General features: G+C 45.4%; 1 protein-coding gene and 1 long non-coding RNA gene across 4 annotated transcripts; one reads left to right on the top strand and one right to left on the bottom strand.

The window, feature by feature from the left end:
• Nucleotides 1–22,025: 22,025 nt before the first annotated feature.
• Nucleotides 22,026–71,546, bottom strand: PANX1 (pannexin 1). 3 transcript variants are annotated; one of them, XM_072795023.1, is made up of 6 exons: nucleotides 71,171–71,310; nucleotides 56,985–57,137; nucleotides 42,436–42,572; nucleotides 28,891–29,114; nucleotides 27,194–27,852; nucleotides 22,026–26,685 (listed from the first exon to the last, which is right to left on the bottom strand). In XM_072795023.1, the coding sequence occupies exons 2-6, from the start codon at nucleotides 57,043–57,045 to the stop codon at nucleotides 26,606–26,608; spliced, it is 1,161 nt and encodes a 386-aa protein (XP_072651124.1). In that variant the 5' UTR covers nucleotides 57,046–57,137; nucleotides 71,171–71,310; the 3' UTR covers nucleotides 22,026–26,605. The 3 variants fall into 3 exon arrangements, with proteins under 3 accessions (XP_072651124.1, XP_072651123.1, XP_072651125.1); XM_072795022.1 differs by lacking the exon at nucleotides 56,985–57,137 and having other exon boundaries at nucleotides 71,171–71,546; XM_072795024.1 differs by lacking the exons at nucleotides 56,985–57,137; nucleotides 71,171–71,310 and adding an exon at nucleotides 47,330–47,427.
• LOC140615168 (uncharacterized) lies at nucleotides 28,863–31,586 on the top strand. The gene is made up of 2 exons (XR_012015913.1): nucleotides 28,863–29,917; nucleotides 31,118–31,586. It is a non-coding gene; the product is annotated as an uncharacterized lncRNA (long non-coding RNA).
• Nucleotides 71,547–71,862: the final 316 nt, after the last annotated feature.

The raw sequence follows: 71,862 nt of genomic DNA, 5'->3' as shown, positions 1-71,862 counted from the left end.
AGAAAAGACCCCGAATAGCCAGGGGAATTTTAAAAAAGAAAACCATGTCTGGGGCATCACAATGCCAGATTTCAGGTTGTACTACAAAGCTGTGGTCATCAAGACAGTGTGGTACTGGCACAAAAACAGACACAGAGATCAATGGAACAGAATAGAGAACCCAGAAGTGGACCCTGAACTTTATGGTCAACTAATATTCGATAAAGGAGGAAAGACTATCCATTGGAAGAAAGACAGTCTCTTCAATAAATGGTGCTGGGAAAATTGGACATCCACATGCAGAAGAATGAAACTAGACCACTCTCTTTCACCATACACAAAGATAAACTCAAAATGGATGAAAGGTCTAAATGTGAGACAAGACTCCATCAAAATCCTAGAGGAGAACACAGGCAACACCCTTTTTGAACTTGGCCACAGCAACTTCTTGCAAGATACATCCACGAAGGCAAAAGAAACAAAAGCAAAAATGAACTATTGGGACTTCATCAAGATAAGAAGCTTTTGCACAGCAAAGGATACAGTCAACAAAACTAAAAGGCAACCTACAGAATGGGAGAAGATATTTGCAAATGACATATCAGATAAAGGGCTAGTTTACAAGATCTATAAAGAACTTCTTAAACTCAACAGCAAAGAAACAAACAATCCAATCATGAAATGGGCAAAAGACATGAACAGAAATCTCACAGAGGAAGACATAGACATGGCCAACATGCATATGAGAAAATGCTCTGCCTCACTTGCCATCAGGGAAATACAAATCAAAACCACAATGAGATACCACCTCACACCAGTGAGAATGGGGAAAATTAACAAGGCAGGAAACAATAAATGTTGGAGAGGATGCGGAGAAAAGGGAACCCTCTTGGACTGTTGGTGGGAATGTGAACTGGTACAGCCACTCTGGAAAACTGTGTGGTTCCTCAAAGAGTTAAAAATAGATCTGCCCTACGACCCAGCAATTGCACTGTTGGGGATTTACCCCAAAGATACAGATGCAATGAAACGCCGGGACACCTGCACCCCAATGTTTATAGCAGCAATGTCCACAATAGCCAAACTGTGGAAGGAGCCTCGGTGTCCAACGAAAGATGAATGGATAAAGAAGATGTGGTTTATGTATACAATGGAATATTACTCAGCTATTAGAAATGACAAATACCCACCATTTGCTTCAACGTGGATGGAACTGGAGGGTATTATGCTGAGTGAAGTAAGTCAGTCGGAGAAGGACAAACATTATATGTTCTCATTCATGTGGGGAATATAAATAATAGTGAAAGGGAATATAAGGGAAGGGAGAAGAAATGTGTGGGAAATATCAGAAAGGGAGACAGAACGTAAAGACTGCTAACTCTGGGAAACGAACTAGGGGTGGTGGAAGGGGAGGAGGGCGGGGGGTGGGAGTGATTGGGTGACGGGCACTGGGGGTTATTCTGTATGTTGGTAAATTGAACACCAATAAAAAAAAAAAGTAAAAAAAAAAAAAAACACTGGAGGGCACACAGAGGGCACCGATGGTAATGTCCCCAAGGACACTGGAAAGAAGGAGGGTTGAGAATATGGACAGGAAGGCTGGTATTTTTTCCCTGTAAGGAGTGCCTTTCGGAGAGCCCTGAAAAGTGAGAAAAAGGCAGCAGTAATCTGCTGGGAGTGCTCTCAGGGAATGCTTAGCCTGGGCCAAACAGGTACTTTACAGAGGTGCTTAATTTATTACCAAAAGTTGGGGCCTTCCATTCTATGCAATGGTTTGAACCAGTTGTTCTCAAGCTTCAGGATCACCTGGATGGTTGTTAGAATAGTTGGAGAAGAAAAAAAAAAGAATAGTTGGTGAAGGTAGCTGGCCCTACCCTCAGAGTTTCTGATTGAGCTGGCCTGGGTTGGGGACCAAGGGTTTGCATTTCTACCAGCTGCCTGGTGCTGCTGCTATTGCTGATCCAGGGGTTACACTGTGAGAACCACTGGTTAAATTCTTCCCATTTTCCTATTCTCTTTTTTCACTCAAGGCTGACAAGAGATATACAGAGAATCCAAAGAGTTCACTGGGCAGAAGGGGAGAAAGGCTGAGGTAAGGGAGTTGGTGAGGGAGCAGTGTGTGGTTAATAATGGCTTAAAGTATATAATGAGGATCTGGTGTGTGAGCTCTTAATTGTATGCAGCATGCCATCACCAAACCTTCAAATTCAGGACTCCAGTTTTGGTTCTCTATAATACTCATTTTTCACAAGGCATAAAAGGAAATAAAGATGCAACAACACACATAGCCCACCAAGCAGATCATGGATATTGTGTAAATTGTACCACAGTGCTTGCTTTAAATTTTTAAGGCAGAAAATTAAGGAGTTTCTAGAAGAATGGGTGAGGAGGGGGTCACCATGTGGTAATGGTAGACAGAGTTGTGACATTTCAAGAAGGAAGGCATTTAGTAGTAATACATATTTGTTGAAGAGTAAATGTATGCATAGGTATGTTATTTAAGTGGCCAATTCAAGACTATTGAAAAAACTAAAAATGGGGCAAACCTTTGAAGGCTACAAGCCCATTGGTTTTCAGATCATGCGAATTAATAGTCTCACTGGATCTCTGTTCTTTCGTACTACAAAGGAAGACGGTGCTCAGCTCATGCCAGGACATACTGAGATGCAGTCATGTTTCTTGCATTGAGAGGAAGACGGTAGCTCTAGAAAATTCCTAGGTGAGGAGCTGCCATGTTATGCTTGCTTTTGGATGCTTGCTTCTGACCACCATTAGAGAGCTCCTGATTATCTCCAACATGCCTTGTCCTGAGCCTCAGCCTCAGAATTATGAGCACACTTGGCCTCAGGCTGGCCCAGGTACATACGGGGTTTCCTCCTTCACCATCAGACTCTACATGCTCTACTCCTGCTACAATAGAGCCTGGGACCTGGCCTGCAGCAGCACAGTGATTCTGACAATGAAAGAGATTTAAGATATTTTCTCTTGCAAAACAACTTCCCTTTTTTCCCCTGGAGAAAATTCCCAACTTCTCGCAAGATTGTTTCTGGATGTTATGTTCATTTTATGGCTACATATGTCTTATAAAGCTGAGACATAGTGTGTGGTACCCAGTCTCCCCTGGTTCTGGTCCAGGACTGCCTGAATTTTATCTTCATCACATCCTTTCAATGGGTCACATTTGGGTCACAAAAAGTGATTTCTATGGGCAGTTTGGACTTCAGAGCCCTATAAAACTCTGGGTGAAGCTCAGCAGAACTTTGCATTAAATTTCAGTAGTTCACTGTTTTAACAGGCTCAGTTAACTGTGCACATGGGGTGCCTGCTGCAATCCATGTCTGTTTCTGAAGCCAAGCAGTTCATCCAAATGAAATCGGCTGGAATCAACAATGAGCTTTGAGACAAGCACTCAACTTCAATTCCATACGAGGAAAAATGCACATGAAGCTATTCACAGGAAAAATAATTCTGTTCTTGGGTATGGGATTTGGGCACACTCAAATCCAAAGTTGGTTTCTTAAGGATGTCATGCTCCATACATAATACCGATAATGAAAATAATGGCTAATTTATATTGAGCATCCTCTGGCCCAAGTTCTTCATATACGTTTTCTGATTTCATCGTGACATTGGGAACAATAACATCTGCTACAGGATGTGGCCTTGCTTGGGCCTCTGTGCTTTACATATATTCTTCAATGGGTCTTCTCCACAATTCTGTTCTCATCACCATTTTATAAATGAGGAAACTGAGGGTCTGAGAGGATAAGGCCAGACTCCTTTGAGTGTGGATTCTAGAATCCTCAGAAGCCTAAATTCACTGTGCTCCTTTCGGAGTCAGGAAAGAGGAGAGATTCCCATTGTGAGGTGGTCACCAAGAGCCTGAAAAGGCAGAAAAGATGACTGTCTGAGAGTAACATTGTACAGCAAACACGAGGGGTTGGAATCGAGGAAGGAGAGCTAACGTCACTGGTGCCATCTTCACTTATCTTCCCTCAGTTAAGCCTCATAAGGGGGTTCTGAGGTAGGTGACACTCTCCCCATTTTTCAGTTGAATATGGAGTTGTTGAAGAACCCCGAATTCATGCAGTAAAACCACACTGGGAGCCAGCCTAACAGCACCCCCTCTTAACCCTCTTTAAATCCACCTGCAAAAGAATGCCTCTCAAGCCAGTACTGCTTGACTGAAATGTCACAGGTTGCTAGAAAAATATATATGTTAGAAAATTATGATGTTCTTCCTCTTCCTGAATGATTCAGTCCTAAAAGAACTAAGTGGGCAGAGCAAGGCCCTGGAGGGGGAAAACCCAAAAGGAAGAAAGGCGGGGAGCAAGAGCAGGGGCCCTCATTCCTCACAATCTCAAGGCTAGGAAGGGGGTTGCACGGCCCACCGGTGGGAACGGGGTGCTGGCTGGCGCAGGACCTGCACTCGCCTCCCACAGCACAAGGGCGTGGAGGCTGGGGGGACCCAGGAAGCTTCTCCAGCCTCCGCTGCAAATGTTCACAGGTTCACGCCCACAGGGCCCATCTGGCTCCTCTTCGGGTTCTCGCTGAGTCAGGGACACTCCTGAATTGTTCTGGAAAGCCCCAAGTTACCCTTATGATCCTCCCTCTCTGCTGCCACTCCTGTGGGGACCAGCCACAAAGCCCGGGGATTAAGGGCAGGGTGTCCAGCTGCTCTTGGAAAAGGTAAAAGTTCTCCTGTTTTAGCAATGACCTTTCCAGATATTTTCCCAGCCAAACGTCAGGCCATTGGGTTGTATGAAGACCTGGAAGCGGCTTCCCTTGCCCTCAGCTGTTGTGAGTGGGTTTCTATTTGAGGTAAGATTAGTAGCTACTATATGTTGAACTCCTATTCAGAGCCAGGTGTCTCATTTCATTGAATTTTCACAACAGCCCTGACAGGGGGACTTTGGCCCAAGGAAAAACATGTAAATAACTTTCCCACAGTGACCTCTTGTAAGTGTTAAAGCTAAGGAACTGAGCCAGATTTTCTGATCAGAACTCAAATTGAGCTTTTTTCCGAAGCCAAGCTGCCTTTCATTATGTACCAAGAGTTTGGGCATTTCTAATTTTCAAACATGGTTTACTTTGTGAACAAAGAAAATGCTGTTAGACATTCAACCAACGTTTAGTGCCTTTATTTAGATGATCTACTTCGATCGTCACCAAAACCCTGTGATGGCATAGATATTATAAAGGAGGAGACCAAGGACCAGAGGAGTCCGGGACCAAGGTCATACAGAGGTCAGACGGAACCCTGGCAGTTTGAGGCATCCATTCCCTTAACCCCTTAATTAGGTCCCTCATCCCAAAACTAAGGGAACAGGCTCACCCTCACCAGAGTGTGAAGATTTAGGAACTAATGTGTATTTTTAAATGTCTGGCATGCAGGTGCCCAACAAATACTAATTCCTTTCTTCTTCTGTCTGGGTTTCCAGGATCTAGTGTGTGACAGTATGATCCCAGAAACACAGACGTTAGGCTTCAGAGGCTGGTTAGTCTAGCCCACTCTGAGCAGACGCCTAGGGGCAGTGAACTGATGGATGGAAACAAAGCCTTTCTCAGCCTTCCCCGCTCTAGCCACCAACATCCCCAGGAAGCTCCATGAAGCCCGGGACCTACTGGCTTGTTCAAATTTATATCCACCATTGGTCATAGTAGGAGTTTGAAAAGGCTTTCTTGAATGAATGAATGCCAGCCTCATCTGGCAGTGAGCAGAGTTTGAAGTCATGAAGTCTCCCCCCTGGAGCTTTGTATCTAGAGAAAAACCGACCATTTTTGGCTCCCTGCCCCAACTCAATCAGTGTTCAGAGGTGACTCACTGGCTTGGTGAGGAGCTAGTGTCCCAGCTGACGTGCTGCACACAGACTGCCCCTGGCCAAGTGAGGGATTAACCAGCTGGCGGAGACTGTAAGCTTGGAAGCAGGCACGGTACAGTGGAAAGACGCTGGGAAGGGTACGTGACCTGGAGGCTCATATTTGGCCTCCTCTCTCTCGGGACTTCCTTACTACCCTTCACTCTACAAGGAGTGAACCAGATGAGCTCTGGCCACAGGGCTTTACACGACAGAAGGACAAACAGCGGGAGGGTGAATTCATGGGTAGTGGGAACCGCTGCCCTAGGCTGCTGTTCATCTTCAGCAAGAGCTCAGAATCAATGGCCAGGAACGTTTACCAGGAAAGTAATGTGTACTGACCACTGTGCTAGTGACTTGCCTCTGCACTTTGCTGTAGGACCCTCAAAATAAGCTTGTATGCAATACTCTTCATCAGTAAAAAGGAACAATCTATTGATACATGCAGCAACTTGAATGGATCTCCAGGGCGTTATTCTGAGTGAAAAAAAGGCCATTTCAGAGGGTTATATGCTGTATGATTCTACTTATACAGCATTCTAGAAATACAAAATTATAGAGATGGAGACTAGATTAGTGGTTGCTAGGGATTGGGGAGGTGTGGGTGAGGCCTGACAAAAAGGGGTAGCATGGAGTTCTTTTGTAGATATGAAACAGTTCTGTATCTTTTTAAAAATTTTATTTAAATTCAGTTAACAAGCAGCATATTATTAGTTTCAGAGGTAGAATTCAGTGATTCATCAGTTGCATATAACACTCAGTGCTCATTACATCATGTGTCCTCCTTAATGCCCAACACCCCACCCACCACCCCTCCAGAAACCCTCAGGGTTTTTTTTTCCTGTAGCTAAGAGTCTCATGACTTGTGTCTCTCTCTCTGATTTTGTCTTACTTTATTTTTCCATCCCTTCCACTAGGATCCTCTGTTTTGTTTCTTAAATTCCACATATGAGTGAAATCATATGATAATTGGCTTTCTCTGATTGCCTTATTTTACTTAGCATAACACCATCTAGTTCCATCCACATTGTTGCAAATGGTAAGATTTCATTTTTTTTGATGGCTGAGTAATATTCTTTATATACCACATCTTTTTCCCCCATTCATCTGCTGATGGACATCTGGGCTCTTTCCATAGTTTGGCTGTTGTGGATATTGCTATTATAAACACTGGGGTGCAGATCCCCCTTCCAATCACTACATCTGTATCTTTGAGGTAAATACCCAGTAGTTCAATTGCTGGGTCATAGGGTACCTCTATTTTTAACTTCTTGAGGAACCTCCATATCATTTTCCGGAGTGGCTGTACCAGCTTGCATTCCCATCAGCAGTGTAAGAGGGTTCCCCTTTCTCTGCATCCTTGCCAAAATTTGTTGCTACTTGGCTTGTTCATTTTAGCCATTCTGACTGGTGTGAGGTGGTATCTCTAATGCTGAGTGATGTTGAACATCTTTTCATGTACCTGTTGGCCATTTGTATATCATCTTTGGATAAATGTCTGTTCATGTCTTCTGCCCATTTCTTGAGTAGATTATTTGTTTTTTAGTGTTGAGTTTGGTAAGTTCTTTATGGATCTTGGATACTAGCCCTTTATCTGATATGTCATTTTCAAATACCTTCTCCCATTCCATAGGTCGCTGTTTAGCTTTGTTAACTGTTTCCACTGCTGTGCAAAAGCTTTTTATCTTAATGAAATCCCAATAGCTCATTTTTGCCTTTGTTTCCCTTGCCTTTGGAGATGTGTCTAGCAAGAAGTTGCTGTGGCTGAGGTCACAGAGGTTGCTGCCTGTGCTCTCCTCTAGGATTTTGATGGATTCCTGTCTCACATTTAGGTCTTTCATCCATTTTGAGTTTATCTTTATTGTGTAAGAAAATGGTTCATTTTCATTCTTCAACATGTGGCTAATTTTCCCAACACCATTTGCTGAAGAGACTTTCTTTTTTATCCATTGGACATTCTTTCCTGCTTTGTTGAAGATGAGTTGACCATCTTGGATGAACCCTCTAGAGTTGAGGGTCCATCTCTGGGTCCTCTGTTCCATTGGACTATGTGTCTGTTTTTGTGCCAGTACCATACTATTTTGATGACTATGACTTTGAAATATAGCTTGAAGTCTAAAATTGTGATGCCACCAGCTTTGGTTTTCTTCAACAGTCTTCTGGCTATTCGGGATCTTTTCTGGTTCTGGATTGCTCTGGGTAGCGTAGATGCTTTAACAATATTTGTTCTTCCAATCTATGAGCATGGAATGTTTTTCCATTTCTTTGTGTCTTCCTCAATTTCTTTCATAAATATTCTGTAGCTTTTGGAGTACAGATACCTTGCCTCTTTGGTTAAGTTTATTCTTAGGTATCTTATGGCTTTTGTTGCAATTGTACATGGGATTGAATCCTTAATTTCTCTTTCTCCGGTCTCATTGTCAGTATATAGAAATGCAACTGATTTCTGTGCATTGATTTTATATCCTACCACTTTGCTGAATTCCTGTATGGGATCTAGCAATTCTGGGGTGGAGTCTTTTGAGTTTTCTACATAGAGTATCATGTCATCTGTGAAGAGTGGAAGTTTGACTTCTTCTTTCTGATTTGGATGCTTTTTTTTAATCTTTTTGTTATCTGATTGCTGAGGCTAGTACTATGTTGAACAGCAGTGGTGAGAGTGGACATCCCTGTCATGTTCCTGACCTTAGAGGGAAAGCTCTCGATTTTTCCCTGTTGAGAATGATATTCACTATGGGCTTTGTGTGTGTGGCTTTTATGATTTTGTGGTATGTTCCCTCTATCCCGACACTGCAGAGAGTTTTCACCAAGAAAATCTGCTGTATTTCATCAAATGCCTTTTCTGCATCAGTTGAAAGGATCATAGGGTTCTTGTCCTTTCATTAATGTGGTGTATCACGGTGACTGATTTGCTGATGCTGAACCACCCTTTTGCCCTGGAATAAATCCCACTTGGTCATGGTGAAAAATCCTTTTAATGTACTGATGGATTTTATTCCATTTTATCATGCTGATAATTTTGGCATCCATGTTCACCAGGGATATTGGTCTGTAGTTCTTCTTTTTGGTGGGGTCTTTGTCTGGTTTTGGGATCAAGGTAATGCTGACCTCACAGAAAGAGTTTGAGGTTTTCTTCCTTCCACTTCTATTTTTTGAAACAGCTTCAGAAGAATAGGTATTAATTCTTTAAATGTTTGGTAGAATTCCGCTGGGAAGCCATCTGTCCCTGCTTTTGTTTCTTGGGAGGTTTTTGATGACTGTTTCAATTTTCTTGCTGGTTATTGGCCTGTTCAGGTTTTCTATTCTTGTTTAAGTTTTGGTAGTTTATATGTTTCTAGAAATGCATCTGTCTCTTCCAGATTGCCTAATTTGTTGGCATATAGTTGCTTTTAATAAATCTTATAATTGTTTGTATTTCTTCAGTATTGTGATCTCTCCTCCTTGATTTATGATTTTATTTATTTAGGTCCTTTCTCTTTTCTTTTTGGTAACTGGCTAGGGGTTTATTGATCTTATTAATTCTTTCAGAGAACCAGCTCCTGGTTTCATTGATTGTTCTACTGTTTATTTGGTTTCTGTTTCATTGATTTCTGCTCTAATATTTATTTTTATCTTCTCCTGCTGGGTTTAGGCTTTATTTGCTGTTCTTTCTCCAGCTCCTTTAGGTGTAAGGTTAGGTTACGTATTTGAGACTTTTCTTATTTTTTTCTTGTTTCTCGAGAATAGCTTGTATTGCTATATACTTTCCTTTGCTGCATCCCAAAGGTTCTGAACTGTTGTGTTTTTATTTTCATTAGCTTCTATGAAGTTTAAAAATTTTTTAATTTCCTGGCTGACCCATTCATTCTTTTTTTTTTTAAGATTTTATTTATTTATTCATGAGAGACACACAGAGAGAGAGGCAGAGACACGGGCAGAGGGAGAAGCAGGCTCCATGTAGGGAGCCCGACGTGGGACTCGATCCCGGGACCCCAGGATCACGCCATAGACCAAAGGCAGGCACCAAACCACTGAGCCACCCAGGGATCCCCTGACCCATTCATTCTTAAATAGGATGCTCTTTAACTTCCACATATTTGTGTTCCTTCCAAATTTTCTCTTGTGATTGAGTTTGAGTTTTAAAGCTTTGTGGTCTGAGAATATGTGAGAAATAATCCCAATCTTTTGGTACTGATTGAGACCTTATTTATAACCCAGTATGTGATCTATTCCGGAGAATGTTCCATGTGTATTTGAGAAGAATGTGTATTCTGTTGCTTTAGGATGAAATGCCGTGAATATATTTGCAAAGTCCATGTAGTCCAGTGTGTCATTCAAAGCCCTTGTTTCCTTGTTGACCTTCTGCTTAGATGATCTGCTCATTGTTGTGAGTGGGGTGTTAAAGTCCCCTACTATTGTTGCATTATTATCAATAGTTATTTAATTTTGTCATTAATCAGTTTATATAATTGGATGCTCCCAAGTTAGGGGCATATATATTTATAATTGTTAGATCTTCTTGTTGAATAGACCTTTTAATTTGATATAATGTATTTCCTCATCTCTTATTATAGTCTTTGGTTTAAAATCTAATTTTTCTGATAGAGGATGGCTACCCTAGCTTTCTTTTGATGTCCATTAGTATGATAAATGGTTCTTCACCTCCTCATTTTCAATTTTGAGGTGTCTTTGGGCCTAAAATGAGTCTTTCAGACAGCATATTAATGGGTCTTGGTTTTTTTATCTAATCTGATGCCCCGTGTCTTTTGATTGGAGCATTTAGCCCTTTTACATTCAGAATAAGTATTGAAAGATATGAATTTAGTGCTGATGTATTATCTGACAAGTTACTGTTTCTGTATATTGTCTCTGTTCCTTTCTGGTCTTTGTCACATTTGGGCTCTCTCTTCATTTACAGGATCTACTTTTATATTTCTTGTGGGGCTGATTTAGTGATCATAAATTCTTTTAGTTTCTGTTTGTCCTGGAAGCTTTTAATCCCTCTTTCTATTCTGAATGACAGCCTTGCTGGATAAAATATTCTTGGTTGCATATTTTTTCATTTAGCACCTTAAATACATCATGCTAGTCTTTTCTGGCTAGCCAGGTCTCTGTGGATAGGTCTCCTGCTGGTCTGTTTCTACCCTTGTAGGTTAAGAACTTCTTGTCCCAAGCTGCTTTTAGGATTTTCTCTTTATCTCTGAAATTTGCAAGCTTCACTATTATACGTTGAGTTGTTGACCTGCGTTTATTGATTTTTGAGGGGGGTTCTCTGTGTCTCCTGGAGTTCTCTGTGTTTCCTTCCCCAGATTGGGGGAAGTTCTCAGCTATAATTTGTTCAAATAAACCTTCTGTACCCCCACCACCTCTCTTTCTTCTTCTTCTGGGACCCCAATTATTCTAATATTGTTTTATTAGAATTTTATCGTATCACTGATATCTTGAATCTTTTTGTCATGATCCAGTAGTTGTTTATCTCTCTTTTTCTCAGCTTCTTTATTTTCCGTCATTTTATTTTCTATGTCACTGACTCTCTTGTCTGCCTCATTTATCCCAGCAGTTAGAACCTCCATTTTTTATTGCATCTCAGAAATAGCCTTTCTTATTTTGGTCTGATTATATTTTAGTTCTTTTATGCCTTCCAGTAAGGGATTCCCTAGTGTCTTCTATGCTTTTTTTCAAACCCAGCTAGTGTCTTTATAATCGTTGTTTTGAATTCTAGTTCTGACATATTACTTATATTACTTATATCCATATTTATTAAATCCTTGGCAGTGAGTACTGCCTCTTGTTCTCTTTTTTGGGGGTGAATTCTTCCATCTTGTCATTATGTTCAGAAAAGAATAGATGAAAGAGTGGGAAAATATAATAATAGCAACAATGACATCAGAAAAACATACACTACACAAATCAGAAGAGAAACAAAAAAAGAAAAAAGAAAAGAATGAGAATAGAAATCAAACAAAAAGTTGAACAGAACAGTAAACTAGATTCTGGGTGTATTTGGGTTTGTTAGAAGAAACTTGATAACAAAATAGGAAAGAAAGAAAAACATATATATATATATATAAAGTTTTATATATATATATATATATATATATATATATATATATATATACAAAAATAAAATTGAATACAATGAAAGGAAGCCAAAAGTGAAAGGCATATATACATATATATATATATATATAGGAATTTTATATAAAAAAATATATATAATGTAAGTGGATGGAACTGGAGGGTATTATGCTGAGTGAAGGAAGTCAATCAGTGAAAGACAATCATATGGTTTCACTCATATGGGGAATATAAAAAATAGTGAAAGTGATTATAGGGGAAAGGAGAGAAAATGAGTGGGGAAAAAGTAGAGAGGGTGACAAAACATGAGAGACTCCTAACTCTGGGTAACAAACAAGGGGTAGTGGAAGGGGAGTGGGTGGGGGGATGGGGTGACTGGGTGATGGGCATTGAGGTGGGGACTTGACAGGATGAGCACTGGGTGTTATGTTATATGTTGGCAAATCGAACTCCAATAAAAAATATTTTAAAAAATGAAAATTAAAAAGACTTTAAAAATAATTGATAAAATAAGAAAATAGCTAAAAATGAAAATAAAATATAAAACTGAAGAACTAAAGAATAATAAGAAAACACCTTGAATGCTATCTTCTTTTCTCAGAAGTTGGAGTTTTGCAGTTCTATATAATGGGTAAATTTGGTATTTGCCAGAAGTTCCTACTGGTCTTTTGGGGGAGGGGACTGTTGTGCTGATTCTCAGGTGTCTTAGTCCAGGAGGAGTTGCAGCCCCTGGCCTGGGGGCCGGGTTCAGTGTATGTGGCTCCAGAGCTGGTGAGGAGGGGATGAAAATGGTGGTGCCCCGATCTCCAGCCCTGGAGCTGAAAGATCTCAGCCCCAATCTTCAGTGGGCCCTCACGGAAAAGCAGTTGATCACTCTTGTCTCCCTGGTTTCCATATGTACTCTGTGTTCACCCAGACTATAACCAAGCATTCTTATGTTTTTATCTCTGGCACATAACCCCATTTAGAGTCTCCAAACTTTACAGATTCTTGCAGTGTGCATCTGTGCCACTCTTCCCGGGGAAGGGAGGGGAGGTCTCCTCGTGGTTTTGCCTTTTGCTTCCCCCCCACCCCACCCCACCCCCGATGGGAGAGTAGTCACCTGACTGTGCAGTGGTTGGCAGTTTATGGCAACATCTAGTAGAAAGGCAGTGCCTGGGCTCCCTATTTGCAACTGATTTCTTTGCTCTCATGCTGGGGGCTCTGCTGTACTCAGGTACCCCCATTCTTTTTGTGACCCCAGGGATTCGGAGACCCCGCTCTCCTACCTGGGGTTCTGCCCTGCTTTACCTCCTGAGTGCCTTTTAGGCAAACTTCTAAAAGTTCTGATGTTGCGCTCTGCTGCTTATGACACTTTCCCATAGTGTTAGAAGGCTCCCTTTTCCTGCAGTTTATCTTCCACTATCACCTCAGATTCCTGTCTCTGTACCTCCTGCCTTGCAAAAAGTGGTCACTTTTCTCTTTGTAGAATTATAGAAATTCTTTTTTTCAGATCTTTGGTTGATTTTGCAGATGTTCAGAATGATTTGACAACTATCCAGCTGAATGCCAGGGACCAGACAAAATTAGAGTCTCTTATTCCTCCTCTATCTTAACTCAGGACTCCAAAACAGTTCTGTATCTTGATTGTGGTGGCGGCCACACAAATCTATGCATGTGATGAAATTGTATCAACTCTGCACACACACACACACACACACACAAATGACTGTGTATAAAACTGATGAAATCTGAATAAAGCATGTAGATTGTACTAACGTCCCCTTCCTGGTTTTGATATTGTACTACAATTATGTAAGATGTTACCATTGGGGAAGTCTGGATGAAGAGTAAAGGGGATCTTTCTGTGTTATTTTTACAACTTCCTGAGGGTTTATAATTATTTCCAAATTAAAAGTGAAGAAAGCTTAAAAGATATTATTATCCCATTCTACAGATGGAAGACCTGAGGCTTATTGAGGTCGTAATGCTCTGGGCAGAAAAAGTAAGAATTTGATTCACTTCTCCTCTTGAAACTGCTTAAAAGCATAAAGTTGAACAAAAATCAAAATGGCTGGGCAGCCCCGGGGGCACAGCGGTTTAGCGCTGCCTGCAGCCCAGGGTGTGATCCTGGAGACCCGGATCGAGTCCCATGTCAGGCTCCCTGCATGGAGCCTGCTTCTCCCTCTGCCTGTGTCTCTGCCTCTCTCTCTCTGTGTCTCTCATGAATAAATAAATAAAATCTTAAAAAACAAACAAACAAACAAACACCAAAATGGCTATATTCATGCTTCAGCAAAGCTCAGTTTTGTACTAAGTAAACTTTTCCTCTCTCCCCCAAACCTCCTGTCCTCCCTTCTTAGCCTTTGTTTCAGGAACCTGGTACCACCTAGAAAATGTAACAAAAGAGGATGACAGGAAGTACACAATTCCTGCTGAAACCAGCTAGATCCTGTATTTCCCTGTAAAGCCTCCAGCTCCTTCCTCTGGCCAGCTTACAGTTTCTGAAGGCCTTAGCCTACTATGGCCTCCTTTGTCTGGCAAAGCAGTAAGCTTATTATATTGTTCCTCTTTATCCCAAACTCTGTCTTTGAGTTATATTTTGGTTCCAAAGCACGCATGTCAGTTTTCAACAATGTTCTGACCCCAGAGCTGTGAGCTTCTCCCTCCACCACAGGGCCTTGGGCACAGAAAGGGAGCTGCCAGAAGGCAGCTCAGGCCGTCCCAAGTTCTCCTCCACTCCTAGCTTCGAAGGTTTCTCTTTAGAGTTTCAGTGCCTCATCCTGCCAAGGGAATTCATGATTCATGTTTTTCTACCTGCGAGATGAGAGTCTATGACTTAGGCAGCTCACTAATAGGCAAGCCTTTTTGGAGGGTATCTACTATGCGTCTTACTACATACACCTCTTTGCTCAGCTTCATCAAGGCTTTGGTTAAAGGAGAATGAATGACCCTGAGCACCTGCAGTTTGATTGCTCTCCTCCCCACACGCTTAACGTTCTCCGGCAAATTCCATCTCACTTCGTCTTGCTGTGCTTGGCACTTGAGGGACAGATGTTGGGGTGGAGAGGTCTGCTGTGAAGACACCTGAATTTAACAGAGTCTATAGCCCATTTGAGGGGAACAAGGACAAGTAGCAATAAACAAACAAAACAACAATGAAGGCAAGAGAGCATGTGGTTGGGGAAGCAGCTATGAACTCTTATTCCAGATTATAGCTGCTTCAAAGGCAGGTATGTAATGTACATTTCATTGTGAGCAAGTGGTAGGTGATGTGGGAAAAAAAGGCAGAAAAAAATTATTAAATTTCCTTACTACCTACAGCCCATTGACAAGTCCTTGAAACAGGCAGAATGACATTCCTCTAGGGACTCAACTGCCTCCATGTTAATACTTTGCTAAGGGCAAAGGCAATCTTAGCCCAACCCCCAAGATCCTGTGAGTCTACTTTAACATATAAAATTCCTTTAGAAAAAAAAATTCCTTTAGAATTTTCCTTTCTAAACCCCTCAAAATACATGTTGGCCACCATCCCCCACTGATGTACGTGAAGGGTCTCATGACTAGGGTTTTGTTAGATGGTAATACATGACCTTTTCCCGACAATAACTAGCCCCTCAAGGTCCTGGAAACTTTGTTTCCAAAATTCCTTGGAGACTTATGCCATCCCTAACCTCCTCCCTACCTGAAAGTATATAATCAGCTGGCCCCCCCCATAACCCCAGTGCAGCTCTTTCTGCCCACGGGTTCTATCCCCGTGCTTTAATAAAATCACCTTTTTGCACCAAAGATGTCTCAAGAATTCTTTCTTGGCCATCAGCTTCGAATCCTAATGTCTTTTCCTGCATCAGTAGATACTCACAGACTTGAGTTTCAAGGTAGCAGAGAATATGCATCCTTTTGATAAGAAGGACACGTATTCCTTCAGAAAGGAGGTAGGCATCAGGAAAAGAGAACCCCAGACCAGAAGAAAGACACTGGCAAAGATATAAGCAGATTAAAGTACATGCCTTTAGGGTGGAGCAGATATGGGCAAAGCATTCTGTTGTGACATACCCTGTCCAATATGGTAGCCACTGGCCACATGTGACCGCTGAACACTTTAAATGAGGCTAATCTGACCTGAGATGTGCTGTAAGTGTAAAAGACATGCTGGTATTTCAAAGACTTAGTGCCCTAAAAAATGGACCTCTCAATATTTTTTATATATCAAAATTCTATTTTTGATATATTGGGTTAAAATAATTACATTATTCCACCTGAACATTAATTTCACCTGTCTCCTTTTACTTTTTTATGTGGCTACTAGAAAATCCTAAATTACTTATGTGGCTCTTTATGTGATGTAGGATCTGGGAGCAAATGGTCAAGAAAGAGTTCTTGAGATGTTTCTTGTGCAAAAAAGTTGCTTTTATTATAGCACGGGAATGGGACCTGTGGGCAGAAAGAGCTGCACTGGGATTGTAAGGAGTGACTGATTATAACTTTTTAGTTTGTGGGGGCTTAGAGATAGCATAAGTGTCTAAAGAATTTTGAAGCATGGCTTTTAGGACCTTGAGGACCATGGCTATCCATGGTAGGATAGGACAAGGTAGCTGCTGGTAGGACAAGGTAATTTACTACTAGCCATTAGCCATGAGACCCTTCCGATGTCTATCAGTGGGCCTTACGTTTGAAGGATGATTGTTAAAATGTATCTTGGGGGGAGTAGAGATAAAAGAAGTTTCCAAAGGGATTTTCTTTTTCTTTTTTTTTTTAAATTTAAATTCAATTTGCCAACACATAGTATTAACACCCAGTGCTCATCCTATCAAGTGCCCTCCTCAGTGCCCGTCACCCAGTCACCCCATCCACCCCCCCCTCCTGTCCACCTTCCCTTCTGCAACCCTTTGTTTATTTCCCCAGAATCAGGAGTCTCTCATGGTTTGTCTCTCTCTCTGATTTTGCCCACTCAGTTCCCCTCCTTTCCCTTATAACCCTTTTCACAACTTCTTTTATATTCCCCATATGAGTGAAACCATATGATGATTGTCCTTCTCCGATTGACTTACTTCACTCAGCATAATACCCTCCAGTTCCACCCAGGTCCATGTAGATGGTAGATATTTTCATTCGTTAAGTCCTGGAGGGCTGAATAATGTTAAGCTAAGGCTGCTTTTTGTCCCTGGCAAAGCATTACCATTAAGGCAGCTGTGAGTTCCTTCCTCAGGAATGCAGTTCCATTCCTGCAGGAATGTCATATTGGGGCTGCCTCAAGTGTTTGTCAATGGACTGCAAGTTGTAAGGAAATTTAATTTTACCTACATTTCTCTTGCCTTTGTTCTCTCATCAGCTCTCATCTTATTCTATTGAACAGCCTGTCCAGGCCACACTTCTTTTAATGCTTACTCTCTTTTCTGCTCCCTTTTGCAGCAGCCATAGTTTGGGATAATTACTTTTTTCTTAAATGAACTTCCCTGATCTCAAGGGTGATATTACTTATAAAGTACTTTAAGAGATGGTAAAGAGCCTCAAGGGCCTCGGTGCTTAACAGTGCTTCCTTTGAAGCAGTTTTGGTATCCAAAAGAGCAAAGGCGATGAATGTTAAAATTTTTTCTTCTGAAAGGGGATCCCTGGGTGGTGCAGCGGTTTGGCACCTGCCTTTGGCCCAGGGCGTGATCCTGGAGACCCGGGACGAATCCCACGTCGGGCTCCCGGTGCATGGAGCCTGCTTCTCCCTCTGCCGATGTCTCTGCCCCCCTCTCTCTCTCTGTGTGACTATCATAAATAAAAAAATTAAAAAAAAAATCTTTTCTTCTGAAATTACCATCAGAACGTTCCCTCTTACATTCCTGAATTTTCCAGGGAAGCTCAGGTTCTGCTGGACTCGGCTTCCTGAGGGTCATGTGAATCACAGTTTGGATTTGGAAGTGATTTTTTATAGCATTTCAGTTTCTTTGGTTTCTCTTTTCCTTGCATCTGAAAAGCCACACTGAAACAATCAGGGCTCTTGGAACTTGTATTTTGGTTTTCTTTCATTCATTGGATTTGACTTGCTTTCTCCTTTCTTTGAGGGGTCTGCAGTCTCTGGTGTACCACCAAGGAGCATTTATGTGCTCCTGCTTTCAGCTCACTTTCAAGAAGAACTCAGAACACTGATGTTATTCGAAGGGGGAAGAGGTAGGATTTGAGTGAACACATTCTCCATTCTGTTTAGTTATTGTAATTCAGTTTTGTCAGGAAGGGTACAGCCTCCAGCCCAGCCTCTCCCCCCCTTCCCCCACTGTCCTCACCTCTGGGTGGTGGTGCCGGGGAGTGTGGTGGGGGTGGTGGGTGGGAGAGTTGGCAGTATAGTGGGAGCAGGGGAAGCACCAAGCCTCTCCAAGACTGTGACTATAGAAAAGATGTCACGGTTCTCCTCTTACTACATCACCATCAGCATTTCAAATCAGAATGCCGAGGTGCATAAGGTGGTGTATATTAGAGCCCCTGGAAAATGAAATGAGCCTCTCAGGTGTAAATCAGCATGGGCACCAATGGAAAAACCATCCACCGGGAAAGCTCTTTAGAAGTGTTTCAGAAAGGCCCCAGTTAAGCCCTCAGTCACTGAAGTGGGAGAAGGAAACAGGGGATGCTTGTCTTCAGCCACAGGAACTGGGCAAACTGGAGGGAGTGGTGGCGAGCCCAATGATGGGCCAGGGGAGTGTCCCTTCTCACCTGATGCTCCCATCCACACTGGGCATTCTCAGGAGATGAAGGGAGAAAGAATGGCGTGGCTGTGGGCCAGGTGCCCGGATTCAGGGACAAGGACGGGAAGGCGCTGCCTCTGTGGAGGGAGAAGGTGGGTGCTGCCTGGGGCTGAGACAGAGGCTGTTTGTCATCTCATCTGAGCAGGGCGTGGGGGGGGGGCGTGGGGGGAGGTGGGTGTAAGAGCAGAGGGCAGAGGGAGGTCTCAGAGAGCTGCCTACGGCCTATCCAGAGCATTTTCTTATTGTGGTAAAGTGCATGTGACATAGCAGTCACTGCATTCACCGTTCTTAAGTGTGCAGTTCAGTAGTGATAAGTGTATTCCCACTGTTGTGTGACCAATCTCCGGAACCCCTTTCATTTTGCAAGACTGAACTCTGTCCTCTTTAAACCACACTACTCTATTCTCCCCTCCCCAGCCCCCGGCCGGCCCCATTCTACTTTATCTCTGTGAATCACTCTCTCCAGGTTCCTCACCCATAGTTGTCTTTTTGTGATTGACTTAACCTCACTGCATGATGTCTTCAAGGTTCATCCTTGTTGAAGCCTGTGTCAGAACTCCCTTCCTTTTGAAAGGAAGGTCTGGGTATGTACCTTTCTTCTAATTGTTCATTCGCCGATGGACATTTTGGTTGCTCCCACCTTTTGGCTATTGCAAATAATGGTGCTATAAACATGGATGTACAAATACCTCTTCAAGATCCACTTTCCTTAAAAAAAAAAAAAAAAAAGCTTCAATTCTGAGGCAAGTACCCTTTGGACTTGTGGACTGAAAAAAAAATCAAACTCAAAGTACGTTAGTAAAGGTTTCATTTCTTGTCTTGTAAGGACTACAGCCTGTGAGACAGTATTCCAGATAGTTCTGAAGGACTGCTCTGAAGCTTGTTAGCTTACAGGGGATCATATGCAAAGAAGGAAGGGATATGCGTGCTCACAAGCAATTCTCTCAAGGTATGATTACGTGTCACAAAGTATAATTTGGTTATAAAAGTTAAAGTTTACTGATTTTCACAGACACATGAGAGACATTCTGGTTGTCTTAATACATTGTTTCTGTCATATCTGAGTTTTCAGAAATATTGCTTGCCTGCCTCTGCTTAACTGATTTTCTGGTTTTCTTGTTTGGGGTTTCTCCTTGAGGTCATTTGATATGGTCACAGAAGGCTGACAGCAGTGGCCTGTCTTATGCACTGCACTTTGAATGCACAGACTAAATAGTTCTCTGCCTGCCCCCCCCCCCCCCCCACCACTCAGAGGTTGAAGCCATAACCCCTAAGGTGACTGTATTTGGAGATAAGGTCTTGAGAAGACCTGAGGTCATAAGGGTGGGGTCCTAACACCATAGGACTAGTTGCCTTAGAAGAAGAGGAAGAGAGGGGCACCTGGGTGGCTCAGTCGGTTGTGTCCAACTCTTGATTTCAGCTCAGGTCATGATCTCAGGATCCAGGGATAGAGCCCTGCATAAGGATTTTTTTCTCAGCATGGAGTCTGCCTAGAATTCTCTCTCCTTCTGCTCCCCCCCCCTACTCTCTCCCACTCTCTAAAATAAATAGACAAAAATCTTAAAAAAAAAAGAAACCCCCACTCCTACCCCCAATCACCAAACACACCAAGGAAAGGCATGTGTGGACTAACAAGAAGGCTGCTATCTGCAAGCCGGAAGAGTTTTTTACCAGACAGTAAATTGGCTGGAAACTCCCGCCTCGGATTTCTAGCCTCCATACCGAGTCTCCCTTCTCCTAAGAAAATAATTGTTGTGTAAGCCACCAGCCTCTGGCATTTTGTTATGGCAGCCTCAGTTGATGAATACAAACCCAGAAATGGAACTGCTGGATCAGGTGGTAATTCTCTGCTTAATTTTTTGAGGCCCTGACGTACTGCTTTCCATAGTGGCTCTGCGATTTTACATTCCCACCAACAAATGGAAGGTAAGAGGGGTCGGGGCAGGGAAGAGCACCCGAGAGAGGAGGGAGGAGGGGGGCCTCTAAGGAGCAGTACACAGGGCTGCATCCGAGATGGGAGGCATGGTGTTAGGTGGTACGGGATGAGCCTGACGAAGTGGGGCCTTTTGTGGCAGACACAAGTCTGTTCTTTATCCACAAAGCCAGGAAAGGTCCCAAAGGAATTTAAAATGGTGGAGGTGAGGTAGGGAGGGTTGGCAGTGATCAGATTTGTATTCTAAAGAGTCCCAACAGGAATGTCGAAGATGGCTCTATACGGTAAGACTCTAAGAGGAATTCAGGAGAGAAGTGATGAGAGTCAGCACTGGGAACAGAGTGAGGCCCGAGGAGGATGTTGAGGAGGTTATACTAGAAGCTCAGAGACAGAGAGGCTAGGATTTCGAAAAACTTCTTTGGGCGGCCCCAGGATTCCCTGATGTTTGTGCCCTGTGTTGTTTCCCCCCACTCCCCAAGTGTGCATGGGACCTGTGACTTTGCTTCTGAGTGACAAAATATGGCAAAGCTGAAGTGATTCCACAGATGTTACGAAGCTCCCAAAGCAGCTGATTTTGAGTTCACCTAAAGGGAGAATATTCTGAGTGGCAGGACTTCAGGTACAAACTCTTGAAGGAAGGGTTGGGCCTTCCCTGAGGTGAGACACAACTCTTCTGGGCTTGAGGACATGAGCAGTCATGTTGGAGAAACCCACATGGCAGGGAACTGCAGCTGGCCTCCAGCCAACAGGCAATGAGAAGCAGTCAGACAGAAGGAAACAAGATCTGCTAGCAACCCGAGGTGCCTGGAAGCAGGTCCGTCCCCAGCTAAGCCTCCAGAGGAGGCTGCAGCTGGTCCACACCTTGGCTGCGGCCTTCTCAGACCCTGAGCAGAGGATCCAACTCAGCCACATCCAGACCCCTGACCCATAAAACTGTGAGATGATAAAGGTGTGTTGCTTTGAGGTGTTAAGGTTGTGGCAATTTGTTCTGGAATGATGGAAACAGAGTGCAACTTCTAAGGTTCTGTGGGGTACTGCCCTAGGAAAACAGTTGGGGAGTGGGAGGAGGCAAGGAGGGCTGCAGCCAGTGTTTACGGATTACTTTCAGCCAGGCACCGCCGCTCTGGATGGCTGGGATTTCCTACCTACAGCAGTAAACTGTGTTAAGTGAGCACATACAAGGGAGTCCCCCTCTTGACAGAGGCAGGCAGGCCAACCCGTGTTTAGCAGCATATTGTTTCCGTTCCCGCCTCGCCAAGCCCGGACAGACAATCCCCAATCAGAAGGCATGCGATTTCACCTTTGGAAATTACAAGGGTTGTAGGCCCTTAACCAGGGACTTTCATCCTTTGCTTACTGCCAGCTGGATGTTAGTAAGCACCATGGTGCCTACTGAATGCTATGTATCCAGCAGAGAAACCAGCCTCATGACATTTCAGGACTCATCTTCTGTTACATCTTCCCTGAAAAGACCAAAAATATTAAGACACATTTTTCCATTATGGAGAGAAGTTTTATTGAGGTGGATGGGACAGTACAAAACCAAAACATTGTTTTAGCTTCATCTACAGACAGGGCAGCCTCTGATCCCTCCTTAAAGGGAAGTCGGCTTGATGAGAATGCAGAACTTGGACAAACGACTTACGTGGAAATATAAAATGTCCCAGTGAGAACCATCAAACTGCAGAGCTTTCAAGATTCTTGTGCTTTTTTAAAGGATCATTTTCTAACACCATAATACGCTGTCATCTTTTGATCTTTGTGGACTAGAAAGCGATCATGCTTACCGAATGGCACAGAAAGGAACACGCTTATTTTTCTTTAAAAGTTTTGAAGGTGTTTAGTCATTAAAAAGAATTTAAATTATGCCCAGAGCAACACTTTAAAGAACTCAATAGACTGTAATTATGGTGCTTTTAAGAAGCCAACTTGTTTAAGAGGAACTGGCGGCTTCTGCTTTTGTAGGGAACACTTGTGACACTGTTGAATTCTACAAGGATTTTCCTCCTCCACTGGGCAGGGGAAAGCACTCCAGGCATGAGAAACTACAGCAACTTTTAAGAACTTGAAGAACGATCACAGATCAAACTGCATGCTTTCAGTGACAAAGTATTTTTAACAGCTAAGAAGAGAACCCCCTCAAACATAATACACTTCATTTCAAGCAGGCCGAACGAACCAATGGGGAATTTACATCTATTCTGCTCCACAAATGACACAGTGTCCTCTTGGACAACCTTTTTAAAAGGGTTCTTATTACCTGTGAAAAACAAGGCCAAAGGCCAACGATTGCCCAGAGGGGCCATTTCATCTCCATGCCCTCGTCAGAAACCCCAGTCAGTGCTAATTACACATTTCAATCTGCGATCCGTTTTGAGAGGTTGTTCTGGGAAATCACTGAGATCCGGAGCTTCAAAATTTCAATTCCGCTAATCATCGCAGGGCAAGAGTGAACTTGTGTTGAACTGAAAAGGAGGCCACATCTGACTGCACAGTAAGAAGTTAAGAACCTTCTGTTCACTGCTTACTTGTGGAGGCCGGGTCATGGACACAAACACTCCTCTCTCCACCAAGAGGCTGAGCGAGTCTCCCGTTTCGTCTCCTGTGGAGGCCTGTTTGCCTTTTAAAATCAAATCACTGTTACCAACACACCAGACTTCTCACAACAGTGTGTTCATTTGTTCAGCAAATATTTACAGGCTGCCTATTACAGGCCAGTCACTGTCTTCACTTACACTACAGCGGTAGATAAAAACTCCCCTCGTGGATGTTCTATTAACCTCGCACTGACAATAAGCAAAATAAGCCAATACAAACACACATTAAGAACTGCAATAATCTGCCCCGGGAGCGGGGCTTGCACAGGAGCAAGGCCAGAGGCGCCCAGCCATCCCAGCTTGGCCCGTTCTTGGATAGGACAGGATGCTCAGTTAACAGGTAGCTTCTAGGAACAAACATAAACATGCAACAAGACCTGCCACCCAACTGAAGTTTCTAGCATTTTCACAGTACCACCACAAAGTCGCACAAAGCTCTGTAGAAGCGTTACGCTCACCCTCTCCACACACTAGAGAGGCTTCACAGGGGTCACTGGCAACAGCCTGATCTCTCCAGGGTACTGCCACCCACCCATTCCCGTAACCCGCTTTTTCAGCCTGTCTCTAAAAAATGAGATCCGCTCCTCAAAAAAGGTCTGGCACACTTATAAGTGTGCAAACATGATTTTACTAAGTAAATGCAGAGCTGAGACACCACTGGAAGCCTTGGCTTTCCACAAGGGCACAGGGGACTCTACTGTCTGCCTGTGGCCTGGTCTCTGGCCATGGGAGCACAGCATTTGAACCTTGGGTCCAAGCGCGGACACTGGTGGCCTCAGAAGGTGTATTTAGTCTTATATGTGTATCACAGGAAAGGATTTGTAGCTTTTAAAGTATTTTGGGTTTGTAACTTCCCAAAAGTTCCAACAATGTACACACTGGAAGTCTCTGCCCGTCCTGTGGTAAAAGCAAACACGTAGGTGGACACTGCTTTCAGAGTGATTGGTTCCAGCTCCAGCAGGTGGTTTACTAGCAAGGCATGAGCTGGAAACAAAGTCAGTAGCCCTGTGTATGCATTTAGAATCTGTCTGCCCATTTTCTGGAAAGCAATGAAATGACTCTTTACCCTCGGGAAAGGGAACCCTCAGAAGTAGTCCTTTAAATCAGCAACTTGCAGGGGATGGATGAGTTCACTTTTCTGATAACACTTTTCCCCAAGCCGGCATGTAGGACTGGGGATCTCCGTCAGCCTCTTACCTCCATGACGGTCATTCAAGGGCTTGCCCTCTCCCCTCCCCTGCAAGGTAAGGTCCAGAAGGCCAGAAGGCTCTTAGTGCTCAAAATCACTATGCTAGGGTTTTGTTCAAGTTTCACAGTGGAAGACTGGTGCTAAAAAATCTTTGGAAAAAACTACAACTAGACTCTAGAGACCACCAGCTACAGAAGTTATGGGAGAGAGGAGAACAATATGATGCCTCCCGAGAACACAGAGCAGTTGCTGGGAGTTTTCTGGAAGGGCTTTTATTGTGGCAACTCTTCTTTATACCTGCTGCTGCCTTTGACTAGGCTCTGAACTCCTCCAAGATGGGAACTAGCCTGATTCATTATATGCAACGATCAGTGACGAGCATGATGAGCCTGGGACACCCCAGAACCTACTGGAGCTCAGCATGGAAGAAGAGGGGAGAAGAACAGAGGTCAAGGAGTCCCACTATACCAACTCTGATGAAAGGATTATATGGGATAGGGCTTAGGGAGCTGCTGGTTTCCTAAAAAATGGATCCACTTTACTACTTCAAAACACAAATTAGGGTCAGCCTATAGGCAAGATGGAGCTGGCAGGGAGCTGGACTGTACCATAGAAAAAATAGCTCTCTGAAATCTTTTCAAAGTATAAAAAGAAACCAGTCTGGAGAGCTGTGATGGACACTTGGATATGGTGATATAAAAATGAGGAAAATGGAGTATTTAGGTTTTGCTATTTCTAAGTCGCACTGTGATTCAACGGTAATAAATATCATATAATAAGAATAATTTAAAGCACTGATTGCATCCTTAAGATTTAGCATTAACTTTCCATCTCAGAAACACTCAGAGAAGTGCAACTAAATCCACTTCTGTGAATATTCCAAAAAGAGAGTAGAATATTCTCAGAATACTCTGAGCAGCTTACACAATGTTTGTTTTTCAAACAGTAATTAGGTTAGGTAAACAGCTTTCCCTAGGATCCAATGTAAACTTTGAGGTTCCTGAGGATTACTCACTTTAGTAATGTGTTAACTTCCTAAGAGTAAAACCAGAGAGATCCACAGATAAAGTTTCAAAGGATTTTGTATAAAATGTAAACTTAGTTTGGGCCTATTTACATGGTTAGAACTGAGAGAGGTGTTTATATATTCTGAATTGGCCTTAAATGTTTATGAAATAATTCTTGGGTGTTACATAGCCATCTGTAAATTCTCCATCAATGCTAGAACATCCTTCCCACATGGCTTCAATTCTGACATCACACGATTCTAAATTAAAACGAATTTTTAAAAAATGTGCTTAAATATAAATAAAATAAACCACTAAGCTGGTCTGGTTCCAAGCACACCATATGGCAGATGTCATTTATATGTTCTGATCAGAATAAGCAAAATGTCCCCTTTTTAAAAGCAATTCTGTGTTCTGTTCATTTGTTTAAGTAACATCCTGTTTCAATTCCTTTGATAGCAAAGGAATGACCTGCACAAAACCTCCTGGAAAACTGAAATTTGTTCTTTATGTCCAGGCTTCCTCACTGGGCTGAGAAGCATCCTTGCCTGTACAGAAGTCACAATTAAATACCCCGGGGGAACAGTCTTCACCAAGTTTCTGGGGGAAGCAGTGCGTGGGCCACGGCCCATAGGAACAGAGAGCAGCAAACAGTGGTCGGCGATCTCAGCCTTGGCGGACAGGCAGCAGTGCAAAGAGAGCCTGGGTGGAACAAGAACCATTACACCAGCACTGTCCCCAACACAGGCCCCTGCCCACCACAGGCTCCACCAACGGCAGGTCCATCTGTGAGTCCACTGCTGGCCAGTGAATGTTTTTCTTGTGCAACAGTCATTAAGGGCACATAGGAGATTCATATTAAAATTGGATCCTGACATGTTTATATTATTTCATACCACAAATAAACCCTTCTTGAAGTCCTCACTGGCACCTCTGAGTCCCACTGCACCATCTCTACAGAAAGGTGTTTCCTTGAGGCACAAACAGGGCTTGGACTTTGGCTGTGATGCCTTCCCTCTTTCCATGTGACAAGGACTTACACATGCTCGCTGTGCTTTACTTATCACGGTGCTTCTCATCGGGAGTTCATGAACCATCTCCCACAATGTTTTGCGGGTCGTCATTTTCATTGGAGACTCAATCAGGCACACTCAGTATCTCTACTCTACCAAGAACCACCTGCTGCAAATCAGCTGGGCACCTGACAGAGCGCTTCGGCCAATACAAATCTATGTCACAGGAATCACGGATCTCAAGTTCAATGGGAAAAAAAAATTATCAGCAAGAAGAATCCAGAAGTCTCTGTCGAGCATTTTTCTCTCCATTGTTTACTTTAGTTTCACTGGGTACATTTGAATCTGTCAAAATGGAAAACAAATAGGACAAAAGTCACATAGCAGGAACCAGCAGCATGAATTGCCTTCTCTTCTATAAGCCTAACGTTCTTTGCTTTACCAGGTTTTGCTTCTTAGCCAAAGTTCAAGGCATAGTGAAGTGAGGTTAGGGCTAGAGTTAAATTAACCAACTCTCTTTTGAAAGAGATGGAGGACAATGGGCTAGAGGGTCAGAGGTACAGGGACAAAGCCACCAGGATGAATGACAGCAAGGAGGGATGCCTGAGCCAGAGGCAGAGACGGCAAGAGAAAGACAAGGAAGGAAGGAGGACTGTCTGAAGAAAACACACTTTCCCTTGGAGATCTGGGGCAGTACCAATTCTTCTCCTCTGTCTGCTGGTGCTGAGGGGTTTCACCCAAGACCACACAGGAAAAAGGCTTCGTGATAAGGGGGCAGGGGCAAGACTGCCGCTTGCTGACAAAGGACAGCTCTGTGGGCTCCCTTAGCCTCTGTCCTGAGAGCTAACCCTACCTTTGAGCTCTGTCATCGGGTCCTCTGGCTCCTCTCCCATCATTTCCATGGGTTCAACTCTCTTGCCATCGACGACATCCATCTTGATCATGCCAAGGTGAGTCAGGAGGACCATCGGGTCAATGCCTTGGCCGCTGCTTTTAATATTCTCCAGGACCTTCAGACACTTGTATGACTTGAGCTCACTTATATTCTCCTCCAAGAAAAGGTTGTAGAGACTCAGGTCGCTGTATCCTGCAGACTGGAAATGCAGGACATCAAAAGTGGGCAGGAGTTCATACACTCTGAGGACGTCTGTCTTCTGTCGGAACGGAACAAAGAGTGTGTAGATGACCACGGGGGCCAGCAGAACATAGACCACGAGGTTGATGAGGCTGAGCAACTGGAAGACGCCGACAGCGACAAGTTTGCACTGAAAGCCAGCGGGGATGGTGCTGTCGTTCCTCAGGATCCCCGTCTTGATGCTGCACACGAACTCATCAGACCCGGAGGACAGGCTGAAGTAACAGCCCAGGTAGACGCACGCCAATAGTATGATGCAGAGCGTCAGCAGCCGACAGCTGAGGTACTTGACGATCAAGGTCTTACAGTTTTTCTTTGTCTTTAAGTACTGCTCCACAACTGGGTACTTGAAGTGGCTTTCGGAGATCTCCCACAAACTGACAACAACAAAGGAATGAGAGAAATTTATACTCTTTGGAAATCAGATATCGAAGACGTAAATGCACAGAACAGTATCCCACTAAGCATCTTGACCACCTTTCCTCTCTCCCTACTTTACCTGCAACTGCACTGGCGTGGTGGGGAACAAAATCGACTTTAAAAAAAAAAAGAAGAAGAAAAGCAAACACAGAAGAGTGTCCCCCTGAGTATTTTAAAGGAGGTCTGGTCAGTTAAATGAGTTAGATTTGAAATTCTTAAGATGCCTGGCACCTGGTAAATGCGAAAGGTTGACTGTTCTTATTTTACTGTCTCTAAACTATAGTTTTCTCAATGTGCAGAATAAAGGAGACTTTCCAGCCTGACTAGAACACATGTGCCTTCTCCAGGCAGGAGGGGCGGGAGGCAGACAGCCCAATGGGCACAGGGCTTAGGCTTCGGGCTTAGGGACCTGGGTTGGGTTCCAGCTTTCCCACTGATCGCTGTAGGGCAGTTTTTATCTGGGGAGGAGGGGGCAGCAAGTAAACGCAGTTAGTTGTAATGACGTTCTGAGGGCTAAGTGAGATAATGTACCCAGAGAACTCCAAACAGCCTCTGGGAGATAGTATTTTAAAAAATGAGAGCTATTAATATGATGACCCTTGTTGATAACAAGAGTGAGGAATAATGTGAAAAGGAAAAGATGCTGCCTCCCACTTCTCTCTCAGGGGTTCTCCAATCTTAGTGGCCCCATAATCCCTTGTTCTCCTCCATTTATGGAGTAGGTCAAAGCCAGCAAGTACCTGTTACCCCAGCTGCAACTGCCTTTCAGGACATGAGACAGTGGGAAAGCCTCTGTGTGTGAGGACAGGTGCTGGGGCAGGCAGGTGGGAGTGAGATTTGGGGAAAGTGGGCCTCCCTGGCTGGCAGAGTATCTGTAGGTGGGTGATAGCCCCCACTCATCTACTATAGTGTGAACACTAAGCCCAGGTGGGCTGGAGGAGGGCTGAGACCTCATGCCCCAAAACCTGCCAAGATATCTGCTGGGGTTGAATTACCTTTGCCCCATGTTCTCATTAACACCCACAACTGGGCTGCCACCATCTCTCATGTCCTGATCACACACGCTCTTTGCGGCTTTAATTGCACGGTTGTAAACTTTGTCAAGTTCTTCCATGATAAACTTCAAATCTGAGCAAAGATGAGGAGCAGCTGCAAAACGCCAGAACAGGGAAGGCAGGTACAGGAGGATGGCAACCAGCAGCAGGATGTAAGGGAAGAACTGCAAAACAAGAGAGCGAATCAGGAGATCCATAGAGTCCTCACATCAGTAACCTGAGTGTACAAGTGAGGCTCTCAATTTTTTTCATTTTGAGACAAATGTGCATGCTCATGTCAATTACTGAGGAGGCTCATCACCTCCTAACTATTTAAGGCTAAATTCACCTGCCCAGGCACTTCACATCACTACACCTTTTTTTATCCCCTTCAATAGACTTTAATTTGAAATAACGAGCAACTACATGGTGACACGTGGTGGCTCCTCTATAATCACAGAAAGAAACAAAAAAATAAAATTACTTCCACATCTTTTAGAGCAATCTGTTAATAAAATCCCAATTAAGGAGTAGGTAAATGTCACTGTGGCCTCTGCTGGGTTTCGAGGGTTGATTTTAATTGCCATGGTTTTAGGAGGTCACTAATCTTAGAGTTCTTTTCTCTCCCCTTGCTCTAGAATATGGGAAAATGACACAGAAATGCCAACTTTGCCCAAAACAAATTAGAAAAATTGTGCCTTCGGTGATCCAGTGATCATGCCATTGAACAGCTGGAATAAGCAGTTAAAATTCACAGAATGGACCTTCCATGCTGGGACATACCTGAGGAGTACCCAATACCCTCATTTTACAGCTGAGTGATCTCAGGCCCAGATAAGCCAACCACACTAGGGCCACAGCACGTGGAGAGCACAACACATATGTTGCACATATGTCCACCAACAAACACAAGGAGATTCTGAAGTCAGAGAAAACAAAGAGCGACCAGTAACCAAGTGCATCAGGCCATGGGGAAAGAGAAGAGAAGGTAAGGAGGACCATGGACTACAGTTAGCACGGATCTGAATTTAAGTTCATCTTTATGTCCTTGGGAACTGAGGTCACTGAGCCTCTGACTCTCAGGTTCCCTACCTATGAAACGGTTGGGTAATATAGGAATCATGACAGTTAAGATAGATAGTTTGTGCAAAATGTTCAGCGTGGTACCTGGTGTGTAAAATGCACTACAACACACCAGCTGAAAACAATGAATGGAGTACTGCATGGGCACATTATCTTTATCTCACCTCGACCCTGGTAAGGCCTTTATTGATGACTTCACTGAACAAAGGAAAAGAGGAAGCCCTGAACACTTCCTGGCCATGGAGCCCAAAGCTGGAGCCAGGGACAGAATGTGAAGCCTGCCCTCTGAACCCAGAGCCATGCCTTTTCCACCATAATACACTGCAAATCATTTTACTTCTCTAGAAAACGTCTCCCTAGGTTTGAGTTAATCTCTCCAATTTCCTCAGTCATGGCCTTGAGAGGACACGGAACACACACATCTGGGAGCAAACAGCAGACCCATCACTGGGCCTCTCTCACTGTAAATTCAGAGATACAGAAAAGTTTCAAAGACAGTAGTGTTCCCACTGTTAACATTTTTCATTTGCACGGTATGCTTGCCAAGCCTAGGAAGCCATCATCAAATAAATTTCAGGCTTTCACTTGGATTTCTCCAGTGTTCCCACTTTGTTGCATTTAGTTGTCATGTCTCTCTAGTCTCCTTGGTTCTGTGACAGTTTCTCAGATTTTCCTTATTTTTCATGAAGAATGATGTATTTTTTAGACTTTATTTTTAAGTAATCTGTATACTCCATGTGGGGCTTGAACTCAAAACCCCAAGATCAAGAGTCCCACACTCCACCGACTAAGCCAGCCAGGAGCCCCAAGAATAGTATTTTTAAATGTATAAAATAGTATCCAAAAGTTCACAAAAGAAAGGGATGATAACTGACATAGTTATCATGACATTAAAAACCACATTGAGATGTGTTTATTAATAAGATCCGACAAATGGTCTAACACCAACTTTGAAGCAGTGAAGCAATCGTGACAAAATCACAAATACCACTAATCCCATTAGGGATTGTTACCTACATAATACATATCTTTTGATGTTAAATTTTTGTTAGAGATGAATTAAAAAAAATCAAGCTGTCACATGTTTTTCTATTCTGGTTCACAGACTCCCTGACACAATCTTGGAGGCCACGTTCAGGATTCCCACCCCATGGGAAAGAGGGCAGCAGCACCAATGCTTCCGAAGCTCTGCAAAGCCCAATCCTCAATACCACTGCTTCCATATGGGGTGCTGGCCTAGGTTAGGGTTTCTGAAAACCATCAGCCCAATCTGCAGAGGGCCACTACACAGTGAATACACACCAGGCTGTCATCAGATGGATTCTGGCTACATAATTCATAGTTGGCGGAAGTGAGAAGCACTGTGCCTTTGGTCCTCACCTGCTCTGAAGGGGGCCCATTAGCACAAAAATGTCACCGTGTGATGCGGACTCTGTGCTGCCTTCATAACCAAGACAACCAAGCATTTTCTGGGGAAACTACACGGAGAACTCTATTTCTAATTCAGGGCTGTGGGATATCTTTACAAGTCACTCTTGTTTCAAGCTTTTTTAATTAAAGAATTTTACCTCAAACTGTTCTTCTTGATTAAAAAGTGACTGTTTACAGTCTGTGACACTTTTTCCAATATGTCTACGTGGTGCAATAATTAGAACCAATGAATAGATCAGTATAGCTCACTGTAATTGGAAAAATGAGTATTCAAAGCTATTACATATTAGGTGTTTGCTTTCTCCTCAGATATCCTCATACCTTGATCGTTGGTACCTCGTACCTTGATCTGCAAGGAATGCAGGTGAATTCTCCATTTCTCAGTTTCCTCCACAGTTATTAAACCTCTTGTTTCTTTTTCATCAAAAATGAAACTGTGATTTTGAGTGACTCTTGTAACAAGGTGGTATTAAAATCAATTCAACTGAAACAGGAATGCCAAAAAGCATTAAATTATAGTCTTTAAGATCCTTTTGCCCACATAAGGAACACAAGAAAACTGCCAAGCTTTAGGAGTGCATCTGCTGGATGGGAATGGCTTTGTCCATTAGCTCTGTCTACTCCAAACAAGGTCTGAGACCCTTAGCATCCCTCAAAGCCATAGACAGAATGGTTGTAGACAGAATGTAGAGTCGGCTCCAGGACCACACAGACCAGGTGGGAATACACACTAATAAATAAATAATCAAAACATAAAAATAACGGCCGCGAAATACGCAGGTACTAAGTGCTGAGGACTAGAAGCGTCCTTGGGGAGGTCAGGGAAGGCTTTGCAAAAGAGGTGACATCTGAACTATGTTTTCAAGTACTGTGAGGCAACAAAAACATACAATAATGCCATTCATACATTAACACTCCACTCAAATTGCACCACTTCTGTGGCCCTTTGGACATACTCTTTCCTCTGCATGGAATTCTATCCCCTTTTCTGCGCTGCGAATGCCCATCCATCCAGGGCACCAAAGCAGATGACTGAGCCCACAGTGAGGACATAGTAAGAGCTAAGGCCAGAGGGATGGACTAGGCTGAAAGGTGTCCTGCCACCAAAACTCACACCGGCAACCTCAGGATGTGAGCTCGTTTGGAAGCAGAGTCTTTGCAGATGGAATTTGTTAAAATGAGGTCATACTAGAGTGGGTCCTAATCCAGTGACTGGCTTCCCTCTAAGGGGGCCACCTGAAGACACAGAGATACACAGGGGAGAAGGCACATGAAGACAGAGGCAGAGACCAGAGTGACATACCTACAAGACAGGCAACACCGAATGTAGAAGAGGGTGCACAGTTCTCCCTCAGAGCCCCCAAGAGGGACCCCACCAAACTGACACCTTTATTTCTAGTTCCTGGCCTCCAGAAATATGAGAGAATAAACTGCTGTTGTGGCAAGCTACTGAGGTGGTAGGAACTTGCTGCAGCAGGCCTTGCCACTCACACAAAGTGGAAGTAGGAACTAAATCACGAAGTCCACAGCTTCCCACATCACATGCAATGGGAGGCCCCTGGTAGAGAACATGATGGAAATTGATGTTAGAAAGATTACTATAGCCATGGAGAAGGGAAGCCGGTGCAGGGGAGAGAGACAAGGCAGGAGGTTCCCGCAGCAAAGCGGCCAGAAGTGCTAGGCACTGGACTGAGAGGCAGCAGAGGGGGAGGGGGAGGTGTATGGAAGAGCCGCCGACAGCCAGGAACAGATGCTGCAGTGCCCTTTTGGAAGCAAGGGTGCTGGTGGCAGTGCCATTGGTTGAACTACAGAAAACAAAAAGGAACGGATTCCCAACAGAGGGGAGTGAGGTGGGAGGCAGACCCAAGAAGATGACAAATTGTGAACATAAAATACTCAAGAATTCAAACCCTAGTAGAGATGTGAGGAGGTAACTGAAAATAAAGGGGAAATATCCAGCTGACCTTACAATTCAGGATTTTGTAGCACACAGAGATGATCCAAGCCAAGAATGGCTGAGCTCATCCAAGGAGCATGTGTAGAAGGAGACAAGAGGGCCAGGGATGGTCATGGGATCCTAACAGCAGGGTTGGGCAAAAAAGAGAACCCTGGAAGAGATGGGAAGAAATGGTCCAAAAGTAGGAAGCATGTAAACCAAGAACAAGCTGTATTAGGAAAATGACATAAAAAGACACATGAGGGCAGTCCAGGTGGCTCAGCGGTTTAGAGCCTCCTTCAGCCCAGGGCCTGATCCTGGAGACCCGGGATCGAGTCCCATGTCAGGTTCCCTGCATGAAGCCTGCTTCTCCTTCTGCCTGTGTCTCTGCCCGCTCCCCTCTCCTTCTCTCTCTCTCTCTGTCTCTCATGAATAAATAAATAAAATCTTAAAAAAAAAAAAAAAGACACATGAAAGATGACTGCGCTTGGCCACATGTCGTTCAGACAGTAAGATAATTCCAAATGTGGGAAGTCATGGGTGAAGGGCTACCCAGAATGGCTAGTGCATCCATGAGCAGCTTCCAGAGGACAGGGAAGAAAGGTGGTATACTCCATTCCACTCTGCACTCATGGGAAGACACCCATAGGCTTCATGATTCAGACATTCTGGGAGGGTCCTGGCACGAGGAGAGGTCGACAGAAGACAGGATAGTAAGCATGGCGTTTATGTGTGCGGTGGAAGCAAGGACGAACTTTCCTAAAGATCTGTGTGAAAATGGAATGAACTTTCCCAGGAGGCAGGGAGTTCCTTTCAATGAATCACCTGGGAGGGCTTTAGAATTCTAGATCAGGGGCAGGCAAACTTTCTCCTGCAAAGGGCCAGACAGTAAATGTTTGTGAGCCATAGGACCTCTGGTGCATAGGCGAAAGCAGACACAGGTAATGTGTAAAGGAAGGGGTATGGCCGTGTTCCAATAAAGCTATTTGCAGAAATAGGTGATGGAGGGCCTAGATTTGGCTGGAGCATGTAGTTTTTCAATCCCTTGCTCTGGATCCTTGTTTCTCAAAGAGTGGTCCACAGAGCAGCACCTTCAGATTACCTGGGAACTTGTTAGAACGAGTGCAGGCCCGGTCAGACCTACTGACCCTAAGCCTACATTTCAACAAGGTCCTAGGTGACTTACACAGACACAGAATCTGCAAGATACTAGGCAGTATCAGCATCTCCTGGGAGGCTGAACAAAACCAGATTCCTGGCCCTCAGGTAAGGCTAAAGTTTGGAAACCTCTGGTCTGGGAGCCTCAGGGGACCCCTCCAAACTAAATTTCTGTGAATCCACTTAAAAGAAATAAAGACTTTTCCATTCTACTAATCTTATTTTCTTGTTCTGTTGCTTTTGGGTTTTGTTTTGTTTTTTCAAGGAAAACCCTGCTGTCTTGTTTCAGGAAAAAAAAAAAAAATCTTGCCTAGTAGCTGCCTACAGGATAAACTTGAACAAAGAGAACTTGAAAAAAGGGGGGGGGGTCACTTATCAAACAGTCCTACAGCACCACCTGCCGGTCCCCTCGAATGCACACACATTTCAATTAAAAACTCCCTTAGAGGTTACCAGAAATGGGGAAGAAGAAAGGAGACGTGAGTGAAAGTGGTAGCTGAGGACAAATCACAGCATTAAGAATACCAAGGCCACAAACTTCACACTGATAGATACTTAAATATTACAGCGAGCAATCTCTTTGCAGGGAGCCTGGGCCTCCTGGTGTTAAGTCTGGTGTCAGAACTGAATTGAGGAGTGTTCACAAACCCTGTGCCTCGAATCCCCTCAGGAGACCCAGAATGCTCCTGGAGAACGAGGTCTGTCCTGAACAGGACATACAAATCGCTTCATTCCCCTCCTCCCTTCCATATATGTGCTCTGAGCACACACTGTGGGTGATGTGCTGTCTCAGAAGCACACTGATGAATGAGATCTGGGCATAATCCCTACCTGAGTGGAATGTGCAGTCTAGAAATAAAGAATCAGTTAAGTAGGATTAAGGCAAATAACTGCCACCTCCCATGGTTGTTCCAGGAAAAGCACAAGCTGCTTTGGGAATGCCCAAACAGACCAGAGTGTGGTGCGCCCGTGGTTCTGCTCGGCCAGCACCCCATTTTCAAGATCTCACTGCCTTAAGGCAGGTTGTGCAGCCTGTCCACGCAGAGGTTTTGTGTTGACCTGCCTGGTCTGGCCCTGAATGAGATCTGACTTGGCAACAACCCTCACTCTGGAGGTTCAGAGGAAGCGTCCAGGTGGCTAGGAACATTTAAGCTGAGACCAGAATAACACGTTAGGAGATAGCCAGATTGGAGGCGAGGATCAGGGGGAGGTTTTCCAAAGGAAGGTGTGTGTGAGACAGCTAAGACATGTGCGAGCTATAGGAAGTCGGGGTCCCTGGTAGGGATGGGCCTAGCAGGGAGGCTGGGGGGTTCGCAGGGGCCAGTGGGACAGTGAACCTTGGTAACCAAAATAGCTTGTCTTCTGAAAGAAACACAGACATTGTGTCGGGACAGTGGAGGGTTTTGTTTAGGGAAATTACAGTCAGAAAGGCCAAAAAAGGACCACCTATAGTTATGTGGAAAGAGGTAAAGGAGGAGCAGGAGTGAGGGCAGTGGGAAGGAACACTGAAGGAGTCTGGGAGGGAGAAATGGCCTGCTGGGCCCTCAGATTCCTGGTAGGTGTCAGAGTAGATCCCTCTACAGAGCCAGGGATCACAGCAGGGACAGGCAGGGAAACGGACTTCGGCTTTGAGCACGTGCTGGCGGCACATGCTTGGTCATCAGGGAGCACAAGCTCAGGACACAGGGGGGTGGGGTGGTCAAATTTGGGGCTCAGGAGGGGCAGGGGTGGCAGACAAAGACCTGGGTGCTGATGGCGGAGGGGAGGAAGCCGAGAGAGGCGCTGGGTGAGGTGATCCAGGAAGGGGGGCAGTGTGAGAAAGGGAGGTGGTCCAGGACAGAGCACCGGAGGAGCCCTAGCTTCTCAGTGCTGGGCAAAAGAGAAAGGACCTGCCAAGGAGACCGTGCGCCAGGAGTCCAGAGCGCTTCTGCAGCACAAGTGCATGGCCGAGGGCTGGATATCACAGAGAAGTTCAGTAGGACAAGCCCCCGGGGTGGGAGTGGAGGAGTGTTTGTTTATACAGCAACAGAGAGGTTGCCGGTGATGGTGATGCAGTGAGGGCGGCCTGTTGGACAGATGTGCCAAAGCGTTCGCGGGAAGAGAGCTTGCAGGAAGGGGAGGCTGAGGATGCGGAGGGAAGAGATGGGGGACGAGGTGTTCCTGCAGCCAGGGGGGTGGGAGACTCCAGAACAGAGGTGGGACACACGGTGGGGTGGGGGCCAGCCCTTGGTCAGGAGATGGGGGGCCTCTTCCATTTCTTGGAAGGGAAGGAAAAGGTTGGGGCTGCCCTGCCGACCTCTGATCAGTCTGATGGCAGGACGCTGCGGATGTTCTCATGTCAGAGCTTCCGTGTCCTCTGAGAGTGGTGGGGGAGGGCCCCTGGGTGGGAGGAGCTGGCCGGGAGTGGGGTGCCCTACTTCAGTTCCAGGTGATGACGAAGGCAGGGTGCGGGCAGCCGCAGGAACGGAGGACACAGAGAGGGGGCACAGTCCTGGAGAGCAGAGGCTGGCGGGCTGCCTGCCTCACCCAGGTCTCACCGGCCGGAAATGCCTGTGAGCCGTCACCAGAGTCCTGGATGAACGAGGACTGACTGGGAGCGTGACAGCAAGGGACAGGAGTGGAGAGGGCGGCTGCGTGTCCAGAACAGAGAGGGAGCCGGGCTGAGGAGACGCACGTGTTCACGGCCACCTGGGACCACGGCCTCGTGGTGGTCCCCCGTTAGTTCCCCCACTGGACGGCTCTTCTCCTACAAAATCGCCTTCTGCATGGAGCTCAGGTTCACCGCCTGGCAGCCAGCCCGGGTGAGGGCGCAGACTTCGGAAGCCACACACTAAACCCGCACCTTCTCAGGCACAAAGGCCGCTGAGATTCGGAGGCCACGTGTTCTCCCACCGGCCGGCCATGGGGCCCCGGACCCAGCACCTACCCTGTACCCGCAGGTGTCTGAGAGGGCCCTTGCCAGCTCAGCAACCACAAGTCCACTGAATGTGGAGAGAACAGAAGAAAACCATCAGGAAAAACTTTTGACACTTTGAGAAAGGACCCAGCAGCCTCACATCCTGGCAAATACAAGACCTGCAAGCAGGGACTCGCACAGGCCCCGGACACCTGTGTTCACAGTGGCATTAACTGCAGAGCCCTGAGGCGGAAGCCACCCGAGGGCCCGCTGAGGGATGTGGGGACAAACAAAATGTGGTCTACGCACACGACGGGGTAGGACAGAGCCTTAAAAGGGGGGAATTCTGATCATGCTGCCACGTGAGCAAGCCTGAAAACACCACGTGGAGTGTGGAGCGCAATCAGCCAGACGTAAAAGGACACATCGACCTCAGCGATAGGAGGCACATGGGAGAGTAGACAAAAGACAGAGAACGGTTAGAAGGGTACATTTCATGCAGTGTGTATTTTATCACAATTTAAAAAAAAGCTGACAGAAGAAATCAATGTGAAAATAAAGCAGCTAGGATCACAGAATCTGGCCTGGCCAGCAAAGCCACGCGGACATTCAAATCCGACGTAGGACCGCTCTCTCCTCCAATCAGGCTGGAGCCTCAGTCTCTCTGACCACCTGCTTCACTTCCCTAGGGCTGCCATGGCCAGGTCCACAAGCTGGGCTGTTCAAACCCCCGTTTCCATCAGAGTTTGGGTAGCTGGGCATCTAAAATGGAGGTGCCAGGCCGCTAGGGGAGGACCCTTCCCTGCCTCTTGCAGAGTGTGGCAGCCAAATGTTCTGTTCTAGCTTCTGTCACACGCCATCTCCTGCCCAGTGTGTCACATCTCCGCCCTCTGTATATGTCTGAAGACACTAGTCCTAATGGATTAGGGACACTCTACTCTGGTAAGACCTCACCTTAATTCCACCTGCAATAACCCTATTTCCACAAACGGTCCCATTCGAGGGGACAGGCATTAGGACATCAATACATCTTTTAGGGTTCCACCCACAACACCAACCGTAACAAAGACTTCATCCCCATGTCTTGGCAGCACCTGACACAGGGCCTTCGTTACAGGGTCTCCTGGCTCTCCTTCGCGCAGCACACTGTTCTCGTTTTCCTCACGACCCCCAGCTCTGACTCCTGCACCAACTCCTCCTCCTCTGGCAGCTCACAATGTTGAAGCGCCCTCAGATAGTGTTCTGTCTACACTCCCTCTCTAGGAAAGCCCACCCCAACACACAGCTCAATACCACCTCCCTCTGACACACTGCTATGGGACGCGTCCACACCCCTCCTACCCTGGACCTCCAGACACATCACAGCCCGCTGCCTATCTGACACCACTCCAGGCATTGAGCAGCTCTGATGTCACGTGTTCAAGCAGATCCTTTTGGTTTCCTCCAAAACCTTCTCCTTCCCCAGACTTCTTCCAAGTAGTGAACGGCCTCCCTGTCACCCAGCGCCTAAATCCTTGATTGTGCCGTGTCTGTGACTCTGACCTTTCCCTCACCCTCCACGTCCAGCTGGTACACCTTCTGAGATGCCCAGAGTCTTTCTGTTCCTGGCCACCTGCACTACTATTCTCTCGGCCCACAGAGCCAGGAACCACTCCTGGGAGCCAAATCCAGCCACAACTCTCCGTGCACACATCATCTATCTTGGCAGAGCTGGGGAGCTGTGGCTGATGCGTGCCCCACCAGGACAAGGAAATGGACCATCTGGCCCTTCAAAGAAAAGTTCACTGACCCCTGGTCTAAACACTGACGTCACCTGGGGCCATCCTTCAGTATAACCCTCTAGTCAGCAATAAAACACCTGTGTTGCTTTTTGACTGTTCTTTACCTTTCTGGAGATGAGAGCTTCCCTTCTTTTCTGCCTCCGGAATAAAGGCCTCACCCTGTGCCTGCCAAGTGGCTCCCTCCCTGCCCCCATTCTCTCCTGCACTCCAACACTGAGGATAAACTCCTGGAAACACCAAGATCCCCCACTCAGGGACCTGCAGTGGCTCCCACTGTCTCCAACATTTAGCCTCCACATCTGTTAAGTTTTCTGAGGCCCTCTATAACCTGGGCTGACCCTGCAGAGTCAATCACAACCCCACTGCCCCCCAACAGGACAAGCCAGCACCCTTCCTTCTCCCAGCAGGTGTCACTGGCCCTCCCCAGGCAGTGCACAGTCAGCCTCTTCTCTACCTTGCTGCCGTCAGCATTTATGTGTATTCTATAACGCCCTCCTATTACAAAATTTCCCACATCCCCAAACCTTCCCTCCGGCTACCACTCAGCTTGTTCTTCATTCTTCCTTTTCCTAGCAAGAGAGATTTTCTGGAAAAAAAACAAAAAATCTGAAGAAATTGTCTATTACCATCACTCTCATCTCCTCCCGTCCCGTTCACCCACTGCCATCTGGCACCCACGCCTCTCCTAAAATCACTCCTGCCAGAGTCACTAAAGATTTCACCAAGGTCAGTAAGTTTGTTTCATTCCTCCTATATTGTCGCCTCTGCGAGAGCACCGAACAGAGTTCACCGCTCTAAGGACACTCTCCTCTTGGTTTACACGATGACCCATCGAGCTGTCTGATTACTCCCTCTCAGTGTCTCTCTACGCATCTGTCTTCTCACCTCCCCTGCAACCAGACAGGGAGTTCTCTGAGGAAGGGGCCACTGCATGTGTGGCTCTCTGATGCCATGCATACACTCTAGTATATGGCAAGCGGGTCTTCAAGGAGTTGGCTAAAATCAACTCTCCAGCATCTATTGTTTTCAGTTCAAGAATTTCCACTTCTCTTGAAATTCCTCATATTATCTTAATTCTTTGACCAGATTATTCAGTGATTATTTAAATGTGTATCTGATCAATCTATTATCTTGATGTTCTGTGGGTCTGTCTCTAGTTCTGATTTTTCTCTTGGTTTTCTTGACATTGGTTATTTTTTTTGATTGACCACTGAAATTACATGTGAAAAACTGGACAAAAGTTTGAGGTTCTGGATGAAGTTACTTGCCTCCTTTCTGCTGCGGGCTGGTGGGCAGACTAGAGACACTGACAATCCTCCTATCTCCTCATTCATTCAGTACTGAAATGATTCAAACCAGGACTCTAGCCGCCATGAGGGCTTGTCTAACTTAGGATCAGCCTTTGCTCCCCAGGAATGGACTTTCAAGTCTGGGGTGATGACCAGGGTCCCTCCAACTTGGCTGGTCCCAACTCTAATTTTTGCCCTCAAACCTGTGAATCTGGAAAGATCTCTTAGCCAAACTTTCTTCCAAATAAACTAGACTACTAGCACCAGAAAGAGAGCTCCTCAGTCTCTCACTGACACTGGAGGAGGCGGTTTGAACAAGTGATTCCAAGACCGAAGGCTTGGCTGCCCACACTGCTCTACACAGTTTCTCTTTCTCCACTGCAGGGGCAGTAGATGGCCAGGGACCTGATTCTAGTCTTAGAGCCAGCAACTAGTCCTGAGTCCCCAGCTTGCTGCTCTCTCTAGGTGCCCTTCACTTTACACTGCATCAAGATCCTCGCATTTCTTCCTACTCTAAAAGTCACAATTTCTAACATCTCTGCCAGTTCTTAAACTGAACAAGCCAGATTATACATTCTTTTTCTGTGGCTCCATCAATGCCCAACCCAGCAACTAGTTACCACCTCCTTTCTCCTAAGAACAAAGGGATCTAAGCTATAACTGCATGGATTTCGACTTGTAAACACAGTTGTTCAGCTTCTGGAACTATGCCCATCCATATTCTTATTCTCTGTTGGCCTGGCTACTAAGACACGAAGGGCTGACGGAGACCCAACTGACACTAAGATTAAAAGTCAAAGAGAAAAGCCCAACCCCAAAAAAGAAAGAAGTCATTGTAGGGCATCACTGTGCCTGATGGCATGTAATAAACAAACAGGGGAAGAGGCCTGAGTCATAGCAAAGGACTTAAATTGTTCTTTTTAAAAAAGAAGGATGCTGTGTGTTCCATAATAGGTCAAGGCTGGAGAGAGTCAAACTTCAGCTTCTGGCTTTTCAGAAAATAAAATAGCATGCTTTCCATAGTGGAGGAGAAAAGAAGAAGAAACATAAATCTTCTACTTGTTTTCATGATGGACAACAGAACCAGTGATTGAAAATAATGACTGGCTGATGCACAGTCCTACTTCTATACACACAGAGAAGACCTAAAGGAGCCACTTCATTACACAGAGAACATTCTCCTGCACAAACTTGCCAAATCCAGCTAATTTCCTCACTGCCCATCTTCTATGTACCCCCCCACCCTTCCCCCGACCATGGAGTTCCTGACTGTCTGTACCTCTTTTCTGTAGGACACTGGTGTCTCCCATGCAGTGTGCCTTCCCTTCCTTGCAACATCTGGACCCAGCCAAAAGCAAAGGAATCTATCCCGAAGACTGTGTTACATCCCGAAGACTGTGTTACAGCCAATGCCCGCCCCCCCACCCTCCCGCAGAGAATCATCACTAGGCTTCCCAATGCTCTAGCAACACATTGGCTAGAGGAAACTAAATTGTATGTTGGCCCTTACTTTTCCCAAGGGACCCTGTGACCAGTGGAAAAGGCAACAGCCAAAGCTAGGTTTGAGTCCTAGCTCTGCCCCTGTCTAACACTGCCCACCCAGGCATTCAGGAGGCACTGAGAGCCTACTATGTGTCAGACGCTGTAGGGCAGAAAGAGTAGAAAGGTGACTTAGACACAAGAGGCAGCCACTTGAATAGGGCTAAAATCCAAAGAGTGCCTCAGCCCCCCCCATTGGGCTAGTGAAGGTTCCTACCAAGTAACCTCTGAGGTTTCTTTTGACTGGAAAACACTATGGCTGTATGATCCATGTTACAGCACTGCTGGCTGGCGACACACCTGTGTGTGGCTGTGGACTGGCATAGCCTCTCTGGGCCTCCGTTCTCACATCTACAAAGCAAACAGGTGAAATGTGCAAACATCCCCAGTTACCTTATGCAGCCACAGTGGAAGGCGTCCAGAATCGCCCTGCAAGGAGTCCTGCTGAACAGCAGCCCAACAGTAAGAATCCACGAAGGCAGCCTGCCGCCAGGAGAAGGAACTTGGGGAAAAACAGCTTATCTGAGTACCTGAGAAGCAAGAACAGATGGTGCCAAATAAATGAGTGCAGAGTATGGACCTTTCCTCCTTGGCCCCCCTCCCCACCTCAGGTCTCTCAGTATTAGCAAAGTCATGGAGCACCACGCCAAGAGTAGGTCAAAGCTAAAGCCCAGTGCCCAGCATCATATTCAGACTGAGAATTTAAGACATTTTTGGTCGACAGTGGTCATGACAGCAGCTTGGGCTCAGCTGGGGTAAGCTCTGGAAAGAAGTGCAACCACCATAAAAAGAAAAAGTGGGCAGGAAAAGATCCAAAGCCAAAAGTATAGCAGGGAGACATGTACAGGGCCACCTGAATTGGGTGAGGACTGAGACAAGGGAGGGTTATGGAGCAGGGGGAGGAGGAGAAGGGCTGATCAGAAAACTGGACTACAGGAGAGGTCCTTCAGAACAGAGAAGTCAGGACTTTTAGCCTGACCAAGGAAGGCCAAAGGAACCTTTGGGTGATAGATCATGGGATGGCAAATTGTTTTTTTGTCTCTTCCAAGAAAAAAGGTGGCATAGGTGAGAGCACAGCCCCAGCAGGATAGTGTAGACCTGCAGACAGGGGATGGGTTTAGGGTGAGGTGGCGGGAAACATGGGGGAGCATGTGCCTACGTATGCAGGCACAGTAACCAGAGGCTCAGGCCCAGAGCAGCCACACTGCCTTCCACACCCCGCACAGCCTAGCAGGTGCTAAGTGCTCGTGCTCTGATGCTGGTTCTTATTGCCACCCAAGCCTGCTGCTCATAGCTGGGTGACCTCAGGTCACTTCACTTTCTGAACCCAAGGCTCTCCAAACGGACAATGGCATTAATGCCTGCATTCTCTGTACACTGCCTGGTTCCCGGCAGTTGCTCAGGAAGTATTACATCCTTCTCTGTGAACTAGCAGGCTCCATTATTGCTTTACAGAGCAGGGGCATGTCCACCCTACAAAGAGGGGAAAGGATGGTAGGAAGCCACTGGGGTAGGCTTCCCTCATCCCTGGGGCAAAAAAAAAGTCCCAAAGGGTAACCTCCCTTGGGGAGGGGGTGGGGCTTTTTACTTGTGGTAGGAGAGGGTAGTAATGGAGGTTTTCCAGGGAGCAGATTCTTGCAGTGGAGGAGGTACAATGGGCCCGGAGCACCACCCCCCCTTCATCAGGTACTTCTACACCCACAGATATCAAGAAAGGACTCCTTGGCAGGAGCCCTTAGAAGAGATCACTGAGGGGCACCTGGGTGGCTCAGTGGTTGAGCATCTGCCTTCGGCTCAGGTCATGATCCAGGCCCGCATCAGGCTCCCCACAGGGAGCCTGCTTCTCCCTCTACCTGTGTTCCTGCCTCTTTCTGTGTGTCTCTCATGCACAAATAAGTAAAATCTTAAAAAAAAAAAAAAGAGAGAGATCACTGAAAAGTCCCATATCATCAGAAAGTGTCCTATGATACGGTAAGTTCTTGCCAGCTAGGAATGGCTCAAACATGAGTTGGGGGTAGGTCACAGGTTTCAAGGACCTTTCAATGCTCACATGTTAAACTTGGGTTCTTGCATTTTTTAAAAAATAGACTAGTCGGAACAACACAGGGTCACAGGACTCAGGCCACAAAGCTCTGGAGTTAGCATGACTTTGCTAAGTGCTGCCTAGGCAGTCCCACCCACCAAGGCTTACTGAGCGAGCGGCAGACACACGGGAGGAAGCCAGGCCCAGGTCATAGATGGATGGTTTCTGGTGAGCTGCTTACTTGGCAACATCTGTCCAAATACTTTCTCATGAAAATGGACACTGCTACTAGGATTTCATGAAAATCTGTCTGGCCCAGGCATCTCTTGGTATAGTCCTGGCAGTACCACACAGCCAACACGTACTAACATTCTTTCTATAGGAAGAGGTGGGGCATGTCCTATCTTGGGACCTCCCAAATCTCTTCCAAGGCACTGGTGGAAACTGCCAGAGCATAAATAATTAAACTTTTTACACCACAGTTTCTGCAAAAGGGGAAGAAAGAAATATAACTGAGTCTAGAGAGACGGAAAATGAGGATGCGCTGAGCTCAGGAGTAAGTGTTCTTCATCTGGAATGGAAGGTCAGAAGAAAAGACATCAGACAACCAATATTCACAGGACACTAAGCAGTCCTTAAATCACTGCCTCATTTAAACCTCACAACCCAATCAGAGAGGGAGGGAGAAATGTATCTTATTTTCCTTTTACCCTGGATGAACCCAAAGCTAATTCCTAGCCAAGCTAGTAACTGGTAACAGCAGAATTTTAATCTCTTGATCTCTTAAAAACACTCTGGGCCAGTCACTCCAGCGAGGGCACACTGGGGAGGTCCTGGGAGCCAGGGCTCTGTCGGAAAGGAGGCGGTTTGAACAAGTGATTCCAAGTGACAAGGAGGGGCAGAGCTTTCTGGGAAGTCAAGGCCAAATCCTGGAAAGGAAACAGATCAAGCCCTGAGGTGTAGTCCCAGGCCTGCAATGAGAAACAAAGGAAGTCAAGAGCCAGGCAGCAGCGAGAGCCAAAGTGAAAGGTGGTGGTACTGAGAAGGGCAAAGCATGAGGGTGGTGGTAGGGGAGGAGACTGCCATGAGCTGGGTGGGTTGTGCAGCCCAGTGCCTCTGCCCCCTGGGAACAGCCCATCCCATCCTGGCTTCCAGGCACACCTGCCAGGGTGCTCAGCTGCTGCTGGGAGCCTAGGATGCTCGGGACCTGGATGGTCCTGACTCCTCTCTCCAAATGTACTTCCATAACTTCTACCTCATTCAGTCTTCAAAATAATATTGGGAAATATGTAAGGTGCTTTATATATTTTCCTAGTGGCCTTCCAGTAAGGAAAGCTTCCAGTTTCTCCCTCCTCTGGCTGTTTGAAACTATTCACCAGATTATTCTTCCTAAAAGCCCAGTTCTAGTCTTCACACTTCCTTGGCTCAACATTTTTTTGCTGGTTCCTACTGCCCACAGTATAAACCCAAACCGATGCTCCAATCCAGCCCAATCAATGCTATGGCTTGCCCAGGCCCGATCTGTTCCTAAAATCTGTGTCTTTCCTCACACTAGTACCTCTGGGGGGGGGGGGGGGGGCTATGTCTGACACTTGCTTGTTAAGTCAATGTCCCATCTACACTGTTTACTGCCATGGTCCATCTTTCAAAGCCATGAAACTTCCTCCCTACTGAGCTCCATCAGAGACATGCGCATCATCACCTTCAACTACGCTGTATAAACATGCATGTGTATCTTATCGCAACTCCACCAACAGGGTAGACACACATATACACGAACACACACACACACACACACACACACACACACAGTCTTTCTGGCTCTCTCAACTGCATATAGAACCCTGTATCAAATAAGTAACACTTGTCGGGTGCTTTAAATGTTTTGAACAACTATCATAAGTACTGTCTCAATGTTCAAGCATCCTGGTAAGATAGCACCATCCCATTAGATAGTTGAGGAAACAGAGCTCCCTGCTGACCCACAGCGACCCTCCAGCCACATTCCCACACTCTTCCCACTCCTCTGTGTTGTGTGATGGCTGAATGAGCACTCTGATTTCTAGGGAGTAGCTTTAGTGAGATATGAACTGTCTTTCACAACTGTGCAGAAAGCAAGAAAGGAGTTTCAGGTTTACACCAGGAACAAAGAACCCCACAACTTTCGACTTGCTGAGAGTCCAGAGGCTGCTGCGGGCTTTACTCTGATGTGTCTGGCCAGATGCAGTGAAAGATCGTGTGGAGGGAATGTGTGTTCACGTGCCCCATGGACGCGTGGCACCAGCTAAGTGAGGGACCCACACCACAGACATCTCCCCATCCATCCTCCTGGCCTTAGCCTGAGCCTTAGAATCTTAGAACTAGATCTCTTTCTTAAAAAGAACCAAATTTCTCCCCTTTCGTCTTTCCAGGATACATCAACCCAAAGCCTCACACAGCAAGTAAATGCATTCTGGAAGTCCCAAATGGGCTACTAGGCCTTCATTTGAAGGCACTGACCCCCAGGTGCAAACATGTTTCAAACCAGTGGGAAAATGCAAGAATGTCTATAGCCCACACTGACAAGAAAAAAAAAGGCACTGAGTTGAAACAACAGTTTTGTTTCCCCTTAAATCAAATTGACTCATCAGGTCTCTGTTTTCCACACCCAAACCCGAATTTTTCCTTTCTTAGAGAGGGAGGTGGGGTGGGAGGGACAGAGGAAGAGGGAGAGAGGGAATCCCAAACAGCCTCCATGTCTGACGTGGGGCTTGATCTCACAACCTCAAGACTATGACCTGAGCCAAAATCAAGAGTCAGACACCTAACCAACTGAGACACCCAGGCAACCCCCGTCCCCGGCTTTTTTTTTTTTTTAAGATTTTATTTATTTATGAATAAGACAGAGAGAGAGAGAGAGAGAGAGAGAGTGAGAGAGAGAGAGATAGGCAGAGACACAGGCAGAGGGAGAAGCAGGCTCCATGCAGGGAGCCTGATGCGGGACTCGATCCTGGGTCTCCAGGATCACGCCCTGGGCTGAAGGCAGCGTTAAACCGCTGAGCCCCCCTGGCTGCCCCCCTGCCCTGGCTTTTAAAGAGAACCCAACCAGGGCTAATCAAGTGTTTTCTTGTAACTGAGTTCCAAGTCCTCAGGTACTTCGCTACCTATCCCGGCTCTATAGAGCAGAATGAATGGTTTTCCCCTTCGAGGCCTAACAAATTAGAAAAGGCCCCATCGGTGCACAACGCTCTCACTAAATGGACAGGAATAACAGCCTGTACCTACCGACCATGTGGTCCAGGATGGGTGACCAGCAGACTGCACAGTCAAAGGGTACACACAACCAAGCTGGCGAACCTCAGATGGAACCTACGAGGCTCCTTTCATTCAGGGAAGCACTGATGGCATAAGCAACACAACAGATTAAGCTTGCTAAATGCAAGAGCAGAAGAGAAAAGGAAGCTGGAATCAGACCCTGCCTGCACGGAACCATGGAGTCAGCCCTACCCAAAAGAACAGACTGGAGAACTAAGTAGTAGTCTGAGCAGTTTCTTTTCTGTGGTGAGGAACCTTGAAAGTCTACACCACAGGAAAGAGGAGCTTGTGTAAACCCAGGGTAAAACCTGATGATTGTCCAGTGAATAAAATTCTCATGACCTGGGTACCAGGGCAAAAAAAGGCATGAAAAGAACTCAGTGTTCTAGGAAAGAGGCAAAATAGTACTCAATGTATTTAAATATTAGATTACTTTTAACATCTGAGATTGATTAACTCAAATACACAGAAAATTACAGAAAATAAGATAAGAGACACCCTGGAGTTTAAAGCAATATTTTGTTGTATTTACCTCTTTTTTTAAAAAAAAAATGAGCATTTTACTTGGATTTTTTTCAGACCTACAGAGAAATTACAGGAATACTGCAATGATGGTCAGCCAAAAAAAGGAAGGAAATCCTGCCATTTGCCACATGGATGGACTTTGAGGACATTATGATGAGTAAAATAAGTCAGAGAGAGAAAGACAAATCTTATATGATCTCACTTAAATGTTTTATCTAGTAAAACCAAACTCCTAGAAATGGAGAACAGTTTGGTAGTTGCCAGAGGTGGAATATGGGGGTGGGGTACAGGAAATGGGTGATGGTGGTCAAAGGGTACATACTTCCAGGTATAAGGAAAGAAGTTCTGGGGGTGTAATAGCACAGTGATTATTAATATTAATAGCACAGTTAAAACTACAATACTGTATTTGTACACTTAAAAGCTGCTAATAAGCAAACAGATCTTAAAAGTTCTCATCACAAAATAAAAGACTATGTGAGGTGCTAGATGTTAGCTAAACTTACTGTGGTAATCATTTTAGAATATATGCATCTGTCAAATCATTACATGGCATACCTTATATTTATACAACATCATATGTCAGTTACAGCTCAACACAACTGGAAGAATTCCGTAAAATCCATAAACATGCATAAAATATAGTATCAGTATTTGAAAAAAAAAAAGAACATAATAGTGAAATCACAAATACTCAACTACTGTCAACATTTTGCCACCTGTCCTCTCTATACATGTATACATAATACATAATTTCTTTTTCTTCCTGATCAGCTTGAGAGTAAGTTGCAAAGGTCATGACGCTTTTTCTCAGAAGTATATATCTTCTAAGGACAAAACATTCATATATGACCCAGTACAATTATCAATTTTTTTAAGATGCAATACTGCTATCTGTATTTGGATTTTCCTAACTCTCCTTTACAGAAACTTTCTCCCCCTCCTCTCAGGATCCAATCCCACACCAGACACCATGCATTCAGATGTCACGTGTCTTTAGTTGTCTTACCCTGGAAGGGTTCCATAGCCTTTCTCTGTCATCTGCGACCTTAACAGGGGTGAAGAACACAGGTCCTCTGTTTTGTGTGATGCCTCTTGATTTATGTTCATCTGACTGCATGCTCTGACCAGGTTCTGCACTGCAGGCAGGACTCCCACAAATGGGTATAGGGCCTCTGCAGGACACCTCAGGAGGCACCAAACATCAGTTTCCTTCAGGGCAAGTGATGTCACATATGACCGTTTCTTGGTTAAGCTGTTGTCAGGGCTGTGCCGTAAAAATGCCTTTTTCCCTGAGAAATAATTTGAGTGGAAATCTCTGACTGTGGACGTATCCCATTCCCCAGCAAAGTTTTCACCCCGTGGTAAATCAGACGCTTCTGCTGGGGTTGCAAATAGTTTTCCAACCTTATCCTTCCCTCTGTGTTTGTTAGTCACCATTATACTACAAAGAGGAACTTCCTCTTCCTCCAATTTACATTTTTCAGTATCAATATGGACTCATATAGTCTTTTTTCAAAACTTTACAAGCTGTCGCTGTTACCCATTTTGATGCTCAAACTGTTTCAAACCAGCTCCCATGTCCTTTGACACATTCCCCTTCATTTCTGAGCACTCTGCACATCATGGCCCAAGATGTTCTGGGTTCCTCTTATACGTTCCCTGCCCCAGCCCTCCCACTGGCCATTTCTTCAGGGAGCCCTTGGTTCCTTTTAGTGGGTAAGAAAATGTCTAAACCTAGGGATGCTGGATGTGCTCATTGCTACTGGGATGCCATTGCTCTTAGCTGCCTTCAGCAGACACAGCAAGGAAATCAGTGAGGTGTGTGTGTGTGTGTGTGTGTGTGTGTGTGTGTGAGAGAGAGAGAGAGAGAGAGAGAGGGACGGAAGGAGAGAGAGGGAGGGAGGGAGGGAGAGGGAGAGGGAGAGAGAGAGAGAGAGAGAGAGAGAGAGAGAGAAAGAGAGAGAGAGCTTATGCTGAATATTCAAATTCCAATTTAACACCATGGCCTTCCCCCAGTCCATATTTGTATCTTTTATCTTTTACAGAGAGACCCTCTAGATACCAAATATACCAACATAATTACTCATTTTCTCAACCCGAAAACTCACACAGAATAATTTCAGAATCTTTAAAGCAAATACATTTTCTGATTTTCATTTTAAAAGGTTTACTCTGGACGCTGTGTCAGTAATTGCCCATCCAGAGTCAAGAATAGAAGCAGACACAGGTCAAGAGTCTATCGCCATCGTGTAGGTGAGAGATGGTATGAAGAACCAGTCACAGCACACATTGGCTTCCAGTCTCTTCTGTTACCACTAGGTCCTAGCCCAGTCTGGGCACAAACACCTCTGCTGGGATGCCACTTATGTGTTAAAAAAAGAATAGTTGTCCTTGGCAAAATCACACAAAATCTGTACCAAGAGTATTAACCAAACAGCACCAATCCTGATAAAAACACACTAGTGTGATGAAGGGGTGTATAAGGAAGGCACCCAAGGATAAAAAGCAAAATGCACAAGGACTAGAGAGACCTGCCTGGAGGCATTTCTAAAACATGACACATGGCCAAATGGAGCCAAAAAGAAGAGCCTGTGGCAAATGGGCATCGTGTATACTCCAAGGCTTAAGAACCAGTGTGACTCCCCCATTATGCTGGTATTCCCCTGTGTACCCATCACACAGAAGCTCTTCCCATCACAGAATCGCCTACTAAAGGAGAATGGGAGTCATTTATTAAATACTATGATTAAATAGGAATTAAATGCTCTTGTTCAATTCAATGAAAGAGCCTATGGACTGGTTATCACTTAGTTCCATTTGTCAGATGCAGAAATAAGGCTCAGGGTAACTTCCAATGTCAGACAGTCAATACCGGGCATAGGTGTGACACAATCCTAAGTGTGTGGCCCTGCTCTTTGTCCAATGTGATGACAACCTGGGAATGAGTGACCAGGGAGGAGAGAAGATGGAGGCAGGGCAGGGAGGAGTGGAGAAGAACAGGTGCTGCGGGCAATGCCAGGCCAGCCAATGACACAAGAACCTGCAGGAAATGGCCAGCCTCAATCTTCCCAGAAGCCTGGGCCCACGCTCCAGGCCTGAGTTCATAAGAAAGTGTCATCAAAAACCAGAGCCAACCAGAGCCAACCAGAGCAGCCCCATGTGGTCAACAGCTGGTGCGTGAAGACCTACCCCCAAACACTTACTGCTGTTCTGTGCAGAATAAGATTGTTGGCAAGGTGAAGGCGATTGCAGGCATGGGCTTTACTCAGTAATGATGGAGGCTGGACCCACACAAGGGAAGGGACAGATCAGATAAACTGTATCTTCTGAAGTGTCATAGGGGGAATAGGAGATTTGAGAGACAGAATAGGTTCTTGTGGCAGTGCCAGACTTGCCGCACCTCTACCAAAGGAAACGTGGTCTTGACTTCTGCATTGTAAGAGTGTGGTGGGGAAACGAGGCACCATTTCAAAATGAACATAAGGATTCTGCCCAAAAAAGGATGTCAAGGGGCATGAGGTCAGCCTAAGAAAAATGTCGAATGAACAGGTCATTTAAAGGCCACGAGCAATGTCAGAGACACTTTTAAGTCGAAAAGGGTTAAAAGAAAGCTACTGTCTAGCCAGCCTTCACTGACACAGGGGTCTAATCTGCATGGGACCACTTGACAGTCCAATTAGATAGAGGGAAGGCCTGTGAGCTACAAGGAGCAAATTAGGTACATCTATAAAACAGGGCTCTGGCCTCTTTATTCCTGAATATTGCTTTTAACAAACATCTCATTATGCTGAATAGCCACTGGGTTTTCTCTTTTACTAACAAGTCCCTTAACCTCCGTGTACCTTATTTTTCTCATCTGCAAAACCTCACAGAACTCCTATAAAGATCAAAGGAAGGGACACCTGGGTGGCTCAGTGGTTTAGTGCCTGCCTTTGGCCCAGGGCGTGATCCTGGAGTCCCGGGATCACGTCCCACATCGGGCTGTCTCTGCCTCTATCTCTTTTTCTCTCTGTGTCTCTCACGAATAAATAAATAAAATCTTAAAAAAAAAAAAAAGATCAAAGGAAATGCCTGCTATAGCACCAGCACACAGTAAGAACTCAATAAACAGTAGCTCCCATTTTTATTTCTATGCAGCAGGCACCAAGGCAAGCGCTGGAGACAGAGAGACAGTTTCCTTTGTCACATCCTGTATGACTTTCTTTAGTGCACTTAGAATGATCTGAATTTCACCTGTACTCACTGGTTTACTCGTTTGTCATTATCTTCTGTGGCTCTCAAACATCTGCACCATGAAAGCCTGCCATGGATAACTGGGATCTTAGATGTAATGGGGCCACAGCCTGAGACTAGACCCAACATTGTTGAGTCCTTTTGCATAATCTCTCCCTCAATGATGGCTTTTAAAAGCTAGCTTTGGGTTCTGGCAACAAAGGAACCCTACTGTGTAGGAGAAGGCCTTGAGTGTCTCAATCTGGTAATGAATCAGAGATTAGTGACTCCAACAAAACGAAAAGAACTTACAACTGTTACTATTATTTAGATAATCAGTCATGAGACTTCTTTGCAAATACAAAGGCATTCTGAGTAGACCATCACGGGTTTTGGGGTAAATGCTCTTTTCTCAAGAAACCTCAGAAAAGAAGAGAGACATCCAAGTTCATCTGAGCTGGGTATTTAATGGCACAGAGCCTCTGTGCCAGCAGAATGTCAGAGAGAGCCAAGGACCTTTGCCCTCCCCAAGTGCTCTCTTCTTCCTGTATCTACTATGGGGCAACAGAAAAGAGATGTTCTCCCTAAGGTACCCAGAATTCAATAGTGCTGAGCTCAACCCAAGGAGTCACTGAGCATCTACTGTGTACATAGTGCCATGTAGGACACACAGGGGATTCAAAGCTAAAGGCGGCATGATCCCTGTCCTCCGACAGCTTACAGTCCAGTGAGGGAGGCCAAGACTAAGAACCGCTAATGATAAGAGACAAAACAACCTGCATAAAGATAATGGCTAGGCCATGGCAGGTATTTCTATCTGAAGGGAGGAGGACCCAGGCTAGGGACCCGGCACAAGCAAACACCTGGAGTCTTCCAAGTTCACAGATGGTTATGAAGGGGAGCAGACCACTCTGGAACACAGAGTCCAGCTGGGGGTCAGGTAAGGGCCATCCTTGCAGACTTGACTCTATGGTGCTGGCAGGGAAGGGCTGGCAGGATGGGGTGGGGGAGCTGTGTTTTAATGTCCTCAGGGCTGTCATCCACACAGCCATGGTTCTGATGACCCACAGAGGCCGAAGTGCTGGGCTGGGAGGGACTGGCCATGACTGTTACAGAGCAGGTGGCCTCCCCAGCAGGGATGCAAGCAGTGGGGAGGACGATCCCACAGCAGCAGGGCCCAAGCCCCAGCATAAACGACCAACTTCTGTGCTGGGGTGTGAGCCTGCCTTGCTGCTCCTCACTCACAAGGCAGGTGAAGGGCCGAGTACACAGGTTTTGGAATCAGAGCCGCTTTCCAGCCGAGGTCTCACAGTGGATGGGTCATCTGCCAGGATTGAACCCAGGCAGTCTGGTTCCCAAACTCACTTCTCTTTCTTCCTTTCTTTTCTTTCTTTCTTTCTTTCTTTCTTCTTTCTTTCTTTCTTTCTTCCTTTTTTTCATTCATTCATTCATTCATTCATTCATTCATTTGGGAGAGGAGAGTGAGTGATACAGAAAGCACAAATGGGGTGGAGTGGCAGAGGCAGAAGGAGAAGCAGACTCCCCACTGAGCAAGGAGCCACCGTGGGGCTGGCTCCCAGGACCCCAGGATCATGACCTGAGCTGAAGGCAGACACTTAACCAACTGAGCCACCCAGGTGCCCCCAAAACTCACATCTTAACTATCCCACAGTCTCTTAAAAGTGAAAAACATGTAACTGTCCAGAAGGGTTGCTGCTTAACAAACACTGTGCTCAGAGGACGTAGCACACAGGCAATGTCAGTCTATGGCAGCTTCATCTGGTAGAGAAGTGTTACCCAAAATACACAAGGAACTCTTAAAACTCAATAGTTAGGAAACAAACAACTGAATTAAAAATGGGCCAAGGAGTTTAACAGACACTTCACTAAAGAAGATACACAGATGGAAAATGAGCATATGAAAAGGGTCTCCACATCGTATGTCCTCAGAGACAGGCGAATTAAAACAGGGTACCAGTGTATGCCTCCTGGAGTGGCCAAAATCTGGAACACTAGCAATACCAAATGTTAGCAAGGATGTGGAGCAACAGGAACGCTCGTCCATTGTAACTGGGAAAGCACACACAGAGATACTCAGAAGACAGTATCTTATAAAACGAAGCATATTTTACACACGATCCAGCAATTGTGCTTAGTATTAGCCCAAAAGAAAACCCAGGTCTACACAAAAACTATGCATGGATATTTACGGCAGCTTTACTTATAACTGTCAAAACTTGGAAGTAGGGATCCCTGGATGGCTCAGCAGTTTGGCACCTGCCTTCAGCCCAGGGCGTGATCCTGGAATCCCAGGATCAAGTCCCACGCCGGGCTCCTTGCATGGAGCCTGCTTCTCCCTCTGCCTATGTCTCTGCTTCTCTCTCTCTCTCTGTGTCTCTCATGAATAAATAAATAAAATCTTAAAAAAAAAAAAAAAACAACTTGGAAGTAACCAAGGTGTCCTTCAAAAGGGAAATGGATAAACTGTGGTACAATGGGATAATGGGACACTCAGCACCAAAAGGCAATGAACTATCAAGCCATGAAAAGACATGGAGGAAACATAAATATATATGACTAAGTGAAAGAAGCCAACAGGCTATAAACTTGTATGGTTCCAACTCTATGACACTGGAAAAGGCAAAACTAACAGACAGTAAATGATCAGTGGTTGCCAGGGGTTGGGGGGTAGGGCGTGGGAAAATAGAGCACAGAGGATTTTTAGGGTAGTGAGAATGTTCTGCATGATACCATAATGATGGACACATGTTGTTCACATTTTTCCCAAGTCCACACAATGTACGACTCTTGCAGGGGATATTGATAACGGGGAAGGCTATGCATGTGTTGGGGCAGGGAGTATAGAGCAGATCTCTGTACTTCCCCTCAGTTTTGCTGTGAACCTAAAAATGCTCTAAAAAAGTAAAGCCTCATCAAAAAATGTAAATGTGTATGTTTACATATGCACACCCAGGAGCTGTTAACACTGGTCCTAAAGACAGCAGAGGAAGGCAGGCAGTAAGGGCAGGCACAAGTGTCATTCCCCTTCAGGACGCTAACCTTCCACTGCCCCCACCCCCGGGGGCCTGGGCCAGGCCCTCCCAGAGCTGCAGCTTTTCACAGGCCCATAGCAGACAGGGCTTCCTGCTCCACCAGGTGATGAGCACCAATTGCTGGCTACCTAGGACCAGGCTTCCACACCAGCTCTGGCCCACTCCTTCCTCACCGCCCATGCCAGGCCAGGCTTCAAGTGACCATGAAGCCCCAGAGCAGAAAGCCACTGAATGGGACCAGCTCGGGGCCTTCCCAGATCAGCTCTAACATCCCGGGAGAGGCTGGCGAGCCCCCGCGTGCTCACAGCGCCCCCACTAAACTTTTATAAGATATCCTGGGCACGTGGGTGGCTCAGTGGCTGAGCATCTGGCTTTGGCTCAGATAGTGATCCCAGGGTCCGAGGATCGAGTCCCATATCAGGCTCCCTGCAGGCAGACTGCTTCTCCCTCTGCCTGTGTCTCTGCTTCTCTATGTCTCTCATGAATAAATAAAATCTTAAAAAAAAAACAAAAACTGTCCCATACAATGTACCATGGCAGAGTCCAAGACACCTGTGACAATCCTTGATCTCCAAGTGCACAGAGATCATCAGTCCAAATTCAACTGCAATAGCCCCTAACTAGTGTCTCTACAGCTGCAGTCCATTCTCACGGTGTACCTGGGGCAAGGTTTTAAAATTCGTATCTGATGATGCCCCGTACCGCTAAAAGCCCTCTGACTGCTCTGGATCAACACTAAAATCCAAATGCCACAGTTGCTCCATGACCACCAGGCCCTACCTGCCTCTCTCATCTTACACCAATCACTCCTCCCCCTGTTCCACAGGCCCCAGTAATACTGATCCTGTTCCCTTTTCCCCAGAAATAAAACCATGTCTGTCCTCCCCTAAGAGGCTCCGCACAAGCTGATGGGTAACTCAGTCCAGCGCCTCTCCTCATCAAGCCATCCCTAATGGGGAGGCTCCCCACCAGGGCACCTGTTCCAAAACACTTCTCATAGCCAGCATGCGGCAGTTACTGGGAGGCCATCCCCCCGGCCAGGCTGCAAGCTCCCAGGGGCAGTGCTCAGGGATGGGCCAAAAGGACAAGAACACGACTTAATGGAAACAAGATGTGAAAAAGAGTAATGACCCTAAGGTGGGGCAGGAACCACAGCACCAGAATCAAGAATCAGAAGGGTCCTGGAGGGCACCCAATAACTAATTTGAGTCCACTGTCCTCATGTTGCAAGGGCTCAGACTGATTCTGGGGCCAGATGCCTTTTGGGCACACATGCGCCATGCAGCTGTTCCTTGCCATTAAGCTATACAGGCATTCCTTCAGTTCTTTAACAGAGCATCACTTTCCTGTTTCGGTATTCACTCCACTGTGTGCAGAAAAGAAAACTGAAGGCATAAGGCTCAGTGAGTTCAGAGAGACTTAAAAGGAATGATGCCTCATTAAGAAGAAGAATCGCGGGATCCCTGGGTGGCGCAGCGGTTTGGCGCCTGCCTTTGGCCCAGGGCGTGATCCTGGAGACCCGGGATCGAATCCCACGTCGGGCTCCCGGCATGGAGCCTGCTTCTCCCTCTGCCTGTGTCTCTGCACCTCTCTCTCTCTCTCTGTGTGACTATCATAAATAAATAAAAATTTATAAAAAAAAAAAAAAAAAAAAAAAAAAAAAAAAAGAAGAAGAATCGCAAGATCACCAGGCTCTTTCCTCTAAGGGACCCAGGGGAAGGGACAGGAGGCTAGTGAGGTCCTGCCATCCAGGCTCCTCCTCTGGAGCTGAGCCTCCTACAGTCCTCTGAGTAGGGCCTGGGCATGAGTGAGAGCCGGAGAGAAGTGCTCACCTTGGCTGTGCTGGTTTATCATGATATTGCAGAACACCTCCAGATTGCAGATGCTTAACATGCACCGGCTTCAGCGTCAAGCAGCATGTACGAAACACAAGCCAGGTACCAGGCTGTTTTCCATGTATTATCTCACTTAACAGGCATCATTTTCTGTTTTGAAAAGAAAGCCTGGTCAGAGGAGAGGTGAGCCTCCCCAAATGAGGGAATAGAACTCTCTCTGTGCTTTTTGAAACTCTAAGGACCCTTACACAACACAATCATCAAACACGCAACAGATGTTAACATTTAGAAGAAAGAACTTTCTGAAAGACATCTTAACATTTCCCAAAAGGTATTTGTTAGTTCTGCTCACTGACCAAACTTAAATAGGGAACAGAGGGAAAGGATCTTTTTTTTTTCTTTTTAACTTTCAGCTTAAAACAAATAAAAAGAAACAGGATAGATTGGGGTTGGGGGAGATTTCATAAGGCAATGATAACCAGCTGAGGCCTGATGGTCTCCCTAAGATCAAATACCCAAGGCCACAAGGCACCAGTAAATGGGCTGGAAAGAATGAGCAGTCCCTAGAACACTGCTCAGTGTTACAGCCAGAGCCCAGAACTATGTCTTGTGAAATCCCAGTGCAAATAGGGAACTACAAACCGAAACAGTGAGATGCCATTTCAATGAGAAGAGCAAATAGAAAACTCTGAAAATATCACACATCAGTAAAGCTGTAGGGACAGGCCTACTCCCCTCCATCGCCGGTAGGAGGGTGAGGGAATATTCTGGAGACCACCTGGAAGTACCTTTTATGTTTGGAATGTGCACATCTGTGACCCTTTAACTTCTTTTGTTTTTTTTTAAAGATTTTGTTTATTCATGAGGGACACAGAGAGAGGCAGACACACAGGCAGAAGAGAAGCAGACTCCATGCAGGGAGCCTGATGCAGGACTCGATCCCCAAACCGGGATCATGCCCTGAGCCAAAGCCAGACACTCAATCGCTCAGCCACCCAGGCGTCCTGACCCTCTAACTTCCAACTCCATCCTCCAGTTTGACCCTGGAGCACAGGTTCTCTGAGTGTGGTCCAGAACCTGAGAATCTTTCCATGGAAGATTGAAGTTCCGTGATGTGAGGCCTACTTTCACAGTAATAGCAAGTTTTATTTGCCTTCATATTCTCATTCTGAGTTTATACAGTGGGGTTTCCAGAGGTCACTGACATGGGAGATTGCCACACAATGAATGAAAAGCAGATGTGAAAATGCAGTGGTCTTCTATGAAGTCAGACATTGAGGAGATTTGGTAAAAGTGGAAAACAACATCACTCTTCTTACAAAATTTTTGGTTTTAAAGTTATTTTTTAAGAGATATATAGGGCAGCCCGGGTGGCTCAGCGGTTTAGCGCTGCCTTTGGCCCAGGGCGTGATCCTGGAAAGCTGGGATCGAGTCCCACGTCGGGCTCCCTGCATGGAGCCTGCTTCTCCCTCTGCCTGTGTCTCTGCCCCTCTCTGTGTGTGTGTGTGTCTCTCGTGAATAAATGAATCAAATAAAATAATAAATATATATATGTTGACATGTAATCAACGTATTATTTAAATTGTTTTCAAATTTTCTCAGTTTTAATTTTTAACATGATAAATACTGATAGATACAACCCCCAATCCAAAGTTCTCTGAAATCTTCAAAGGAATTTAAGAGCCTGAGGTATATAGGGGTCATGAGACCAAAAAGTTTAAGAACCACTGATCTAGAGAAACACATCTTGCCTGAGGAAGTACGTCCTAGGATGTTCCCTGAACAACCATGTATAGTAGGAAAATGCAGAGTGAACATACACGACCCTTAACTGAATGGTTAAATGAACTGGGGTGTAGTCCATACTATGGAAAATTATGCCATGCCTAAAAAGAATGAGGCAAATCTACATGAAACAACATGAAAATATCTCCAGGACACATTGCAGACAAATGAGCAAATTGCAAGCTCTTAATACTTGGCATAATATTTTGTTTTAAATGCAGTAAGAATAAAATACAAATAAAACCATGTTTTTCCAAAGGAACACAGAGCAGCATAAAACACTAAGAAGTAACAGTAGTGGTAGTTACCTCAGGGAAAGAGACCAAGAGTAGGTGTGTCCAAAAAAGGGCAGGGCTTTCACTTTCTCTTGCTGTCTGAACTTGAACACAGACATACACAAACACACAGACTTAAAGATATGTGGCAAATTAGAATTTCGAATCGAGGAAGCTCCCTCCACTGTCACACCAGCAGCAGGTGGTGTGGGATGTATTGGGGCTGGTGCAGGGAGCATATCAGGAGTCTCACTGCCCAAAGCCTGTTTCATCAGCCGAAGCACTGAGGCAACATATAGCCTATTCATCCTTCCTCCTGGAATATTCACCGCATTCCAAACCAATTTGGAAGCTGTAATTCTTCTCGGAACCCATTTGTAATTGGTTACAACTTCCTGTAATCACAAAGATACTAGTAATAGCAGTGATCAAAATATGGAAGCTGCAGCAGCCTAAATAACATCCCAAAATGTGGCAATGTACTGGTTCTCATAACTATCGAAAAGAAAAAAGTGTCCAGTAGTTGAGATGACCTGACAAGTTCCAATAAGGACCTCTCGATCATGATCCTCTTTCTAAAATTCAGTAGCATTCTAAATATTTACTATATTATGAGGAATTTATGCCCTGAAGATGCAACACTCTGTGCTAGGCAAGTCAGACACTTCTACTGCTGAGCTTTGCTTTGGTTTCCTTGTTCATGGTTCCACTATTTCCAGATTTTATTTATTTAATTTACCCAGGTACCTCCTTGCATATAGGATGAAAGCAGTAACAGGATGGTCTGGTATTTTATGAGAATTAATAGACCAATAGAACAATACAAATAGCCCTAACAAGGCTTATTCACATCAGAGTTTATAATAAAGAAATCACCAGAGATCACTGGGTAAGGAATAAGTTCCTCAATAAATAACGATGAGGGAATTATCAGCAAGAGTCTTAATTTACAGTATCAAAAGACCAAAGCAGATTGAAGAGGTAAATTCAAATAAAATCATCAAAGATCATTAGAAAAAAACTAGATGGATATTTAACTGTCATAAGGAGGAACTACACTGGTCTAATCATAACAGAATTGAAGAAATAAAAATTTAAAAGGCAGACAGTTTTGACAATTTAAAATAATTTCTGCTCATCAAAACTAACCATAGTCACAATTCAAAGGTAACTGACAACTGGCAAGGAAGGTATCTGCCTTTAAGGATGGCCCCCAAATATCCGAAACTATCTTAGAAGTTAATAAAATCCATTGAGAAACCAACTTCCCCTCTGAAAGACAAGGAAAAGACACGAACAATTCACAGAATTATGTAAATGGTATAAGTATCTAGGGAAAAACATGCAATGCTGTGATTGAATCAATGTGACCTGAAACAACGGCATAGCTTTATCCATCTACTAAACTGTCAATGACAAACACTACGTGCTGCTGACGGTGGGAGAAGGGCCCTCTCCTACCTGCTGGTGGAAGTGGCAGGGGACGATCCTTCTGGAGGGTGGCCTGCCATGTCAATCAGAGTCCTGAAAATGTCTGCACACTCTGACCTCCTAATTGGACTTACACAATTTGTCAAAATACTGAAATCTTCATTGGAAAGAGAGCTCTGTTCAAGTGTGTCCTCCACAATGCTATTTATATTAGCAAACACATTGTGAAAGGGTTACATTTTGATATTCCTATTCAACATTCAATTTTGTAGCCAACAAAAAACAAGTTTAAGAATACATGGTAAGATGGCCCTGATTTAGTGTTTGATTTCTTAAGAAGTAGAAGCTGTCAGCTATGTAGATCTAAAAAGCCTCGGGGGAAGATATTACCAAGACATAAGAGTGGCTATCTCTGGCAGTAGAATTACTACTATTTTTTTCTCTTCTGTATTTTCCATATTTTTGACACTGAGCCCTGTCTTTATCATCAGATAAAAACATAAAATACAGAGAAAAAGGGGCACAAGCTTTAGAGAGGATGAATAAATCCGTGACAATGAAAAACCCCTTTCCCTGACACACACCTGTATCCCACAGACAGCCAGGCTTGCTTCAGTACTATACAGGTTCTCTCTGGGTCCCTGCACTCCTGGTCACCTATGTCCCCACACTGTCTGCCTCACTCAGCCAGAGCACAGTGGGCATGATGCTCCCAAACTGCCACCCCTTCTCCACTCTGGGCCAAACTTACTGCCTCAGTTAGGGGTTTGGGCAAAAAATCCAAGGAAGTACTGTGCAGAGGAAAGGTGGTGCTTATGTTTTTGTTTTTGTTTTTTTTAAAGGGTGTTGCTAATCCAAACTAGAAGCTGTAAAGGTTCCAAGATGTACTTTCAGTTTTTGCCAGTGGTGGAAATTCCATCTATTATGAAAGAATAGACTTTCTTCCATAGTTTCATTTTCCTTTCTTCCTTTTTTCTTGGGGCAGGGGTCGGGGTGGGGGCAAAGGACAAGGGGAGTAAATAATCAAAAATGGGTCTTCTAATTTCAAGTCAGGAAACAGTGTTCACTAAAACAAAAAGAATGCCTGCCAATGACAGCACACAATGGTTCCTTTTTCTCCACATCCTTGCCAACTTATTTTTTTTAATTTAATTTAATTTAATTTTAGCCATTCTGACAGATACACGTGATATTTCATTGTGGTTTTTTTTTTTTTCATTGTGGTTTTTATTTGCACTTCCCTGACTAGTGATGTTGAACATCTTTTCATGTGTCTGTTGGCCATGTGGATGTCTTTAGAGAGATGTCTGTTCATGTCTTCTGCCCATTTTTAATCAGACTGCTCTTTTTTTTTTTTTTTTGGTGTTGAGTTGCATAAATTCTTTATATATTCTAGATATTAATCCCTTATCAAATATATCATTTGCAAATATCTTCTCACATTTAATATCTTGCCTTTTTGTTTTGCCGATGGTTTCCTTGGCTGTGCAAAAGCTTATTATGTAATTCCAATCCCCTTATGTAATCCCAATAGTTTATTTTTGCTTTTATTTCCTTTACCTTAGGAGACATACTAGAAAAATGTAGCTATGGCTGATGTCAAAGAAATCACAGTCAACATTCTGTTCAAGGATTTTTATGATTTCAGGCCTCACATTTAGGTCTTAATCAATTTTGTGTTTATTTTTTTGTATGGTGTTAGAAATTGGTTCAGTTTCACTCTTTTGCATGTAGCTGTCCAGTTTTCCCAGCACCATTCATTGGAGACACTCTTTTCCCCACTGTAAAACTGATACAGGAAAATAGTACAGAGGTTCTTCCAAAAAATAAAAACAGAAATACTGTATGATCCAGTAATTCCACTACTGGGTATTTACCCAAAGAAAACAAAAACATAATTTGAAAAGATATATGAAGCTTTATGTTTAGTCCAGCATTATTTATAATAGCTAAGATATAGGAGTAACCTAAGTGTCCCCCAATAGATGAATGGATAAAAATGTGGTATGTACACATACACACACAGACAAAATATTATGCAGCCATAAAAAAGGATGAGATCTTGCCACTTAGGGCAAACAGATGGACCTGGAGAGTATTATGCCATGTGAAATAAGTCAGGCCACGAAAAATGAATACCATATGATTTCATCAGACATGAAATCTAAAAAACAAAACAAATGAATAAATAAACAAATAAGCAAAAAGCAGAACCACATCTATAAATACAGAAAACAAACTGATTGTTGCCAGAGGGAAGGGGCTGGGAGGAAGTAGCAAAATAGGTGAAGGGGAATGGGAAGGGTAATAAGAGCCCCAGCTATGGAATGATAAGTCATGGGAATAGAAGGTGTAGCATAGGAAATATAGGAAATTGACTATAGGAAATATAGTCAATGATATTTTAGTAGCACTGTATGGTGACAGAAGGGACCTATACTTGTGGTGGGCACAGCGTAACACAGAGATGCTGAATCATTATGCTGTATACCTGAAACTAATATAACATTGTGTGTCAATTAATGCCAAGTAAAAACATTAAAAAAATAAAATAAAAAAGAAAACAGACCAAATGCTGCTTGGGTAAGTTCTAGTTACTTTAAAATTGATCTCATCATTACTAAATGTTTGCTTATCTTCTCTCAATTCACATTCCTTCCTCTATTATTGTTTATTTGAGTCAGTTCCAATGATACTATTCAGAGTTTCCAAATATTTTTGACAAACTTTTTTAAAACTAACCCTTTGAAGATACATAAAATTCCATCTTCCAGACAATAGAATAACTAACACTCAGGATCCAGTGGGACTGGATATTCTGTTCATTCACACACTCTGTTGAATGTCTACTATGTATCAAGTCTTAGTTGGAAACTATGGATATAGCAGTCAACCAGAGGACAGAGGGTTCCTGCCCTCCAGAAACTTATGGTCTGGAAAGGAAGGAAGCTGAGAAACTTATGGTCTGGAAAGGAAGGAACAACTAAGAGCGCACAAAGAGAGACTCCGAGAATTAAATGATAGTTTGAGAAAGAATAACATTCATCTCATTGGGATTGCAGAGGGCATGGAGAGAGAGAAAGAGAGGACCAGATACACATGAACAAATCATGTCTGAGAATTTCCCTAATCTGGGGAAGGAAACAGGCATCCATATCCAAGAGATAGAGAGGAACCCCCACCGAAATCAACAAAAACTGATCACCACCCCAACATATAATAGTGAAGCTTGCAAATTTCAGAGATAAAGAGAAAATCCTAAAACCAGCTTGAGAAAGAGATTCCTAACTTCTATTGGGAGAAACAGATTAATAGCAGACCTATCCACAGGGATCTGGCAGGCCAGAAAGGGCTGGCAGGATATATCCAGGGTACTAAACTAGAAAAATGTGCAGCCAAAAATACTTTATCCAGTAAGACTGTCATTCAGAATTGAAGAAAGATAAAGAGTTTCCAGGATAGGCAAAAACTGAAACTATATGTGACCACCAAACCAGTTCTGCAAGAAACATTAAGGGGGACCCTGTAAACAAAGAGGAAGCCCAAAGAAACAATCCATAGAAACAGGGACTGTATAGGTAATATTATGACACTAAATTCGTATCTTTCAATAGTTACTCTGAACGTGAATGAGCTAAATGATCAGTCAAGACAGAGGGTATTGGACTGGATAAAAAAGCAAGACCCATCTACATGCTGTCTACAAGAGACTCCTTTAGACCTAAGGACACCTCTAGCCTGAAAATGCAGAGGTGGAGAACCATTTACCATTCAAATGGTCCTCAAAACAAAGCTGGGTTAGCAATCCTCATATGAGATAAATTAGATTTTATATTAAACACTGTAGTAAGAGATGAAGACGGACACTATATCATACTTAAAGGGTCTATCCAACAAGAAGACCTAAAATTATGAATATTTATGCCCCTAATGTGGGAGCAGCCAAGTATATCAACCAATTAATAACCAAAGTAAAGAGACACATAGATAATACATTAATAGTAGGAGACTTCAATACTCCACTTTCAGCAAAGGGCAGATCTTTTAAGCAAAACATCACCAAAGAGACAGGGCTTTGAATGACACACTGGATCAGATGGATTTCACAGATATATACAGAACATTCCATCCTAATGCAACAGAATACACATTCTTCTCAATTGCGCATGGAACTTTCTCCAGGATTGAACCACATATTGGGTCACAAATCAGGTCTCAACGGACACCAAGAGACTGGGATTATTCCCTGCATATTTGAGACCACAATGCTTTGAAACTACAACTCAATCACAAGAAGAAATTTGGAAGGAACTCAAACACTTGGAGGTTAAAGAGCATCTTACTGAAAAATGAATGAGTCAACCAGGAAATTAGAGAAGAATTAAAAAGATTCATGCAAACCAACAAAAATGAAAGCACAACTGTTCAAAATCGTTGGGATACAACAAAGGCGGTCCTAAGAGGGAAATACATTTCAATACAAGCCTCCCTTTAAAAAGCTGGAAAAACAACAGCAAATGTTGGTGAGGATGTGGGGAAAAGGGAACCCTCTTGCACTGTTGGTGGGAATGCAAGCTGGTATAGCCACTGTGGAAAACTGTGTGGAGGCTCCTTAAGTTAAAAATAGAGTTACCCTATAACTCAGCAATTGCACTATTGCGTATTTACCCCAAAGACACAGATAGAGTGAAACGACAGGACACCTGCATTCCAATGTTCGTTGCAGCATAGTCCACAATAGCCAAACTGAGGAAGAAGCCATGTCTCTCCTTCGACAGACAAACAGGTAAAGAAGATGTGGTCTATATATACAATGGAATATTACTCAGCCATCAGAAAGGATGAATACCTACCATTTACACTGATGTGGATGGAACTGGAGGATATTATGCTGAGTGAAGTCAGTCAGTCAGAGAAAGACAATCATCATATGGTCTCACTCATACATGGAAAATAAAAAATATGAAAGGGACCATAAGGGAATGGGGGAAACTGAGTGGGGAAAAATGAGAGAGGAAGACAAACCGTGAGAGACTCGACTCTAGGAAACATGTGGAGGGTTGCAGAAGGGTAGGAAGGGGAATGGGGTAACTGGGTGACAGGCTCTAAGGAAGGCGCATGATGAGAGGAGCACTGAGTGTTATACCATATGTTGGCAAACTGAATTTAAATAAAATAAAATAAAATAAAATAAAATAAAATAAAATAAAATAAAATAAAATAAAATAAAAGGCAAAAAAAAAAAAAGAAATTTTGAAAGAACCTAAACGTGCCTCATTAAGAGTACTTAAATCAATTATAAGAATATATGACGCTCTGTAAGAACATGGATGGAGCTAGAGAAAGACAAATACCCTATGATTTCACTCACATGTGAAATTTAAGAAACCACCACCACCAACAAAAAGAGACAAACAAAAAAATACATTCTTAAATACAGAGAATGAACTGGTGGTTGCCAGAGGGGAAGTGGGTGAGGGGATGGGCAAAGGAGTGAGTAATGCAGGGAAGTGCTGAATCATTACAGCATACACCTGAGATTAATATAACATTGTAAGTTAATTATACTTTAATTAAAAAAATAGTGAGGTAATGCCTATGTACTAACATGGAACACCCTCCAAAACATATGAAGTGGGAAAACGCAAACCACTATGTAGGACTCAATTAGTTTTTAAAAGAATGTATACCTGTGTACTCATGAGAGGAAGGAGACTTTGAGGCTGTTCTAAGCATCCATAATGGTAAGTTACCTCTAGCACATGATGAAGGTGGTTTATGCATCATTTACCATGAGAATGTTTTTAGGTACTATTTGTACAATAAAAATACAACAGTAAAAAAGAAAAAAAAATTAACCCAGAAAAATTGTACCCATCAGTAGCCTCTCCTGAGTGGAGGAAACACAGGGAGAACTGTAAGCTAATAGTATCAGAAGCAGCTATAGTTAGCATCTAGGTCTGTCCTTCGGCTCGACGGGGCTTGGGGCGGTGTCGGGCTGGCCTAATGCTGGCCCTGTAAAACTAGCCCCGACAGACCAGATCCCTCTGCCCAGAACTGCAGGTGCTCGTTGGGAAGGCAGCAGGGAGAGAAGGCTCCCCCGGCAGACAAAACACCTTTTCCAGGGGTCTGCTGGCTGCCCCCGCTGCTCATCTGGTCCAGCCAGCCTGGCTCAGGGCAAGAAGCACCCTGGCAGGAGATGGAGGCTCTCCTCTCCCAGGGCCTCCTGACATGCCAGGTTAGGGCACCAGAGAAACAAAGCAGGAGGAATACCTTGGCACCAGGACCTATATATATACAGCCCTAGGCCAACGGCATGGCAGCCCCTGTGGAAAGACTCCAAGAACATGGGTCCCACTGATGTTGAAAGGTAGCTTAGGGAATCTATTTCTTTAATAGCTTAGATAAATGCTCTTAAAACCTCAGAGCTTAAAGGCCATGTAGCCTACTTAGGCATTCTTTTTTGTTATTTTTTAAGTAGGCTCCATGCTTAGCATGGAGCCCAATGTGAGACTTGAACTCAGGACCCTGAGATCAAGACCTAAGCTTAACTGACTATGCAAGCCACCCACGCACCCCTACTGATGCTTGTATTCTACACAGAGTTGTCACCCACCTATTTCTAAACTCTAAACTCTGGGGATAGGTGTATTAGAACAAGGGTCCTTCTGTGGCATAGAACTTTGCCTCCCTGCAGCTTCCACACTGGTGACACGTGTGTGTTCTCCGGGCCACAGGAAATGGCATTCATCTGCCTGACCTAGTAGAGTGCTTCGACATTACAAACACAGCTCCCTCTTCATCATGAAATACTGCCAAAGGGAATCCGGGGTACACGGAATATAATCCACACTTATAAGTCAAACAGGGCAACTTGGCTCCCTCCCATGATGACCTGTATCCGTGAATGCTATTATTGGGGACAGACATCAGGATAGAAACCACAACTCAGCATGACTTGTGTTCTCAAATGCCGGGTAGCCCAGCGACTGGGAAGTCTCTCTCTCCATGCCAGGAACCCTTGTCTCTAGCTGGTGAATTCCAGGCACTGGGTGGGACCTGGCAACTGGAATTTTTGACCTAACCTTATCCTTGGAACCTGGCTTCCTTTCTTCCATGCTTTCCCTTCCCCAGAATGCCCCTGCTTCCTCTGAGCCCAGCCACAGTCCAAGGGAGAACCCCAGAGAGTCCTTAATGTGCTCCAGCATTTCCTTCATTGTATTTTTATTGAGCACTTGTGTACAAGACATGAGGCAAGGCAAGGGGAGAGAAAAAGTTAGGGCCCGTAAAACAGAGTGTCAGTTCTCCCTTCTCTGGCTTCCATCCCAGTCTTCCTAGTCCAGGCACGATGACATGGAAACTGTCTTCTGCTGTGTGCCAAGTTAATGTAAAGTTGGGTTGTTGGTTTTTGTGCAAACCCAGCTTACCTTATGGGGAGCTGGGCCTGGAGTGTTTTAGACCAGCAGAGTTAGAAGTATCAGGCCTCACTAGACCAGGTGTGTGTTTTAATTCTTACATTAGTTCAACAGCCAGTAGCTCACTATCCCAAAGCCTTCCAAATGCTCCTGGCTACACTTCAGGGGTTAAGGATGTCTCCTAGCAGGGGCGCCCCTGAAAAGGTGATTTTTCACATTTTATATATACACACCACCACCCGTGGGAAAAGAGTGAGATTTCCTGCTCTTCCCTATCAGCCTGGCTGGACTGACCTGACTCTCACTGTCCCAATTGAGTACTCAACCAGACAGGTCTTCCCCAGTCCAGCTGGCTTCATCCCACATGCCTGAAGCATCTGAGAAGAATGGGAGTCTGCTCCACAGCTTCCCCCAACCTTCACCTGCTTGGGGCTCAGAGCATGACACTGTCTTGCCACTGAATTACATGCTGCTGAATGTCACCTGTCAACATGTCTGTCCTAGCACCCAGATAGGAGGTAAACTCTTACAGGGTGGGAGGAAGACCATGCCTCAAACTCCTTTCTTGTCCCACTCAACACACAGCAGTGCTCTGTGCATAGCGTAAGGTCAGACTCCTGCTGGGTGAAACCATTCCCAATGCCAGCCAAATGCCTCTCAGCCCATCAACTTAAACTTGTTGAAAGTGTTTCTGCTTTCTGAATCCCTCTAGTATGGGGGGGTGGGGTAGATGTCAACTTTGATCACCAAGGGTAACCAACTCCCTCCTCCTGGCATCAGGTGCCCAAGACTGTTACTCCTCCATGACAGGGACTGTGCCTCATTTATTCCTGGGCCCTCGGGGCATAGCACTGGGTCCAACCCATAGCTGGTACCCAAAGAACATCTGCTGAAGGGAGAGATTATCTCTAGGACCCAAGCTGCTTGGTGGTTTTCCTTTCTACTAGAAGTCCCAACTCCTGATCATCTGGAAGGCGGAAGGAAACCCCAGGACTATGCCTGCCCAAAGACAAAAAAACTGATCACGTATTCTCCACAATGAATTTGGCAACTTCCTGCCACACTGAACAACTTAGTGCTGTAGATCACAAAATTAAGCTTACCATAACCCTCTTCTAACTAACTCCTCCTGCAACTTCACTATTCTCATCAAGAGTACCACCATTCTCAGGGTACCTGGGGGGCTCAGGCTTCTGACCATGATTTCGGCTCAGGTCATGATCTCAACATCATGAGATCGAGCCCCCGTATCAGGCTCTGCACCCAGTGGGAAGTCTGCTAGATATTCTCTCCCTCGGCCCCTCTCCACCACCTGCTCTGTGCATGTGCTCTTTCTCTCTTTCTAAATAAATAAATCTTTAAAAAACAAAAATCCCCCCCACCATTCTCCAATCATTCTGGGCTGCAGCCTTTCTATCAACTCTGGTCATATCTGCCCTTCATTGCCTATTAAAAACTAGGTACCCAGGTGCCACTTATTGCTCCTTGATCTCTTAGAATTCACCCCTTCCCATCCTTTCCCTTCAAATCTTGGCCCCCATCCATGCACAAGACGTCAACCAAGGCCCCATCTTCTGGCATCTGGCCTCCCTAGCTCCGATTCTCCTCCTTGATCCCAGACCCTACAGGATACCATCAGGCTTATTCAGTACTGTTTTCAACCAGTCCATCCTCTGCTCACACAATAACTTTGCACTTTTAAAACTACCAAGCCTGTACGCCTCTGTTCTAACGGACCTGGACCCATATTCATGCTCATAACCCAAAACTGTGACTAACGCTCCTCCTCAGGGAGTACAGTCATTATCTTTCTCCTTCCAGGAACATATATAACATTCTCTGCGATCTCAGAATCTTTTTTTTTTTTTTGGTATATTTTTTATTGGAGTTTGATTTGCCAACATACAGTATAACACCCAGTGCTCATCCTGTCCAGTGCCCCCCCTCAGTGCCCGTCACCCAGTCACCCCCACCCCCGCCCTCCTCCCTTCCACTACCCCTTGTTCATTTCCCAGAGTTAGGAGTCTCCCATGTTTTGTCACCTTCTCTGATTTTTCCCACTCATTTTCCTTCCTTTCCCCTATAATCCCTTTCACTATTTTTAATATTCCCCCAATGAGTGAAACCATATAGTGTTTGTCCTTCTCCAATTGACTTACTTCACTCAGCATAATAACCTCCAGTTCCATCCACGTCGAAGCAAATGGTGGGTATTTGTCGTTTCTAATAGCTGAGGAATATTCCATTGTATACATAAACCACATCTTCTTTATCCAGTCATCTTTTGATGGACACCGAGGCTCTTTCCACAGTTTGGCGATTGTGGACATTGCTGCTATGAACATTGGGGTGCAGGTGTCTCGGTTTTTCACTGCATCTGTATTTTTGGGGTAAATCCCGAGTAGTGCAATTGTGATCTCAGAATCTTAACAAAGGTCTCACCTCTGCTTATGCAAATTCCACTGTGCTCCACGGCCAGAAGCCAGCACCATTTCTCACATAGGCTTTCCCCCAGGCCCAGCCCCACCGTCCTCTCTTCTCTCCCACCGCCCATCAAACTGTTTCTAGCTGCTTTCCTGCTGACTCGAAAGTATCCTTTTTCTATGCTTCAGCTCTTGAGGAAGACCAGAGAGTCTTATTAGGCAACCACAAGATCCTGCCCCAGACACTGGCACCTCAGACGCGTTATTATGAGTAAACGACAGTCCACGTGAAGGGGGCTTGTTCATCCCCCATTCATAGTAAGGCCGTTCAGATGGAGGATTCTGGGATCCCACTAATACCAGCCAAGGGCAGTCATTTCCCATCATTCACAACCAACCCCCCAGAGCTCAAGTCTCGGTATCGACCAGTGAGATAAAGAAGGGAGCGCACAGCTTTCACGGAGTCCTCTTCTTCACGCCCTCCGCTCAGCCGCTCCGGAACTTCTCTGCTCCAAAATTGTGGATAATTACGCAAATGTGGGAGAGAGAGGACGGGATGAGGAGGCCGTGGTTTCCACAAATCTGATAGCGAGGGCAGGACACGCACTCCAGGGCGCAGTCGGGATCAGCGGGGTGCAGGCAGAACGGGGGGGGGGGGGGGATGCAAGCGGGATCCGCAGGGCCACAGCCTGCACCACGTGCGCAAAGAACACTCGAGGCCATCAGCCCGGGGCTGCCTTTCTACCCCGCGTCCCCGCCACGGGGCGCGCAGTCAGACCACGTCCCGCAGACCCGGGACCGCGGCCCACGCGGCTCGCGCCGCCGCCCGGCCCCGCCCCTCCGCCCGGCCTTACCCGTCGAGATTTCCTGCGCGAAGGCCAGCGAGATGAGCAGCAGCGGCAGCCCCACGGCGATGTACGTGACCATCTTGTCCACCGCCAGCTCCAGCCGCAGCCCCTTGAACTTGGGCTCCGAGGGCTCCTTCAGCAAGAAGTCCGAGAACACGTACTCGGTGGCCAGGTGGGCGATGGCCATGGCCGCGGCGGCGCGCTCAGGCCCCGGGCCCAGGGGGCGGGGCGGGCAGGCCGGGACCCCCGCCTCGGGACCGCGGCGCCGCGCCTTCGCCGTCCCCTGCCGCCCCCGCGGATTTCGCTTTCCCTTTGCCGGCTCCCGGGCCGCTCACACATGCGCCAGCCTTTGTGCGCCGGGGCGCGCGGCTGCCTATGAGGCCCAGCGCCGCCGCCGCGCCCCCGCCCGCGCTCCGCCCCGCCCCCGCCCGCGCCCCCGCCCGCGCCCCGCCCGCGCCCCGCCCCCGCCCGCGCCCCGCCTCGCCCCCGCCCGCGCTCAGCCAGCCCCGAGCCGGCCCCGGGTGCGCTCCCGCCTCGCCCGCCCCGCTCGCCCCGCCCAGCTCTTCCGGAACCCGAGGTCTTCCGAGCTCCTCCAACAGCCGGGCGCGCGGAGCCGCGGGGGACAGGTGGCCCGCCCAGCACGGCGATCCCCGGCGGAGCAGCGGCGCCACGGAAACGCCCCGCCCCTTCGGCCTCAG

The sequence above is a fragment of the Canis lupus genome, chromosome 23 (genome assembly GCF_048164855.1).
Source record: "Canis lupus baileyi chromosome 23, mCanLup2.hap1, whole genome shotgun sequence".
Lineage (NCBI taxonomy): Eukaryota > Metazoa > Chordata > Mammalia > Carnivora > Canidae > Canis > Canis lupus.
Note: the sequence above shows the minus strand (reverse complement) of the source record. Positions and strands in the feature narration are given on the sequence as shown.

Bases quoted from the DNA above. Each gene is read 5' to 3' on its own strand.
- PANX1 (XM_072795022.1), bottom strand. From the start codon at position 71,351: ATGGCCATCGCCCACCTGGCCACCGAGTACGTGTTCTCGGACTTCTTG. The intron at 42,573-71,170 runs GTAAGGCCGGGC...CTTGCTTCTCAG, and splicing joins CGCGCAGGAAATCTCGACGG to GTACTCAGATAAGCTGTTTT. The intron at 27,853-28,890 runs GTAATTCAACCC...TGTTGTTGTCAG, and splicing joins AATGAGAACATGGGGCAAAG to TTTGTGGGAGATCTCCGAAA.